This window comes from Phacochoerus africanus, chromosome 1 (genome assembly GCF_016906955.1).
Source record: "Phacochoerus africanus isolate WHEZ1 chromosome 1, ROS_Pafr_v1, whole genome shotgun sequence".
In the NCBI taxonomy this organism is placed as follows: Eukaryota; Metazoa; Chordata; class Mammalia; order Artiodactyla; family Suidae; genus Phacochoerus; species Phacochoerus africanus.
Genome location: NC_062544.1, coordinates 286,139,025 through 286,194,772, shown reverse-complemented (window position 1 = coordinate 286,194,772; position 55,748 = coordinate 286,139,025). Strand labels below are relative to the sequence as shown.

The 55,748-nt window shown below is 58.0% G+C and overlaps 1 protein-coding gene across 4 annotated transcripts; it reads right to left on the bottom strand.

Annotated features, from left to right (window-relative positions):
* Window positions 1-8,104: 8,104 nt before the first annotated feature.
* PKNOX1 (PBX/knotted 1 homeobox 1) lies at window positions 8,105-53,360 on the bottom strand. Of its 4 annotated transcripts, none has more exons than XM_047797389.1 (12): window positions 50,007-52,583; window positions 36,452-36,589; window positions 34,990-35,097; window positions 32,719-32,846; window positions 30,247-30,418; window positions 28,695-28,865; window positions 25,042-25,141; window positions 23,910-24,007; window positions 19,626-19,754; window positions 15,515-15,591; window positions 13,443-13,615; window positions 8,105-11,177 (listed from the first exon to the last, which is right to left on the bottom strand). In XM_047797389.1, the coding sequence occupies exons 3-12, from the start codon at window positions 35,038-35,040 to the stop codon at window positions 10,966-10,968; spliced, it is 1,311 nt and encodes a 436-aa protein (XP_047653345.1). In that variant the 5' UTR covers window positions 35,041-35,097; window positions 36,452-36,589; window positions 50,007-52,583; the 3' UTR covers window positions 8,105-10,965. The 4 variants fall into 4 exon arrangements, with proteins under 4 accessions (XP_047653345.1, XP_047653335.1, XP_047653355.1 ...); XM_047797379.1 differs by lacking the exon at window positions 50,007-52,583 and adding an exon at window positions 35,971-36,038 and having other exon boundaries at window positions 36,452-37,836; XM_047797399.1 differs by lacking the exons at window positions 36,452-36,589; window positions 50,007-52,583 and adding an exon at window positions 53,209-53,360.
* Window positions 53,361-55,748: the final 2,388 nt, after the last annotated feature.

Here is a 55,748-nt window from a genome sequence, read left to right as displayed (position 1 = left end):
CACCTCTGGGGGTGAGCCCGCGACTGTTCCCTTGTTTGGAAGCGTCTTTGCAGGTGTGCCGAGGTCAAGGCCCTCCCGTAGGTAGCACAAGGCGTCCGTCCAGGAGCGCCGCACAGCCAGAGCAGGAGGGTGTGGCCGTGGCCGCGGACCCTGGAGGGGGGCGGCCCCGGCCCAGGACGCCCGGAGCCCCGGCAGCTGGAGCAGGTATCTGGGAGCAAATCAGACTAGACCGGGGCCCGCCCGTGGTGAGCCCCGGTCACAGCGACACTGCCATCCCTCTCCTGGCCCCTCCTCGGCGCACAGCTCGGGGACACGCCCCGTGCTCACGTGCACTCGCTGCCCTGCACCTGCAGCCCAAGACGTACACCAACCCGCCTCTAAGCAGCGGGGCCAAGTCGGCCTCTGCAGGGAGCTCTTCCCGAAGGTAGTTGGGTGGGAACGGGTTTTTAAAACACTGTTGAGAGCCTGACCCCTCACCGTGTCCTCTCCTGCAACAGTGGACCCCTCCCTCTCCCACTCATTATGGAGAAATGGGATCCCGGGAACCCAGGTTCCCAACCCAGTCCCCATGGAGGAGCTTCTCCAGGAAGTGCTCTTTGACACACGGTGATGACTAAGAGTGATAACTTCCATTTGTGTGGAGCTGTCACCCCCAAACGCAGTTCCTCTGAACAAAGGGACTCCCGAGAGGTGAAAAGCTGGGTGGTTCAGGAGTTCACTGGCTGACAGTTTGGCCAGCACTGGGTGAAACCGTTACGTTTCTTTTTGCAGGACCTCTCGGAGCCTTCAGTGTCCCGTTGGGCATCAGGGCTCTCTGTGTCAGTCATGGTTCAGTTCCGCAAGCAATGGAGGACCCCGGATGACCACAGCTCCATTCAGGTTGAGGAGTTTATTTCTCTCTCACTGAATCACGGGCAGAGGCCAGCAGTTCCATCAGCAGCAGCCCTTTCTATCCTGTTGCTTCTCCATCATTAACACACAGCTTCTACCTCATGATCCCAGGGGGCTGCTGGAGCACCAGCCATTGTGTGTGCATTCCAGCGAGCAGGGAGGAGGAGGGATAATGAAGAGTGCCCTCCTCCCTTTGTTGCTCCTCCTGAAGTCATGCACCACACTTGCCCTTGGGTCTCCTCAGCTGATCCGGCTGCCAGCACACAGCGAACCCTTGGGTGAATTTGAAAACGGCAGTCCCTCTGCTAGATGCAGCCCAAGGACACCGAGCTTGGCAAGGCCACCGAGCTTGGCAAGGCCACAGTGCCTTTGTGCAAACGGGAAAAGTGCTGGATTGGTTCATGGCTGCCCTTCCTCCAGGTGGACCCGGGAGGCAGCCCCGTGCTGGGAGCCCCCCCCTGGGTGAGGCTCACCCTCTCCGCTCTGCACTCTCGCTCTGGGCGCAGCTGGCGTCAGGCGGCATCAGGAGGCTGCCCTGCCCGCTGGCCCTGAAAGCCTCCCACAAGGAGGTGGGCAGTGGGAGCTTTATTCAGTGGCCACAGGCTCAGCTTACAATGGGAGAAGCTGCTGAGGAAGAGGAGAAACCGCTGCTGCGGGCTTTAATCTCTGCCACACCCTCGCCCTCCCCAAGGTGCCCTTTCAACTGGAAGCCCCGAGGACAGATGGCTCAGGACCCTGGTGTCCCCGAGGGCAATCTGGTCGAGCCCCTTGGCTCCAAACCATGACCATGGTTTGCTGCTGGACCCGCCCTCCCCCAAGCTGGGGCGCGGACGTGGGCACCCTGGGGCCCCCCTGCACTGTGGACGCCTCACCCCAAGACTCCCATCCAGGTGGGAAGAAAAGCCCACCTCCCAACCTCTGGACCCCAAAGCGCCATCACTCCCCCATCACCCCCCGCGGGGAGGGTGCAGGCCCCCAGTGTGTTCGGAGGACTCGTCCCTGACCGTCTGGGGGGCCTGGGCCCAGGAAGGAGGAGGACATGGAGCCTCTCCACAGGGTCCAGCCGGCATGCAGCGGGCGACAGTGCCACATCTGGGGGCAGCAGCGTGGCGCCCCCCTTCCCTGCGCCCGGCTGTGGGCGGGTGGCCAGCCTGAGCCTGGCCCTCTGGCTTTGTGGCCATCAGTCGGGCTGAACGAGCCCTGAGCGGGGACAGGGCCCCTGCACCACCGCCAGCATTCTCCGTCACAGCTCAGCAGCAGTGGGGGGTCCAGAACTCACTCTTCCCAGAGCCAAGCCAGCTGGAGTGCCCAGCTGTCCCCCTGTGGTGTGAGCCCGGGACCGGCTGAGAAGGCTCCTGCCCGGAGAGCTCATCCCGATTCTGTCTTCTTGGCTTCAAACACCGCCAGCAGCTTCGTTCCTTCGGAGCGTCGGCCACGAGCCTCCACACGTCCGCAGACATCCAGGCTCTAAGAGCGAGAGCTTCCTCACGGACCAAACCGCCGGTACCAGGAGAGGAAGCGGCAGGGGGCCTCCCAGCTCCTGACCAGGGGGAGCTGCCTCTGGGCCGGGGGCTCGACGGCGGGAGCCTGAAAGGGCTCATTGGTCCACTCACTCAACAGCTGCTCGCCAAGGTCCCGCCACCACCAGGCAGCAGGCCAGCCCTGGAGTGACGAAGGCCACAGCACAGGAGCACCCCTGCTAGTGGGAGGAGCCAGAGAGGAGATACACCAGGGGCAAAGGGAATCAGGGCCCCCAGGAAAAAGCTAGAGACCAACAGACGATGGATAAAAAGTGGGGTTTTTTTGGGGGGGGTTGTTTTCGTTTTTGTCTTTTTGCCTTTTTCTAGGGCTGCTCCTGTGGCATATGGGGGTTCCCAGGCTAGAGGTTGAATCGGAGCTGCAGCCGCCGGCCTACACCACAGCCACAGCCACGCCAGATCCTAGCCGTGTCTGCGACCTACACCGCAGCTCATGGCAACACCGGATCCTTTACCCACTGAGCAAGGCCAGGGATAGAACCCGCAACCTCATGGCTCCTAGTCAGATTCGTTAACCCCTGAGCCACAACAGGAACTCCTAAAGCGGGGTCTATACACGTGCTAGAATAGGACTCAGCCCTGAAAAGGGACGTTCTGACACAGGCTGCAGGCAGGTGAACCTGGAGGAACTGTGCCGAGTGAATAAGCTGGTCCCAGAAGGACAAAGACTGTGTGGCCCACTCCCAGAGCTCCCCAGAGGAGTCGGACCCATGGAAACAGAGTGAGAACGTGGTGCCAGGCAGGGCCCAGTGGGGTGACGGGACCGAGTTTCCGTTTGGGAAGAGGAAATGAACCATGTGCTTAAAATTAGTGAAGACGGTACATTTTATCATTTGTGTATCTCACCGCAAGTTTTAAGAAAAGGCACGGAAAGAACTGGTGCTCGGGGAGCCAGAACAGCCGCATTTTGCAACAGACCTAGCGGGGCTGCCCAGGAGACAGCAGAAGCTCTCGAGTCAGGTGACAGGCCGAGGGCCCAGGCTGAGGAGGGCGCGACCCGAGCTGAGTCAGAGGGCGGCCGGGGGCTGGCCCCTGGGGAACACGGCTGCCCGGCTTTGAGCAGCGCACCCGCCGGGGGCCGGCTTTGCTGGAGTCCTCGTGGGCTCTCTGGTTTGGTGAGTGGAAGCCCATGTGGCACGTGTATGCCAGTCCTCCAGACAGGGCAAGGCCATGAACACGAGAACAGAGGGGGCTGGTGTCCGGCGTCAGAGCAGCACTGCCAGATCCTCAGTCCTTTGCCAGCAGGACCGGGAGGACAGCAGGGAGCAGGGAGGAGGCTGGCTGTCGGAAAGGCCAGGCTGGGAGCGACGGGCCACCCAGCGTCCAGGCGCCAGGAGCGCTGGTGATGGGTCGGTGCTGCAGGAAGGCTGGCGCTGCTGCGTGGACTGGTCCCCCGGGCTCCCTGGATCCGGCCCTGAAACCGGAGCCTTGCTCTGACAGCTCCGTGTCCCCCCAGGCAGGCTGCTTTGTGGGCTCTGCCAGTGGACACGCTGCCCCGGCATCAGAACCCTGCCCTGACTTAGAATGACCAGCCCCACGGGAGGGGTGTTTGTTGAGCTGATCTCCTCAGAATTTCAGTTTTGTTTTTTTAATTTTAAAGTCAAGTTAGGATTGCTGTACTGTATAATAACAACAAATACATGCCAGCCATTTTTTACTTAGTTTGGTGGGTGAAATTAAAGATCGCAAGTTTTCAGAACACACATTTACCTGATTAAAGGTTTATAACTTTAAAGAGAGAGGTGGGATGGCTGCGTGTGACACTGAAACGCTATCAAAGGCACGTTGTCACGGAGCCCTGGAGGGGAGCAGCCGATGGAAGGGCAGCCCCAGAGGGAAGCGGAGGGGCTGGGAGCGAGCAGGTCCACCTGCACCGGGCACCCCGTGTCCTGGCCAGCAGCTGGCGGAAGCTCCAAAGCAGGACACGATGCTGCTCGTTACAAATGGACAGGACTCACAGCAGGCCCCCGACAACTTCCTCTTAGGGACACTGGTTTTGCCACCAACTCGTTTCTTCAGCATGCTTTTTTCCTCTTTTAGGGCCGCACCAGCAGCATATGGAGGTTCCCAGGCTAGGGGACGAATCAGAGCTGTAGCCGCCGGCGTACGCCACAGCCACAGCCACATTCAATCCGAGCTGCGTCTTCAGCCTACACCACAGCTCACGGCAACGCCGGATCCATAACCCACTGAACGAGGCCAGGGATCGAACCTGGATCATCATGGATACTAATCAGATTCATTCCCCCTGAGCAGGATAGGATGGGAACTCCTCTTAAGCATTTTAAGAACGGCACTAGGCTGCTTCTGTAGTTCACGGCTCAGTCTTCTCATTAACTCCGTCTGGCTCCTGTGACTTCGTCCACACTCAGCCCTTCCCGGGGGCTCTGGACCGACGAGCGTCTCTGTGCAGGTCCTCGGGGGACCAGCAGACAAGCCTCCCCAGGCAGAGCGTCCTGGCCCCGGGGACCACCAGGACCCACCTCCCTGTGGCAGCGATGCCCCAGGAGCAGGTGCCCAGCCCACCTTCTAACTTCGGCCGGACGGCACTCGGGCTCAGCGGGGCCCGGGTGTGGGAGGCCCGACTCCTGCCGTGCCTGCGGGCCGGGAGGGTCTCCTTTCAGTCAGTGATCATGACCCTGGGGTCACCGCCCCTGGATTTCCACGAATCCTCCCTTGACTCGAGACGTGAACGCGTCAGCTTTAGACGTTAAAACGACTTCCCCAGACTGTCGCTGCTCCGAGTCCAGGCCGTCCTCCCCCTTGATTTGGCCAAAGCCACCCTCCAGCACTCTGTCCCGTGATGACGGACGAGGCGACGACGAGCCCCTGCTGGCTTCGGGCTGCCTGGCTCGGCCCTGGCCCGCTCCGCCGCCGCCGCTCTGGTCGAGGCCCCAGGGCTCTGGGCTGCGCCTCCTCTGGGCTCCTGGACGTGCTCCTTCCTCGGCTTCTGCGGCTTGATTAGCCGGAGGGCCTCTTCCAGCTCCACGCTGTGCTCCGACCGACTCCTCTGGAAAACGCGCGGCCACGCTCAGCGAAAGCTACTAAGGGCTTCCCTTCACTCTGACACAGACCAACTGCGGGGTGAAGACGCGGTTGGGGAAAATGCGTTAACATCAAGCAAGGTATTTTAAAATACACCTGATTCTTTCTTTCTCCCTTCCTTCCTTCCTTCCTTTCTGTCCACTGCACCCTCAGCATATGGAGGGTCCAGGCTGGGGGATAAACCAGAGCTGCGGCCGCCGGCCTGCACCACAGCCACAGCAACACGGAATCCAAGCCGCACCTGCGACCTGCACCACAGCCCACGGCAACGCCAGATCCTTCGCCCACTGAGCGAGGTCAGGGATCGAACCCACATCCTCATGGATCCTAGTCAGTTTCGTTCCTGCTGAGCCACGACGGCAACTCCTCTACCAACCATTTTCTGAAAATACGTGAGCAACTAAAGCCATCAACATCGTTGAAATGTTCCTTTCCAAATACACTGGGACAAAAGAATCCCCGACTCAGACCCTTTATCTTAAAGCCAGTATTGGCTCGTACAAGCTGCAGTCTTGGGTTCATTTAAATAGTGATATAGGGAGTTCCCGTCGTGGCGCAGTGGTTAACGAATCCGACTAGGAACCATGAGGTTGCGGGTTCGATCCCTGGCCTCGCTCAGTGGGTTAACGATCCGGCGTTGCCGTGAGCTGTGGTGTAGGTTGCAGACGCGGCTCGGATCCCGCGTTGCTGTGGCTCTGGCATGGGCTGGTGGCTACAGCTCCGATTAGACCCCTAGCCTGGGAACCTCCATATGCCGCGGGAGCGGCCCAAAGAAATAGCAAAAAGACAAAAAAAAATAATAATAATGAACAAATAGTGATATAGGCGTTCCCGTCGTGGCTCAACAGTAACGAACTGACTAGTACCCATGAGGATGAGGATCCAATCCCTGGCCTCGCTCGGGGGTTAAGGATCCGGTGTTGCCACGCGCTATGGTGTAGGTCGCAGATGTGGCTCGAATCCTGCGTTGCCGGGGCTGTGGTGTAGACCAGCAGCTACTGGTCTCCTAGCCTGGGACCCTCCATATGCCGTGGGTGTGGCCTGCAAAAGACAAACAAACAAACAGTGATATAAAAAAAGGAAGTGTTCCCACTGTGGCTCTGCAGATAAAGAAACCGACACAGTGTCTGTGAGGATGTGGGTTCGATCCCTGCCCCGCTCCGTGGTTGGAGGATCCGGCACTGCCGTCAGCTGTGGTGTAGGTTGCTGACCGTGCATTGCCGTGGTTGAGGTGTAGGCCAGCAGCTCTAATTCCATCCCTGGCCCGGACACGGGTGCAGACGTGATTAAAAAAAAAAAAAGGAAACGCCTGTGCAAGATAAGGCTTCTGAACACTAGTTGTATGTGAAGTACTCAGCAGGTTATTTCATCAGGCAGCACTGACTAGCCCCTGACAGCCTCACAGGGCCGGAAGGCAGCCCGCGAGGCTGTCCCGGGCCGGGTTCCGCCTGGCGGGAGAGCAGGTGCACTGAGAGCTGTCCGCCCCCAGGCCAGCACTCGCCCACTACGTGCCCTGGCTGAGATGCCAGCTCTACGGTTTTGCAAACTTGAGCTGAAAAATGGCACGGAGATCCCGGGTCTTAGTAACGATAAGAGGACCTAACTGCAAAAGGGCAAAACGACCCACGCTGAGAACTTCTTCTCAGAGCGTGTGTGGCACAGCACGTGGGCCACACCTCATCCACGTGAGTCAGGACGTCGGCGTGAGGCGACAAAATGCACGACTCTGTTTTCAGGATCTGCTCCATCACTGCTTGTGTGTTCATCTCGCTCCAGACAGAACTGCGCCAGGCAGAGGCTGCCTCGAGCTAGACGCGACCTGATAAACCAGTACCTTCCTTGCAGAAACCAACTTCTTCCCGTTTACAGACCCGAAGCCTGTAAGAAGAGCCAAGGGCTGGGCCAAGGCCTCCCCTGGCTCCCTCTCACCTGGCTCACTGCACGCCCGCCCTCCCGCCTCCGACCCGCAGGAGCTGCAGAGAGAAAGGGTGACTCTGCTTCTCGGCAAAGCGATCAGAACAGCGTCTTAAGACAACACACGTCAGAGCGGTCACGCCGCATCTCCAGCCAAGGCCACAACTTTAGACGCACTTTAAAAAAAAAAACCCAACGTCTGGAGCTCCTTGATGGCCTAGCGGGTAAAGGACTCGGTGGTGTCATTGCCGTGGGCGGGTTCCAGCCGTGGCCTGGGCAGTTCAGCGTGTTGTGGGGGAAAAAACCAAAAAACTAGGGTTTGCTGACGTTCGTCTCTCGGCATCAGCAGCTGAGGAGTTAACGCCGACGGCGCCTCTTCGAGACGCCAGGGCACCGCCCGGCGCGGCACAGAGCGAGCTCCCGAGGGCGCCCGGGACGATCGTGGACGAGGCGCCTTCTGCTCACTACTGTCAGAATCACCGGAGTGTCACCAACGACCACGAAACCCCAAGACGTCGCGTTTTCCTCCTGCAAAGCCAGAGACTAACCGGAGCGGCCCGCCGCGGTCCGGGGCGGCGCAGCCCGGATTCTCAGAGTGGGCAGAGGCCACGGGGACCCTCGGGGTCACCAGCACCCTCGTCAACACCTGATCGTCGTTTGTGACACAGGAAAGCAGCGGTGGTGACGCAAGCTTCGGAAAAGAAAACATCCATGAGGCCGGTTTCTGCTTTTAATTTTTTGCTTTGATAAATCAGTTGCTTCACAAAAATCCCTTCCAAAGACAGCAATCCAAGAACACATGGTTACAGGATTCACATTTAAAGACTGTCAGTTCAGAGACCGGACAGAGCTAACGGGACGGAGGACTGCGGAGGATCCGTCACTGGCCCCCGGGGCGGCCTCCCACGGCGTCCGGGGTCTGAGGAGGACGCGCCCGGCTCTCTCGCCGGGCCACGCAGAGGTGCCGGCGGGGCCCTCCGCGCAGGGTGCGGGCACGGGGCCCCGGGCTCTGCCCACTCCAAGCTGTGGCCGAGCCCCTCGGCTCGGAAACGGGGCCGAGTGAGGCTGCCCGGCTCGGCCCCGCTGCTCACTGCCCCTCCGCGGCGGAGCCGGTGACATGAGCACCTGGGGCCCGAGACACATTCAAAAGCATCCTTCGTGGGGAAAGGGCTTCGCCAGAGCCAAGTCGAGATGGAGCCTGATCACTCAAACGCAAGCCCGGCGGGCTCGCCCTCTCGCGGGGCTCTCGGGAGTCGAGGGCTGGGAACAGTGCTTATCAGGCGCCCAGGGACGCTGGTGCCCTGGGCAGCAGTTCAGGAGCCCAAACCGTCTGCGGTCGGGCTGTTGAAAGTGCCCGCAGTTCCTCACGGGAAGAGGTTACGGGAACCCCAGGCCGCGTCCCGGGCCCCTGTCTCTGAGGACCCTTCTCCTGTCCCTCCACCGTGTAAGAACTCAGGGCTTACGAGAGCCGATCTCAGCTGGAGGGGCACGGGCCGCACCACCGCCTTGACAGTCCACCCCCGACGGCCCCGGGGTCCACACCCCGCCGGGGAGACACCACCCCCGGGGAGTCCTGGTGCTGGGAGGATCCCCACTAACCTATAGCCGGGCAGAGGGGCCGAGGGAGGGAGGAGCTGGCCGGCCAGCTTCCTGGGTCCTGGCCTTCAGTTCTAACTTTGTTGGACTTGAGTGATCTTTTAAACTTCTGTAGATTTGACTCAAAGTATTAAAATTAATATTGTTTAATATCTTAAACAGTATTAAAGTTGTTCAGAAATAAGGACACAGCAGCTGCTTAAGAGTGTTACTTTCCTCCCCAAGGAATCAACAGTCAAGTTTTTCCTTTAAATTTCCTGAAAGATTTTAAAAGGAGTTCCCAAGTCCTTCCTTCTTCCTTCTAAGGTATCTGGGAAGTATCCTCCTATGACTAACTTCAGGTATTAATAATTTGGGGGGGACTCAGTTCTAGAAAAACATCTGCTCTAGCTCCAAACATGCCCCAGGCAGCCCTGGCCACACCAGTCCCCGTGGCTCCATCTCGGGACCCGGCAGCCTTCCCGACGGCGCGGCTGTCCTCGGAGCCCCGCGGGGCCGGGCGTCCCCTTCATGCCTGGACAGAGCTCTCCTCTGGGAAGCTAGGTGTGCCGTGTCCTCGCTGAGAAAAAGCTCAGCTTGGAAGTCAACCAAGGGGCCACACCAAGCCCAGGAACCACACCCGGCTGCTCTCGGGGTGTCTGGTCCCCAGGAAGTCCTGAAACGCTCCCAGGTCGGACGTGATCGGGTCAGAGGGCAGGCTCTGGAAATCCCACAGAGCAGCGACAGGGGCAAACCCCGCCACCAGGACCAGCGGCCGGCCCGAGCCCCAGCGGGAGGCCGCCCGGGCCCCGCTCCTTGCGTCCCTCCGTGGCACGTGATGACGTAGCAGGCCGAGGGTCTGCCGCGGGCCCTGGCTCTGAGCCAAGGCACAGGGGATGCCTTAGATTAGTTTATCATCAACACTTTATGCATAACATACGGCTAACTAAGAATTCTAAAACAGGATCCAGCTGACATGGTATACTAACCATTTCACTGTAGTCAAGTTTAAATTAGACTCAAAGACGCTGGTAGGAGCTTTTAACTGGTGACTGGCTACCATTTCACTTAGCTTACCTAAGTCCTATTTAGTCGGTTTCTTTAGATGTGTGTTTCGATCAAGTGTAAAATGCAATCTGAGCATTTACGTATAAACTACAATTTGAAGACAGCAAACGTTCATTAAATAGCTGTGTCTCATCTACCATAGTAAGAGAACACCACCACCCTGGGAAAGCAGAGGGCTACGGAATCCTGGCTAACTTTGGGCAGCTTCGTTAAATTTGGCCCGTTCAGAACATCCAAATCGAGACGGTAGGCGTGTGCTGTGTCTTCTCTAGACATTTCATCCTCGAGAGAGTCATAGTCAATTCATAATGAATTTATAAAAATAGCTTTTTATCCAATAATTCCAGCAAGTTAAAAATAGGAGTTTCTTTTCATATATAGCAAATGACACAGGCTCAGGGGCCATCAGGGACGGTAACCACGTCTAGTCACCTACATTCGCCACCGGGTCCCACTCGGGTTATTGGTGTGTGTGCTGTTGCCCACGTCACACTGGCAGTTCTAAGGTGCAGAAGCTTCTTTCAGAGCCATGGGCTACACAAATCAATCAGCCCCCGGAGGCCTGCTGTAACCACAAAGCTAAATTACAACTGCATAATTCTCGGAAAATGGCAGCACTAGTCCTTAATCTAATCGGGGGTTTGTGGGCTGGGGGGGGGGGTGTTTGTCATTCATCACATTTTTAGCGTTAAACCTTTAAAGAATTTCCTTAAAAATGCACACACGCGCGCGCGCACACACACACACACACACACACACACACACACACACACCCTGGAAGAAGTCGCTGCACCAGCAAAGACGCTCTTGAAGCTGACTGGGAAATACAAAAGTGCACTCTTCTAAACCTACATATAAAACATACGGGAGTAAAACTGTGTAAAATGTTTGCTGTGCAAACTGTAAAAAGTCAGGCCAGTCCGCGGGCGCGGCCCTACTGCAGGGAGTCGCTGTTCTCCAGGACCAGCCCGCCCAGGTGGCCGGGGGCCAGCGCCGCCCCGCCGTCCCCCGTGCTGTCCACCGACTCGTCCTCGCTCTGCTCCGCCATCATCACCTGCTGCACCGCCAGCGTGGCCCCGTCCGACGACAGGGACTGCAGGCTGTCCACGTTCATGGTCACGGGGGCGGTGATCGTCACGACAGCTCCTGCGGCACAGGCACTCGTCACCCCGCCGGCAGCGCTTGGGCCAGAACGTGTCCCCGCTCACCCACCAATCCCCTGCCGTGAGTTTCTGGGGCAGCCCTGGGGTTTGAGAAACTGTCCAGAATCAGCCCCAGACCCTGTGCGGCGAAGCTCTCAGGCTGCAGAGGGTCCAGGAAGGTCAGGGTGGAAAGCCAGGGCCACTCAGAGGACACGCGACCCGAGGACACAGGAGAGGCCGCAAGACGAGCGGATGGGAGACAGGGCGGGGGTGAGGTCAGGGGAAGGAGGCCCGTCGGGGAGAAGAGAAAGCCCGGGACACACCACGCCCAGCAGCTGAGGAGGGGAAACCACCAGCCATCAGCCCCGGCACTGCGCCAGGAAATGCCCCATGGTGCCCGCACAGGCTCGTCCGCACAGACCCACCACACTGACAAGGGGTGCGGTGTGTGCGGGGCGCACGGCCTCGGTGTCACGAGCTCAGGACGATCTTCAAGGAGAGGCACCTGTCGGCGCCCAGCCGGCGCGTCTGCCCGCGGGGAGCGGGGCACGCATGGAGGGGGAGCAGCACTGTCTCGAGGCGCCGGGAGGCCGGGGTGAGGAAAGGGGCACCGCTCGCTGGACGCCCTGGTACCAACTTCCTTCCCGACAGACGACATGTCGCCTTTTCCAAGAGCAGGAACAGAAAGAGAGACACGCCTTTCTAACGAATCCTCCCCCAACCCCGACCCCTGCGGGACACGGACATTCCCATGCCAGGGATTGAATCCAGGCTGCGGTTGTGACCTGCGCCCCAGCTGTGGGGGCCCCGGATCCTTAACTCACTGCGCCGGGCCAGGGATCAAACCGAGGCCTCCTCAGCGACCTACGCTGCTGTGGGTGGACTCTGAACCCACCGCGCCACAGCAGGAACTCCCCTAATCCTTTAATTCTTGAATTAAAAGAGCAAATGAAAACTGAAGATGCAAATTAAACATGAATGGGAGACGCCTGCCTAACAAAACCCAGATGATGAAGCCAAAGCGTGAAGCGCCCAGCTCAAGACCCCAGGTGGAAAACAGGGCCACTGGGGGCCGCCGAGAGGTCCCGGCCCAGGCCCCGCGCAGCCCAGGAACACCGCGAGCCTGCGGGAAACCACCCCACGCGGCAGTCTCAGTGTCCGGGGCTGACAGAGCCGGGCCGGAACCTCCCTAAGGCACAGACCGGGGCAGGGCCCTGCTCCCCAGGCGCCCCTCTGCCGTGGCGCAAGCGGGCCGGACCGTTCGCCAGACAAGCACTGCGGCGGCAGAGCACAAGGCGATCAGACGGGGCCAGCCACCTGCCAGAGCGGTGCCCAGGGCGACTCAGAGCCACGTAGGGACACCCAGCCCCAAGAAGGCGTGCTGCCCCATGCGGGGCAGCCAGTCAGAGAGGCCGGCAGGCCCACGGGCAGGCGAACCCCACGATGAGAATTCCGTCACCAGGAAGCAGCCCAGGGCTGAGAGCCGCTAGAAGCGGCCGAGCAGGGCAGCAGGGCGGGTCCTGCCCTGTCTGCCCTCTGCTCAGACTCAGGGACACCCAGAGAGACATCGACTCCGGGGATCTCTGGACAGTGTCCCACACGAACAGCACAGGGATGGGACGAGCGGGGCGTCACCGTCGCAGAGGAAGAGCCCGGCAAGCGGATGGACAAAGAGAAACTGTCCGGGACGAGGCAGAGGAAAGGCTCCAAGCCCGGAGCAGCCCCGGCAGCTGTGCACATTCAAGCGCCACCGGAGCCCAGACGGTCCATCTGGAGAAGTACCAGCCCCAAACTCTCCTGGCGAACACGGTGCCCCAGCAGAGAAAGAGGCTATTGGGCCGGTCGGGGCGCACTTGTAAGGGCACGTGTCTCCCGCACAGCCACCAGAGTGCAGCCAACGAACACCCAAGGACGGGGCCTGGGACAAGGGGACGGGCTCAAAGGGAAGAAGCCAAAGCGGGACGAGGGCCGCAGGGACAAGATGGGCGCGTGGCAGCCCCCCTCCCCCACTGAGGAGGGAGAGAAATGGACAGGAGGGACCTCGCTTGGGGACTGGCCGTGAGCCCGTGTGGGAGGCAGGCCACATCTCCCGCACGCGTGGGCTGTGTGTCCCCCTCCCAGGCCCACTCCCGCACCCCTAACAAGCTTCCAGAGCCAGCGTCTGGGGCCAGTGTCCCCACATTCAGATGTGGAAAGACGCCTGCCCGCCCGCCCACCCGGGGCCCAGAGCATCACCCACGCCCGCAGGCCCGCCCGGCTGCGACCCTACCTTCTGACATGGTCAGCTCACTGGCGGCTGGCTGGGCGGCCCCCGAGGCGATGGAGTCGGGCCAGAACCTCTGGACAGGCCTGTTCTGAGCAGTTTTTTTCTTTGTTTTTGGAGTCTCTGAACAACTAGAATCCAACATCGGTTGCAAGATTCGTCTTCTGGCGTTGATGAACCTGAGCAGAGGAAACCTCGGGGTCACCACGGCCTGGGCAGAACCCGCAGTGGCCCTCCCGACAGGCCAGGTGCCCCCTACACCCCAAAACATCAGCCGGCGTCCCCTGCTACGAGAGGCACTCACAAGGGTCGGCGTGTGTATTATCTACGTGTCCAGAGAGACAGGCTGCTTCTCGTGTAACCATGTGAACAAAGGCTCCTCCTCACTTTGACTGAGTCCATGTCTGTGAATCTGACATTCACGGCGACACGGATGACACTGCCAGAGCTGTGGACGGGGCTGACCCTCCCTCCTGAGGAAGCAAAGGCACATACCCCGCAGTCTTGCGGGGAGCGAGGCCTCGCGGGGGTGTGTCCCTATCTGGGCCCCAAGTGCGGACAGATGTCCAGCTCTGAGGCTGCTTAACTTGAAAATCCCGAGATTCGAGCACATCTGTGCTCGCCCTTGGCCGTGGTCTAACAGGACAAACGAAGAGGCTGGCTTCCTGCAGACTTGGCCTTCGGCCCCCGCAGCGCAGGGTGAGGACGGCGTGGGGACGTCAGGACAGCCCAGCTCACTGCCCGCCCCAGGCGGCGCTGCTTCCCTCCGCTGTCTCTCAACCTTCTCTGTCCGAGCCACCACGAGCCAGAGGCGTATGCTGGCGATGGGTGTGCCCATGCTCCCTCCCAGATGTCATTTTTGTAAATATAAAAGGAAAGAAAGTCACAAAAGGTAAAAATAGCTACAAATATTAACTCTAAGACTTTGGAAACTTTAGAATTTACAAAAGACATGTATTGACCTGTTACTAATTTTACAATTAAAAGTTGAAGTCTGGGAGTTCCCGTCGTGGCGCAGTGGTTAACGAATCCGACGAGGAACCATGAGGTTGCGGGTTCGATCCCTGGTCTCGCTCAGGGGTTAAGGATCCGGCGTTGCCATGAGCTGTGGTGTAGGTGGCAAACGTGGCTCAGATCCCAAGTTGCTGTGGCTGTGGTGTATGTAGGCTGGTAGCTGCAGCTCCCATTCGTCCCCTAGCCCGGGAGCCTCCAAGTGCCGCGGGTGAGGCCCCAAAAAGACAAAAAGACAAAAAAAAAAGTTGAAGTCAACCCTTCTAGATACAACAATTCCCAACCTTGACGCCGTTCGGCGATGTGACTGCCTCCTCCACGGTCAGGGTCCAAGTGTCCACAGCGACACGGGCCCCGGCACCAGAACAGAGCGTTTCGTTCGCAAAGCAAGCGCCGCCCTGGGCCTGTCCCTCTCAGGTCCCCACGTCCTGCGGGTGGCAGGACCGCCACGGGCCAGCCGGCCGAGGCACTGCCCCCCGAGCCCTGCTGAACTGGTGATGCGGGATTCAAAGCTCGGGGGGCGGCGGGGGGGCGGCGGTCAGGAGCGCTCACCTCCACGCCCGCCGCCCCGGGAAGCATCCGGGTTTGGAGTGGGGCTGGGGTGGGGGTGGCAAGGCCTGGAGAAACACGTTTCTGTTTTTCTTTTTATGGCTGCACCTGTGGCAAATGCAAGTTCCCAGGCCTGGGGCCGAATCAAAGCTGCAGCTGCCGGCCTACAGCCCAGCCACAGCCCCGCGGGACCCTTAACCCCCGAGCGAGGCCAGGGTTCACACCTGTGTCCTCGAGGCCACTGTGTTGGGCTCTTAACCCTCTGAGCCACATCAGGGACTCTGAGAAACACATTTCTGCCCAAGCGAACGGGATGGAGGCCCGATTCCCCGTGGGGCACTGACCAATGAAACCCCAAGGGGAAGGCGCGTGCGGACTGAAGCCTGAGTGTCCTGCCCCCAAGTCCGGCTCTGATGACCGAGGAAGGCTAGTTAAAGAGCTCCTGTGCTGTCAAACGTCCCCGCTTGTCGGCGCCAGTCATGCTGACCGACAGCCGCGGGGCAGCGGGCGCGGCTCACCAGTTGTTAACTTGGAGCAGCGTCAGATTCGTCTGAGCCGCGATCTGTTTCTTCTCGTCTTCTGTCGGGTAGGGATGCTGAAAACAAAGAGAGTCGCCGTGAGCTTCGGTTGTGCAAAGGGGCTCGAGAGCACACACGCAGGCAACCCAGAAGCACACGACTCAATGACCGCAGTAAGACGGGCGGCGGCGGTGCTGTTCGCTAAAACCTGACTTCAGTCTCGTAACTTGATCCAGAAACGCCTCAAACAGAACGGAGCTGTTCTGCCGGCTGCCCCGGAAAGCCCGCTGCGGTGGCCGCTGGCGAGCCGGCGTCTGCGGGCGCCGGGGGGCCCCGCGGCTCCGCCGGGTGGGGGCTAAATGAGCCCACGACGCGGCCTGGCTTCTGCAGCGCCTCCCACGTGTGAGCTGAGGCCGTAACCCGCCCCCACGCAGAGCAGACACACGCGAGTTCCCACCCTCCGTGAGAAGCACTCGCGGCCCGTGTGCCCGCCGGGGCCGTGCTGATTCTTACGGTCACGGGAGCTCAGTGCCACCACGAGGAAGGCGCGCAGGGGCTGGTAACTCATGAGGGGAGGGGAACAGGCCGGCAGGCCGCTCCATGCCTGGCACACGCGGGGGATGTGTTTCCCGCACGGGACCTGCGAGTAGAAGTTGACCCTGGCACGCCCGGATGTCATCGATGGGGTCTCAGGGACAAATCTCTGCTCCATGAACAGGTCTGTTGCAAAGAACTGAACTGAGGGCAGGTGTGTGTGTGTGTGGGGGGGGGTGCTATTTACTCTTTTTTTTTTTGTCTTTTTGACCTTTCTAGGGCTGCACTTGTGGCATATGGAGGTTCCCAGGCTAGGGGTCAAATCAGAGCTGTAGCCACCGGCCTCCACCAGAGCCACAGCAACAAGGGATGCAAGCTGCATCTGCGACCTACACCACAGCTCACGGCAACACTGGGTCCTTAAGCCACTGAGCAAGGCCAGGGATCGAACCTGCAACCTCATGATTCTTAGTCAGATTCGTTACCGACTGAGCCATGACAGGAACTCCTGAAAGAAGTATTTCATACCTAACATACTCCACCTGAACAGAATTAAAGCGGAAGTGCATACGGACACACCTGGGAAACCCTGTGGGCGGGGTTCAGGCCGTCTGATGACGCGGATACTGCCACAGCCAGTCACGAATGCACTGGCTTCCAAAAAAAGTTACGTAGAAGCCATGTTTACACCATGCTGTGATCCACTGCAGCACCGCAGCTGGAAGAGCAGCGTACGCACCTTAACTACAAAATACTTACTGGCTAAAAACACTACCTCCTGCAGCTTCAGCAAGTCTTTTTGCAATAGTCCCATCAAAGATGACTGATCCCAGATCATAACAAACAGCAACGACAAAGTTTTAAATATTGTGAGAATTCTCAAAAAGCGCCAGAGACACGATGTGAACAGATGCTGCTGGAAACAACGCGCTGGCAGGCCTGCTAAACGCACGCGCGGCTGCCCCACACCTTGAACTTGTAAAACACGGGCATCCGAGGAGCATCTGAGAAGCACGCTAAAGCGAGGTCTGCCTGGATCAAAAGGCTTTTTTTTTTTTTTTTTTTTTTTCTCTTTTCGCCTGCACACAGGTCATGTGGAAGTTCCTGGGCCAGGAATTAAATCTGAACCACAGCAGTGACAACGCCTGATCCTTACCCCTGAGCCACAAGGGAACTCCTCAAAACTCTCCAAAGTACCAAAAAGGAAAGTACTTTCTATCTACAGTAATAAACTGTAGATTGAGTAGCATCTCTATGGAGCAACGGGTAAGCCGTTTACTCTAAAACCTACATGCACCAAAGGCCCTTGTTTTGCACCGACCAGGACCCCAGAGCATGAACAGTACCACTCAAGGGAGAGGGTGGGAGCTCATTTGGATTTTCAGCGAACTCAGTGTGTTGGGAAAGTCATGGTACACACACCGTGGTGATGATGGAACAGCTCAGATTTATCTCAGCGGCGGTCTGACTCCTGTAACCAACCAACAGGAATTCACTTTGAGTCTCCAGATGAGCACGGGGCCCCAAGTGAGAGCTCACAGAAATGAAAATACTGTGCTTGTCCTTTAAAACCTCATAAAATGAAAAGGGGGCAGGAAACAAACCGGTAAACCCGAAAGCAAACACCGAAGCAGCAGGGACTGCTGCTACGAACATCAGGGAAACTACAAGAAGAGGATTTCCAAGAAACGAGGCAGGAAGAATAGAAAATGCTTCACAGAGAAAAAACGCGGCATTTTAGCTGACCCTGTGGGCGAGGTCTATCTTAGGAATTACGAAAACATTAAGGAAACGTAAGAGGAAACGCCGCCTGCCGCCGCCCACCGTGCCCCGGCCGAATCTCTGCCTTGCAGCCACCTGCATGGGTCCCAATCAGCACAATACGCTCAGAAACCCGCACTTCTGCTTTGCCACTCGCCACCGCTCCTCGAGCTCTCCGCCCCCGTGGGTCGTGCGGACTGGCCCTGCGACCCGCCACCACGTCGCTGCGCCTTCCTCCGCGCCCCAGCCACGCCCCCGTCACGGCGACCGTCGTCACTGTACCCCTCACCCGCGAAATGCAGGTCCTCGTGACTCTTTCCAGGACAGCGTTCTAGACGAGGTCACACAGCCCGAGTTGGCGGTGTTCCTCCTCCAGCACGGGGGCCGCTCACCTCCGGGGCAGAGCCGGCAGCCCGCCGCTCCCGGACGTCCCCTCAGCCGGGGAGCCTGGCTCCAGGCAGAGCAAGGGAGCTCAGCAGTGACCAGCGCTGAGCCCCAGGGGACCTAAGACGACAGCCAGGTGCTGGCCTCAGGGCTCCCCATCAGCGGGAGGATGGAGGCAGGTGCCAAGGAGTAAATGCCAGCCTCCGCCTGGGGTGGGCGCCTGGGGTGGGGGTGTGAAGGCCTAAGGGGGTGGGGAGAGCACAGCGCAAGGAGGAGACCGCAGGAGGCCGAGGCCACAGTGCGTGATGATGGCAGTGACCACAAGGGGCAGGTCCCGGCCAACTGGCTCCGCTCCCGGGAGCAGCCCAGGGCCGGGGCTCTGGAAGGAAAGCCACTCGATGGACCTTCCTGCTGGCCCCCCGCCCGCCTGTCCCCCCAGACCCAGGGCCAGCCTCCACCTCCCCCCAGACGGTCCACCCTGGCTCCCTGAGGGCCAGGCCCGGCAGCTAGAAGCCCGTCACTCCTGAGAGCCACTTGGGGTCACAGCCTCTGCTGAGGTCAGGGGCATGGAGAGTGGGGCTCAGGCGGGTAAGGAGCGAGCCTCCTGGTGACATCAGTAGGCCGGCATGTGCGTCCTGAGACAGGACAGCATCCTGGAGACAAAGCGGGCACACAGACAAGGAGGAGAGCCGGGGCTGCCCGCTGCGCCAAACTCTACTTCAAGTTCAACAGCCACCTGCTGACCCCTCTGCGGACAAGCTCACCCCCACCTCGCCTTTCCAATCCAATATACACACAGCGCTATTTCCCAAGGTTTTGCCCCAAGACACCTCTTCTCTGCCCACTTCTCTCCTTTCATCAGCACTGCCCCTTGTTTTTTTCAGTTTCTTTCTTTCGTCTTTTGTCTTTTTAGGGCCACACCCGAGGCATATGGAGGTTCCCAGGCTAGGGGTCCACTTGCAGCTACAGCCGCTGGCCTACACCACAGCCACAGCAATGCCAGATCCGAGCCGCGTCTGTGACCTTCACCACAGCTCATGGCAATGCCAGATCCTTAACCCACTGAGCAAGGCCAGGGATCGAACCTGCATCCTCATGGTTCCTGGTCGGATTCATTTTCGCTGTGCCAAGACGGGACCTCCTGATTTCAGTTTCTTGAAGCACTGCCCATTTTGTGGTGACCCTCCCATGCTCAGCCAATGTGGACAGTCGGATTCTTCAACCAGGCCCCTACCAGCCCACTCAAGTTGATTTTTTTCTGGACAATAAGCCAGGAAGAAAGCATCTCAGGAGTTCCCCGGTGGCCTTGTGGCTAAGGGTCTGGCGTTGCCACTGCTATGGCACAGGTTCGATCCCAGGTCGGGGAACCTCTGCGCGCTGTCGGCACAGTATCTCTGAGGGTCTGGCCACCCGGGACGGCCTCTGCTCTTACCCCGATGTGCTGGAAGAGCCAGGACCTCATGACGTTGGTGGCGTGCTTGGGCAGAACCCCCCTCTTGTTTTTGGAGGAGCCGTCGTCTTGATGCAAGATGCTCAGGTCTTGGTTTAACTGTAACTGAAGCTTTTAAACAAATGAAAAACTCGGTTAGAAAGCGTACAGACGGAGGCTACGTCCTCGCAGCTTATGACCACAGGTGGCCGGACAACCAAGGCCCCTGTGGGTGAGTGACTCATTTATGCGCAGACATGCTGGAACCCTGCGGCTCAGATACGCTCATTCTTCGAGGAGCGGGTCCCCCACTGTAACTACCTAATGTTTACTTGTTAAAGGACTGAATGGTATTAAGTACTACCTGCATACTCACGTTTGTGTGCACAGGAAAAAGAGCTTTTAAAACTAGTTCCAAAAGCACCGAGAGGGAAACAAAGCCTGTCGCCGGTGTCTGCCCTCATCTGACACGTGATCTTCTTCATGAAACGTGACATGGGTTTGGTTCCAGTGCTGCTTTTCTGAGCAGGAGTAAAGCCAACATGGGCTCGCCAACAGGGAGAGTGACAGCGGCCGCAAGGCTCCACTTCCCAGATGCCACCAAGAAGCCCAGGGCCTGAGAGGGGACCCGCCCACGCCGCCGCTGCACTGCTGCACAGCCCGGGCCTGCGCACGGCAGCAGGATGCCGGGGCCTAGGAAACTGGGTGCAAATCCACTTAGGAAGCAGTGGGACCCCCGCCCCGCCCCCACCAGCTTCTGTGGATGAACCGTCCGCCCCCCACCCTGCAGAGACCGGGGGTCTCTTTCCCAAAGAAACAGAGCAGAGGCAGCAGACGAAGCCCTGCGGGAGGGTGGGAGGAGGACGAGGAAATCTGCACACAAACCGGGAGACGCCCGCCCCAGCCAAGAAGGCAGAGTCCTCCCCGGGGAAAGTGCAGGAAGGAGAGACGGCCGGCCAGCCGGCCACAGACCCGGGAGGTTGGCCCGGGAAGGGCTGCCTGTTACAGCCCAGCATGCGACAGGCCATTGTCCCTGACACCGGAGAGCCTCCGCCACAGAGGGCCAACGGCAAAGCCAGTGAACGGTGCCATCAGAGGAGACAGCGCCCAGAAAGCACAGGCAGCGGTGCCCATCCCAGAGCCCCGAACAGGGTGCTGCTTCCAGAGGGAGCACGGAAGGCAGAGAAGAGCCTCAGAAATGAGAACCCCGCTGAAAACCTAACAGGCGGGGGCAGGGGGGGGGGGAGCCTCTCGCAAGGAGACCCAAGCGGGCAGTGGGAGCACGAATCCAAACACACCAAACTCAAGGGACTCTGTTCAGAGGTCTGGTGGCCAACAGTCAGGGCTCCGGAACGAGCCTGGGCATTGGGGGGGGGCGCTGTGGCAGCGAGTTCAGGAAACGGTCCGGGCCCCAGGACACCAGGGCTCCGCGGTGCCCAGTACGGCCAGCGAACCGGACCCGCACAGCTGGAGCAAAGGGAAGCGTCTTGTGAACGGGGGTCCGGGCCCTGCCGTCCACCGCCACGTGGACTGAAGCCCGAGCCCCGACAGCCGCCGGCCTGCAGCAGCCCCTGGACGGAGCTTGGGCTGAAAACCGGGAGCGAGGCCCTCTGTGCTCCGGAAAACTGGAAAAACAGGCCTCAGACAGTCAGACGAACGAGGAGAAGACAGGACTGGAAACCACAGCTCACGCTCGACGGCAAAGCGCCTACATGTCCAGGATGAGAGCAAAATCCGTCCCTCTGAGGCGGCTGAGTCCCAGCACAGCCCCTTCCCACCCGCAGTCTCGCCAGGCAAGAAAGGGGAAGACATGGGAGCTGGGGGAGAAGGGCCCTCGGGGCGGCATGGACGGAAGGTTCAGGAACCCGTCGGACGCCTGGGACGACCAGGAGGCGGCCCTGACCGGCCGAGCCACTTGGCAGGCACCATGGAGCAGGGGTTGGGGAATCCGCGAGGGTTCAGCCACGGAGGCCGTGGAAACTTCTCGGAGGGAAACGTCAAAACAGCCGCTTACTCGGGCAGAAACAGACTCTGGACCAGAAAGAGCACTGTGACGACGGCGCTCAGCGGAAACCAGCAGTTCTTTCTTTTTGTCTTTTTAGGGCCACACCCGAGGCATATAGAGGTTTCCAGGCCAGGGGGTGAACTGGAGCCGCGTCTGCGCCCTACACCACGGCCACAGCAACGCGGGATCCTTAACCCACTGAGCAAGGCCAGGGATCGACCCCGCATCCTCCTGGACACCAGTCAGGGTGGTCATCGCGGAGCCCTGACGAGAACTCCAGAAACCACCGCGTCGCGAAGATGCTCCCAAAGAAAACGGGTCAGCAGGCTGCGTCTGAACAAACAGGTGCCGGCCTGGGAGCGAGCAGGGTCCCCGGCACAACAGAGCCAGGCCCCAGTAAGTCGAGAGAGGGGGTGCCCCTCAGAAACCAGGAGAAGGGGCAGAAGAGGAGGCGAAATGGCCTGACGTGGTTCAGCCCGGGCGGCGCGGAGGGGGCGGCAGAGGAGGGGCCGGACGGCTGGACACCGTGGTCTCAGACTCAGAGCAACTCGATAGGGAGAACTCGGCGTGACTGTGAGCTGCAAAAAGTCAATCAAGAGCCCAGACCTCAAATACCCAAATACCAGTTCTATGAATGACTAGACTCCCCTGGGATGGGTTGCTGCTGTGGCTCGGGTTCGATCCCTGGCCCTGGCACCTCCATGTGCCGAGCAGCCAAAAAAAGACTACCTGGGGGCAAAGGGAGGGGTGGAGGGAGAGAAAAATCAGTGATCTCACTCCCGGCCACGTCTTATTTTCTCGGGAGAAACGTTTGTAAGCGAGCACGTACCAGGAGCCCAGCGAAGGACTCTTCGGGAGCGCCCAGCCCACGCCTGCCAGCACTAGGGCAGAAGGGGCCCCCGCGGCCGGGGCCAGGCTGAAGCCCCGTCCATGTGCGTGTGCCCCACACCCCAGCCGGGCACTGGGAGGCACCCGCCTGCTGCCCCACCACCGCGACTGGCCGTGAGCACGCCGGCCACCGCCTCGTGCCGTCAGGCCCAGCCACGCGCTTCCGGGGCAAACGCAACTCTGTTGCTTTCTAACACGAGAACCATCACCAGCGTCTCACCCTGAGCGTCCGAAGCACAGCAAGAACCAGGCTCGGGCCAAGTGCGAAGGCAAAAGCCCAGAGCGGCCCGAACAGCTGCGACAGGGCCGTACGGAAAAGTGCCAACACCCGCCTGGGCCCCAGCAAACGCTTACTCTCCCTGAGACACCCTGACGGCCTGTTTCTCTGGAGCCCCGCCTCTGCGGCCCTGGCAGCACAGACGGGGGGGCTGCGACAGGGAAGGGACACTGCAGGGCTGCCAGGGCCACCGAGGGCCAGAGCAGAGGGGCTCGGGATGGCAGGCGGGGGCTAGAAGGGCCCTGAGAACAGTGTGCCTGACCCGAGCCCACTTTACGCTCACAGCCTCTGTCGACAGAAAACATCGGGGAGCAGGGTGCTCGGGGGATGGAGGCCAGCACTGGGGGGCCCAGGCGCCCCCACCCCAGGGCTGGGCCTGGGAAGCCACCTCTGTCCCAGGCCCGTGTGTGCCCGGGGGGCCTCTGCCTGCGCCGCCCTAGGCCTCTCACACCTGCTCCTGACTTAGGTCTGGTGGGGCCGGACCGCACCTGCGCAGGCCAACGACAAGGCACTGACGCCGCGAATCGACGGCCCAAATGAGAACTGACAACAGAAACCTGCTTCAGACTTAAGCCTCGCTCTGTTGGGGGGGGTCCTCGGGGGGGGGGGCTGGTATCGTTTTACCACAAAGGCACAGAGAGGGTAGGGCGGCCCTAAGGTCCCAGCACATCCAGGCGTCCCCAGCGCTGTCGCTTCTCAGCACCCCCTCCCCCTTCTCAGCTGGAGGCCTGGGCGGGCGGTTCTGCTGTGAAGCTCCAGGGGCCTGGGAGGGGGGGGCATCTATGCCGCCTCCAATCAATCTCCTGAAGCCGAGACGACCACACAGCCCCACGTTAGACTGGACAAGAAGGGCTGCTTGTGGGGAGGGACGGGGTGACGGTTTTCCTCCTTCCTTGGGCGTCTCTGCACTTTGCCACTTGGCAATAACGAGGGAGTCAGAGAGGGAAAGAGAAACACCACCCGACACCGAGACTAAGGGGGGACTGTCGCACGGAGGGAGCCCGAGACGAAGCTTCGTGCAGAGGGAGCGGCTGGAGCCCAGCTCTACCCGAGACCCCGCGCCTGGGCCACAGGCACCCTCCCGGCCCGCCCCTCTCCACGGGGCCCGCCCACGCACCTGGGAGTTCTGGATCCGGATCGTGCCAGGCGACAATGCCTGTGTCACCACTTGGCCTTGGGGAGTGACGACTGTGACAGGCTGATAGACTGTGCCCCCTCAAAAGAACCGGAAAAAGCCAATCACCCTGAGTCATCCATGTCCATGAGGGAAGAATAAACTACGGCTTATGGGCTTTGAAAATCACTTCCAATGGTCACCACCCTGCTGGCTGACGGGCCGCTTCCGGCGGCTGGGCGGGCAGGGCGGCTGGCGGGCAGTGACCCTCCGTCCCTCGCCTCGACCTCCTACTTGCCCACCAACTGGCACAAATTAAAGGCCAAGAGTGTTAGGCAACAAATATCTTCATTCTAGTTTCTTTCTTTTCGGCTGCACCCGAGGCACGGAAGTTCCCAGGCTGGGACAGAATCCAAGCTGCAGCTGCGATCTACACCACAGCTGCAGGGACCCCAGACCCTTCAACACACCGCGCGAGGCTGGGGGTTGAACCTGTACCCTGCAGTGACTCGAGCCGCTGCAGAGACAAAGCCACTGGATCCTTAACCTGCCCCGCCACAGCAGGAACTCCCCCGTTATGTTTTGATTCCGTGTGTTTTGCCTCCCTAGAGAGCTTTCCCTTTGCGCAATTAGTTACGTGGGGGTTTCAGGGTAAATTCCCCCCCTGTGCCCCTTCCATTTTCACAACGGGTCTGTGTGTGCAACGTATAAGAAAAGCCCATGCGGGAAGGGGACTGAGGCTGGAGTTCCCTGGTGCATCTGGAACAAACACCCTAAGGCTGCGTTTTCATTTCCTCGTCATCAATTCAGGACACAACTTAAGATTTTCCAGGTGTTGCTAAGAGCACAATTAAAAACCATGTTATCTGAAAATTTCCGTTGGTTTTTGCTATATGTTTTCAACTCCTAGATAGAACTTTTCTTCCCGGTGTTTTTCGATAGGGAAACCCAATTTGCATAGAACATTTGTTCCTGAGAATTAACAAGAATAGGGGGTTCGAAGGGCTCTAGATGGGGGCGCTCCTGTGTTGGAAACGGGCACTCACAAAAAACGGTCTTTGCGCCTTCCTCATCCAAACATAGAGGACGTTTTTCTGCAAAAGCTCAAGGAAAGTGTCCTTTTCTGTCCCCATACCTGCCACTGTTGCCATGGTGACGTTCCCCTGCTGCAGCGCGGATGCCGGCACCACGATTCCCTGGGGGCTGAGCGTGCCCGTGATGGCACTCTGGATCTGCTGCGAGGCGGAAGCACAGTGAGGGTCAGCAGAGGCCGGAGAACCCGCGTTTAAGACTTCAACACTCGTGGCAGAAAGGCATCGCGCGTAAAAGAAGATGCTTGAGGCAAAGCATCGTCAGGTGACCCGCTTCCAACACCCGCGCCACATGCCCGTCGGGAACCAAGAGATACGACCGTCAGTACTGAGATGTGAGCTCCAAAGAGCAGTTTCGGTTTAGCTTCCAGAAGATTACCTTTCATCTCATCAGTGTACTAAACACACCCCACAGCCCCGGAGGCGACTCTAGGGAGACGGAAATGAGCCTTTTCCAATCAGTTTGGCGCAGACTCTTGAGTTCCAGGAACGGTTTGAGTTCCAGGACAGGACGAGCGACTCAAAAGTCATGCCACAGCCCGGGGAGTCACCCCTGGTGCCCACCCCTCCCACAGCAAGCACAGAGCACATCGGAGCCCCCGGTGTTCATGTGCGGGGGGCAGGGGTTGGGTCCCGTCTGGCCCCCTGCAAACTCCACACAAAGGTCTGTATACGTCTCACAGGAGAGGCTACTCCCCTGAGGTCAGAGGGGTTTTCTGCGGCGCTGAGTTGGGAGGTGGCAGGGAAGGAATCTCTGCACCGGGCACGGGGCACAGGGTCCGGCACGCGGCAGGCACCTGGATATTTAGGCCGGTAAGGCGCCTAGGCCCATGTCCTCCAAAGGCAATTACCCTGCGGGCCAGGCCATTGATTGGAAGGCGTGAGCTCTGGTAGAGCATAAGGTGTGCCGATAAAAATGAAGCCATTCAACGCAGTAACCTAAGCTCCCACCTCGAGAACCTGGAAAGGGAAGCACACAATGAAGCCAAAGGAAGCAGAAGCAGGAACACAACCAAGATTCAAGCAGAAATCAGTGAAACTGAAGCTAGAAGAACCAATGAGATAAGAGGTGACTCTGTGTAAAGATCATGACATTTGGCAAACCTCTAGGAAGGCTGAGAGAGAAAAGGAACTTTGCCAAAGCAGGACCAAAACAGGGGGACCACGACAGGCCCTGCAGACATCAAAGATGAGGGGTGTGCCCGCGCAAATGACAAACTCGACACACAGACGCCACGCAGACGCCTGACGTCTTAGACTCCAACGGGAACGGGACACTCTGAATAGTCCTGCATGTTAAGGAGACGGGAGTGGCAACTCTAAAACTCCCACAAAAGACATCTCCAGGTATGGGAGTGTCACTGAAGACTCTGCTTCTAAGCAGTCAGAGAAGAATTAACACAGGTTCCACATAGCGCTTCCAGAAAATAAGAGGAGGGAACACTCCCCGGTTCATGTTATGAAGCCTGTATTATCCTGACACCAAGCCTGGCCCAGCCTGTACCAAAAAAGACAACTACAGAGGAACATCCCTCAAAATAGACACAAAAACGCTTAGTGAAATATTACTGAACGGAATTCAGGAAACTATGTAAATAAAAAGAATTATGTGCCATGACCAAGGGAAGTTTATTTCAGGAATGCAACGCTTGCTCAATGTTCAAAAAAATCAAGCAAAGGGAGTTGTCACCACAACAGTTCAGGCCACTGCTGTGGCGTGGATTCGATCCCTGGCCAGGGAGCTTCCACATGCCCAGACGCAGCCAAAAGACAGGTATTGTAATGTTCCACAATAATAGATGAGGGAAAGAAACTCACAGAGCTCCCTACGTGGTTAGGACCTGGCGCTCTCACTGCTGCGGCCTGGGTTCCATCCCTGGTCTGGGAACTGAGATCCCACAGCAAGCCGCTGCCCGCCAGGGCCAAAACAGACAGGCGAGTCACACGATCATTTCAATCCGCGTGGGACTAGCTGAAGTAATTTTGAAAAAGAATATACAGTAGGAGGAATCCGTCTACCCAATTCTGGGACCTAACAATAGAGCCCCAGCCGTCAAGACAACACGGCCGAGACACACAGACGAATGCAGTGGAGCAGAGAACACAACGCAGGCCCCACAAATGCCCCCAGCTGGTTTCTGCCAACAGTGCAAAGGCCATTCCAGGGACGAAGGACAGTCGGCTTGGCACGCGGCGCTGGGGCAAATGGACAACCACAGGCAAAAACCATCCGAGATGGGGCATGGGTTTAAACGTGAAATACGCAACTTTTAGGAAACACAGATATGAGAAATCTTTGGGATCTAAAGCTAGGCAGAGTTCTTACACCTGACACTGAAGTATGACTCATAAAAGGAAATTCGATACATGGGGTTTTGTCAAAATTAAAAAGGCTCGGCGTTCTGGCTGTGGCATAACAAGATCAGCAGAGACTCTGGAGCCGTGGGACACAGGTTCAATCCCTGGCCCCACACAGGGGGTTAAGGATCCAGCCGCAGCTGCGGCAACTGCAGCCTGGATCTGACCCCTGGCCTGGGAACTCCACGTGCCACGGGGCGGCCAAACATGGGGAAAGCAATGTACAAAGTTTGCTCTACAGAAGACCCTGTTAAGAGGATGCAAAGATAAACTACAGACTTGGAAAAAATAGTTGCAAATCATATATCCAATAAAGGACTACCTTCTGGAATACTCTCAAAGGTCAACAATTAAAAAAAAAAAAAAAAAAAACCCAATTAGAAAACGGGCCAAAGACAGGGGCCGCCAATCCGCCAGAGGGCACACGGATGGAAAGGCAGCCGAGGAGACGGTCGGCAGCGTCGCCACAGGAGAAATGCGCGTTACAGCCACCGTGAGGTGACACGACACACCTGCAGAGGCGCTGAACACAGCGGGGCTTCAGCACCGAGGAACCTGAGCCGTCGCGCTGAGGAAGACCCGCGGATGCGGAAGAGCAAACACGGGATGACGGCCCTGAGCCGAGGTGCCTACATCGGCCAGCTCCACAGCGACAGCAGGCAGCAGCTGGGGACGGGGATGGGGAGTGAGTGTCCAGTGGGCGCAGTGGCGACTGTGGTGACGGCTGCACAGCCGTGTGAAGGCGCTTGGCGCCCTGAGCTGAGGCCGGCCACTCGATGTCACGTGCATTTTACCACAACTGACAAAATACATTTAGGGAGTTCCCGTCGTGGCGCAGTGGTTAACGAATCCGACTAGGAACCGTGAGGTTGCAGGTTCCATCCCTGGCCTCGCTCAGTGGGTTAAGAATCCGGCGTTGCCGTGAGCTGTGGTATAGGTCGCGGCTTGGATCCTGCATGGCTCTGGCTGTGGTGTAGGCCAGTCGCTACAGCTCGGCTTCAACCCTTAGCCTGGGAACCTCCATATGCCTCGGGTGCAGCCCTGAAAAGCAAAAAGAAAAGAAAAAAAAAAAAACACTTAAAAAAGAAAGAAAGACCAAATGGTACTCCAGCCTCAGACACCCAGGCTCCTGGGTCCAGGACGCAGACGAGGCCTCGCTTCCTTCGCTGCATGAGGCCCAGGCGGACTCTCGGCCGAAGGCCAGGGTCAGAGACTCGGGGGCCTGGAGCCGGACAGCCTAGGACAGCCCCCAGCTCTGAAAGGGCCGGTGGTCTCGACAGCAGCACGTTTTCCCTGCAGATGCCACGGGGACCAAGCAGGGGCCCGGGCCCCAACGTACCTGGGCCTGGACGGGGGAGTAGGGGCTGCCAGGCTCCCCGCTCAGGAGGGTCTCACTGTTCATCTTCGTCTTCAGACAGGCGATGTAGCGACTGCAGAAGTCTTTGCAGAGCTCGTTCACCTTCTCCAGCTCGAGAAGGTGAATACGCAAAACCTGGATGGCTTTCACCATCTAGAGGCAGAGAAAGTGCAGCCTTCAGACGGGGCCAAGGGAGCGCGGGGCAAGGCGCCCTCATCGGCACACGACGGCTCCCGGCACGAGCACGACCCTGACGGGCTGCAGCCACAGGCACTGCCTGGAGCAGGAGGAGAACGGGCGCTCGACACGGTGGCCAAGCCGTCCAGCCCACAGGCCCTGGCCTGGTGTTTCGGCTCCATCTGGGGCGCAGGGCAGAGACCCGGTCCAGAGCCGGCCTCGGGAGCCAGTGCCGGCCTGGGTGACGCCGGCTGCCTCCCTCCTCGCCGACGGCTGCGTAACGGAGACTCGGAGGCAGAGAGAACATCTGGTCCTCACCCCCAAAAGGCAGGCACTATGGGTCCCATTTCAAAGATGGGGAGACAGACGCAGAGTCAGACAACTCACCTGTAAAACCCACTATGCAGCTGGAGCAGCTAATGAGAAATTAGCGCCCCGAGACCAGCGCAATTAGCTGAGGAAAAAGTTTTCCAGGGCCCTCCTGCTGTTAAGGGCCCCAGGGTTTTGGTCTGAGGGTCCAGCGGAGGTGCACCCGCCCCCCTCCCCGGGCGCAGCGGCAACGGCAGCTCCAAGGAATTCGCCGCGGCCCTCGGAGCCAGCCCAGGGCCCGGGAGGAGGGCGCCCACGAGGCAGGCAGAAAGAGCAAGGGGAGCCTCTGCTAAGCCTGTCCCTGCTTCGGGCTCACGCCCGCACCCCCCGATCTCACAGCTTGTCACCCCAAGTGCCAGCCTCCAGACAGCCGTCATGGAGAGCAAAGCTGGGGGCCACGATCGGGGGCCAAGAGCTGAAGTCAGGCTCAAGCACACACCGACCCCAGAGGGCCTTCCTGAGCATCCAGGGGGTGCTCGGCCCGCAGCCCAGTCGGGACGTGGGCCCAAACTGTCCTGCGTGATCATGACAAGGGGTCATCAGAGAAGGCTGGGGACCAGGGACATTCAAGTCACGCTCGGGACGTCACCTCATTAAGTTGGACAACTCTCCCCTTTCGCAGAACCAGAAACCATCTAAAGTTCTAATCAGAAATCTAAGTTACCGAACAGATTACATTTACAAGAAATAAAAATATCCGGGAGTTCCCGTCATGGCTCAGTGGTTAACAAACCCAACTAGGATCCATGAGGACGCGGGTTCGATTCCTGGCCTCGCCCAGTGGGTTCAGGATCCGGCGCTGCCATGAGCTGTGGTGTAGGTTGCAGACATGGCTCGGATCTGGTGTGGCTATGGCTGTGGTGTAGACCAGCAGCTGTAGCTACGACTGGACCCCTGGCCTGGGAACCTCCGTATGCTATGGTACGACCCCAGAAAGACCCCCCCCCCAAAAAAAAGGGAAAGAAAGAAAAACATTGATTTTACTTACTAAATTGTCAGTTTCCGGATCTTCACAAAAGAAGGGTTTTCCCTCCTTCTCTTGCTTCCTTACAAAATTCTCAATGTCCACATCGAAACTGGCAGAAGTCGTGCCTTCCGAGCCCTGTGTAGATTGTTCACATTTTTCAAATAACAAAGCTAACAATGGAAAGAGCGGATGCCTGGAGGGAGAAATTTTACAATATATTTTCTGCGTTTTGGAGAAAGCGTTTTAGTGTGCACACACGCACTGCCTGATCCGACGGCTCTGTGGCGACAGGACCTCAGGCCACACAGCACGCCCATGCACGCGCTCTCCCTCCCCGGACCGCAGGGCACCCGGAGGGCTGCAGCCCCCGCCCCGTCACAGGCCCAGAGTGCTGTCACCCCCCAGCGATCCCAAAGCTACGAGCAGTCCCTCTCCATTTCCCACCAAACCCCAGCCCTGGGCGCCGCTGGACAGCTCTACCTCCTGCCTCTCCAGCTTCGCCGTTGGGACAGTTCTTATAAACGGGGCCAGGCGTGTCGTGGCCTTTCGTGTTGGCTTCCCGCACGCGGCCCGGCGTCCAGGCTCACACATGCCGTGACACGATGGCCGCAGATGATGCCATTGCGTGGCTGACACCAGTTGTACGGGTCAGAGTTCATGTGCACATCCCCGTGCTGGTTGGGCTGGAATTTTGCATGGGATGTGCGATCGGGTCAAGGGTCTCTTATTCTGCACAAGGAGGCCCAGTGGTTGGGGTGTCCACCCGAAATCAGGTAGACCGATTCTTCCAACTCCACGCTTCTTTCTCAAGGTTTTGCTTTCGTTGGTCTGGTTCTCTCGGCTCCCGCAGGAAGCTCGGGACGAGCTCATCTACAGCTGTCAGAACACCTCCTCGCCTTCCACCGCCCCCACGGTGGGACAGAGACCAGCGTCGGGAGAGGGACCCCCTTACCGGGCTGTCTTCCGAGCCACGGACACGGCACACCCCTGGGTGAGGTTTTCCTTGATTTCTTGCATCAGCTTTTGATAATTTGTAGCATAAAGGTTCTGTATGTGGTGTCTTAGATCTACACCTAAATTTCACTTTTGGAGCCCTTGTAAATAGTATTGTCCTTTTTTTTCTTTTTGGCTGCACCCGCGGCATACGGAAGTTTTGGGCGAGGGATCAAACCTGTGCCACCACAGAGACGATGCTGGCTCCCTAACCCACTGCGCTGCAGCAGCAACTCCGATGACGTTACCCTTTTAATTTCAATCTCCAGCTGTCCATTACTGGTATAGAAACAGGATTGGTTTCAGTGTGTTGCCCTTGCAACCCATGACCTTGTTAAACTCATTTATTTTGGGAGTTCCCATCACGGCACAGCAGAAACGATTCCAATTAGGAACCATGGGGTTGCGGGTTCGATCCCTGGCCCCGCTCAGTGGGTTAAGGATCCAGTGTTGCCATGAGCTGTGGTGTAGGTCGCAGACTCGGCTCGGATCTGGCATTGCTGTGGCCGTGGTGCAGGCCGGCAGCTACAGCTCCGATTTAACCCCCAGCCTGGGAACCTCCATATGCTGCGAGTGTGGCCCTAAAAAGCAAAATAAATGAATAAATAACCAAACCCAGTCACTTATTTCATTCCGGACGTTCTTCCGGTGTGGTCTGCACATAGACGACCATGTCATTTGCGCCTGAAGCCTGTTTTACCTCCTCCTGTCTAGCTGGACGTGCCTCTTCTCTCTGCGCCTCGCCTGGGCCGCCCAACAGCCCAAACGGCCACCACAGGCTGAGCCGGAGTCGGCGGGGACGCCTCTGCCGTCCCGAGTCCCAAGCTCAGGGAAAGCTTCAGGCTTCCGCCACTTCGGATGATGTGAGCTACAGGCGTGAGGCAGCTGCCCGCTACCAGGTTAGGAAAGCGCCCTCCGGGGCCACTTGGCGGACAGGCGCTGCCCGTAACTGGCTGTTGGCTCCCGTGCCGCGCGCTCCTGCGCCCCCGGTGCGATCGCGCCGCAGGTGGCTCGCTGCCTGGTCTCCGAACGGCGACGCCGTCCTGCGCTCCGGAGAGAAACTCCATCTGGCCACTTCGTGGTCTCCTTACGTGTTGCCGGATTTGTTAGTATTTTGCTGGTGACGTTCAGGGCTCACTTCACGGCTTGGTGCCGTCTGCCCCCGGCTTTCACGTCCGAAGGATGCTCGCTTCGTAAACAGAGTCAGAGGTGTCCCCTCTTCGTCCCTGGACGAGACTGGGCGCACTTCTGTTCTCCCTTCTTTATATCTTTGGTGGAATTCTCTTGCACAACCATCCGGGCATGAGGAGTCCGGCTTGCAAGGCTGACTACAATGTAGATTTATATTCCAAAACCTTTTTAGAGGCATTAGGAGCAGCGGCGTAATGAGAGCCTTTCACCCCAGCAGCCGTCGCCTGGCGCCTCACGGCGCTGCCTCGCCGAGCGCCCGGTTCCGTATAAGGAGGTTTTCTACACCCGCAGGCTCCACGCCCGCCCTACCTGTAAATGGCCTGCTTGTCTGCATCCATCGGTGTCTGGGACCCCACAGGGGGGGGGCTCACGCCCTCCACATCGGGTTCGGAGCAGTGGGGGTCTTGCTCAGTTTTTAGCTCGGTTACCACGTGCATCTGCGAAAGGTGGAGAATCTGTCACTGACGCAAAAGAAACTGCTGCCCAGGGAGCCTCGACTCTCAGAGGGGCCCAGCGGGAGAGCGAGGAAGAGCACACCGCCAGACCGCGGGCCCTGTGCCCGCGGAGGACCCAGGGACGCGACGCGTGCGGCCGACAAAGCTGCCTGGAATCGGAGATGCTCTCAGGCCGCTAAAACCCAGGCCAGATCTCCAAGCCATTGAAAAGCCGAGCGGGCCACTATCCGTGAAATGCTTAGATTTTCAAAACCACAACAACCCCACACCTGTGAGGGCGCTGGCGGGTTCACAGTGTCACCTGCCTGTCTCTGCTCACTCCTCTGTCCGCAAGAGGATAAACAGGCCAGGCGCTTCCCATCCGGTCACAAAACAGCCGGAACCACTGTGGCCTGTATTTGCGACAGGGCTGAAACTCTCCCTCTCCTCTCCTCCCTTTTTTTCTTTCTTCCATTTTTGGCCACCCTGTGGCTTACGGAAATCCCCAGGCCAGGAATCAGATCTGAGCCACAGCTGCAACCTATGCTGCAGCTGTGGCAATGCCTGATCCTTTAACCCACTGTGCCGGGCTGGGGATTGAACCTGTGTCCCAGCGCCGCAGAGACGCCGCTAGTCCCATGGTTCCACAGCAGGAACTCCATCCCTTACCTGCCTTTAAACCTCAGGAATCCACATGCTGTGCAAAAAAAAATTTTGGCTGCGCCTGCAGCATGTGTGACTTTCCTGGACCAGGGCTTGAAACAGCCACAGCCATGACAATGCCGAGTTCTTAACTGCTACATGACCCAGGAGCTCACAAACTGCAAACATTGCAAGAAATACTTAAAATTTTTAAAAGTTTAAGAAAATTTTCACTGCATCCAGAAAGCAAAGACCAGCTGTGTTTAAATAGTATTACACATAAGAGGAAGCCTTAGAAATATTATCATTGAAATTGCTTTCAACTAAGTGGTGTTGCTTGTAATTAGGGGAAGAGTGTTTAAATCCTTACACATAAAGAACTCAGTTTATTTACAAATGAAACAAAATTGCTGCAGTGAACCTCTCATTATCTCTGAGCTGATGGCCGCCCCCTTGGCTTCTTCACAGCTGGGGTGTCTGGGGTCTGCCTGCCCCGCCCCCAACTGCTAGCCTCTGTCCTCAAGTGGCTTGGTTTTTGGGGGGGTGGGGGATGGTCACGGCCAAGGATAGGAGAGCCCATGTCCCTGCCAGGAACCCAGACGGATGCTGGGTTAGGGTTAGTGTTAGGGGTAGGGGTAGGGAATAATTCTTCAAGAGTCAACTAGAGAGACAGACGTCTATGCAACAGGAAACATGCCCGGAATGGTGCCAAACTGTCCACCCAGGAGAGTCCTGAGTTGGGAAGAGAGGGCGCAGCCTCTGGTCCTACACACCGCCTGGAACCCATCACACGGGAAGTACGTGGGGGGGGGCACCCCAGGCTAGATGGCTCCCCAAAGCCCAGAGCAGGGAGCTGGCCCAGGGCTGCAGACCAGGAGGGAGCATGAAGTGAGCCCCGTTCTGCACTGAGCAAGAGCCTTCCGGAGAATTCAGGGTCCCAAGAGAGGCTGCACGTGCCCCCAACGCCCCCAGTCCCCAGTTCCGGGCTTTCACTGTAGCTTTAAGGAAAACAGGTCTCAGGGACAGTGGCAGAGTGGTCAAGAAGCCACGTGTGTTATCAGAGAGAGTGTGTAGACACAGCCACCGAGTAGGAGCAGGAGACAGACAGCACTGGGGACACACGACCTGACACTGGGCAGGCCCCCTGCCGCCCGCGCCAGGGACGACCCTGCCGGTCAGCACCCAGGCAGAGTCTGTGATCATCAACCACCAGCGCGTCCTTAAAGCAGCAACCCTGACTCACTCTGACGTTGAAAAGGTAAATTCCCAAAAACTAGGATTTAGAGGGGTCAAAATTCCAAGAGCGATCTTGGTATCGCCCGGCAAGAACCTGACCAAGTCCATGGCTCAGCTGCCTGAGCGCCAGCAGGTCACGACCGCATCAAACGCGGAAGGCCCACCCTGCGCCTCCCGGAGCCTGCCCCCCCCAGCACACACGGTGCTCTCCGCGCTCGCCGCCAGGCCGGCGGCTGATCCTCGTGCAGAATAAAGCGCGAGCTGTCACCTGCTGCCCATCTTGATAGCCGTCTATGCTCAAGGCCTGTGTAGCCATCATGGTCGGTGGGCTTTATCACAAAACATCAAATCATCTTGAGTCAAACGCACACGGTGTCTGCGAAAACAAAAGCAGAGACACGTCGGTTAATCGGGGCAGAGCACTGCCTGCCCCTCGTTCCGCAGCACCACGGACCTTTTTTTTTTTTGGCTGCACCCACGGCCTGCAGAAGTTTCAGGGCCGGGAATCAAATCTGTGCTACAGCAGCAACCACGCCGGACACTTAACCCGCTGAGCCACCGGGGAGCTCGCCGTATACACGTCTTCCCAGGAGAAGGAGGACCATTCTCCACACTTCGTCAGAGGCCGGATCCGCCCAGCATCGCAGCGCCTGCCTGGCCACCCCACGTCTGTCCTCGCACGTGCTACCGCCTCTGCAGGCATTGAGATTTACCCCTGCACTCACCCAGCAAACACCCAGTAACGTCTACATGTGCAGGACACTGTCCTAGGTCCTGGGGCCATAAACAGGGGGCCACCAGGCAGCACCCAGGGAGCCAGGGGGCTCTGGCAGGGTGACACGACAGAAGGTGAGTGTGCGGCTCGTGGCATGCGGCTGAGCCCCGCAAGGCCGAGGCAGCCACTGGGCTAACCTCTGGTGCGACGCAGGGACAGGAAGGCCAGGTGCACCTGTCGGCCGCACAGGTGAATGAAGAGGGAAACGGGGGCTGCCTGGGCCCCGCAGGGGGGAGGGGCCCGCAGGGGCCCAGGAGCAGGTCACATGCGCTCACAGGCCAGGTGAGGACTGTGAGTCTTCCTGAGGGCCAGGGAGCCTGGGAAGGGCTGAGCACGGAGGCTGCCGGCTCCGAAGGGCCCCTCTGGCCGTGGCGGGAGCAGGCTGCATGACTGGGGGCCAGGAAGGCGGCCAGGAGCACAGGCTGTGCGGGCGGCCGGGGAGCAGGGCGGGTCGGGGAGGGTCCACGGTCCCACCTGAGGCACTGGCAGAGCTGAGCCACGTGTCCCGAAGTGCAAACACCGCGAGGAGCAGGTTCTGCGGCCTGGGGCAGAGAGGAAGAGGGGGACCTGCCAGGTTTGAGACACTCCTCGACCCCCACGAGCAAGTTCCGAACAAGGGCGTCTGGGCCACAAACCCGGCGACCACCAGGGTGCGGTGAGGAGGCGCAGAGGCCCGGCGGGGTCCTCCAGGCCGCCCAGGTTCCAGCACAGCCCCGCAAGCAGGGCCAGACTAGAAATGGGGTCTTTCTGGATGCCACATGCTAAGGGTCTCGAGCTGGGAGAGATGCTCTGAGAGGCTGGGGGAAGGGCTGTGAGCCCCCGGGATCGAGGCAGAGGCTGGGATGGGGGTACCAGCCCAGGACACCTGGAGTCCCCAGTCCTGACCTGCTCACTGACCCTGGTCCAACGGACAGGGCGGCCGCAGAACCCGCATAAGGGCAACAGCTCAACTAACCCAAGGCACCGCGGAGGCCCTGCAGCTCTAGACGAGGCCCGGTCAGTCGGGGCGAGGAGCACGTCCCCAGGCCGGCTGTCCCAGCGGTGGAGGTCACTGCTCTGCTCTTCCACCTCTGGGGTTTCATCATAACACACGCTGGGGACAAGACAAAACTTTATTTAAGAACATACAGCTCCGCGGCCCTCCTCTACTCCAACTGCTTAAAACTGCAGTATCAGCATCACCCGGTGCCAAGGTTCTAAAGGGAATTTTGACATTTGTGGCCTCTCTACAGGGAGCACCGCGCCAGGAGGTGGCAGAAGGGGAACAGCGCCACAGTGACTCATGTCTGCTGGGTGAAAGTGTGGGGACAGAGAAGCAGGGGGGCGGACATCCCCGCAGGACGGCCAAGGAGCCAGCAGGACGCTGCCGGCAGGTGGCGATGCCGCCCGATCCGGCTCCGGAGGAGGAGCCCCGGGTGGGGGCAGGGGGCAGCCTCCGGGGCTCAGTCTGGGGCGCTCCCTCCAACTCCAGCCGAAGCCGCGGGTATGACACTGCGGCACCTGCTCCCAGCAGAGCTCGCCGGGCTGCCGAGGAAGCCGCCTGCTCTGCTCGAGGCCTCAGTCGGCCCGCTGGGCTACACGGCCTCCGGGTCAGCCGCCACGCGACTAAGTGAAAAGCGGTGGTTCCCTGGGAGATAAAAAAAGCATCCAACCCAAGATAAATCACCGGCAGGCTCATCTTGGGAAAAACCTGTTGTATTAGGCATTACATGAGAACCAAGGCTCCCTGAGATTTAGAAACAGGCAGCGAACCCCTGCTTCCCTCCCGTTACACAGAAAACTAAGTTTCCACGATGTTCAAACTCAACAGTGTCCCCCACTCTTTCTTTAAAAAGATCACACTCCACTTACAGGAACCGCATGTTAGCCACATTCCTTGTGCTACACAGCACACACTCTCATATCTTACCTGGTACCTAGTGGTTTGTCCCTCGCAATGCCCTCCCCCCCCCACTGGTAAGGACTGGTTTGTTCTGGTACCTGTGAGTCTGTTTCACTTTTACTGTATATTCACTAGTGATTGTTTTTATTCTGCACGTAAGGAACATACAATGCTGCTCTTTCTGACTGGTTTCACTTAGCACAATGCCCACCAAGTACACCCACGTCGGTGCAAATGGCAAGTTTCCATCCTTTTTTAGGGTCGAGTAATACTCCACTGTGCGAATGCGCCCCGTTGTCCTCATCTGTTTGCTTGTCGATGGGCACCCAGGTTGCTTGCATGCCGTGGCTATTGTAACTAATACTGCTATGAACCCTGGGGTGTGTGTTATCTTTTCAAATCAGTGGGTTTGTTTTCTCCAGATATATGCCCAAGAGTGGAATTGCTGGGTCATATGGTAACTCTATTTTTAGTTTTCTGAGGCCCCTCCATACTGTTCTCTGTAGTGGCTGCACCAGTTTACACTCCTGCCAACAGTGTAGGCGGTTCCTTTTCTCCAACTGTCTCAACCTCTTCTTCTTCTTTTTTTTTTTTTTTTTTTTTTTGCTTTTTAGGGCCACACCTGCAGCATGTGGAAGTTCCCAGGCTAGGGGTCGAATCAGAGCTGCAGCTGCCAGCCTCCACCACAGCCACAGCCATGCCGGATCCTTAACCCACTGAGCGAGGCCGAGGAGCGAACCAGTATCCCTGCGGATCCTCTTCGGGTTCATTCCCGCTGCGCCACAGCGGGAACTCCACGTCTTCACTTAACGTCATGTGGGGCTAAAATCAGGGTGGAAGAACTGCCAACCCAGTGTACTCAGGATACCACGGTTTTGGTCCATTTTATGTGTACAGGTGTAATCCAGGTACAGGTGTAATCCAGGTAAAAGGACTCATCCATGGAAACTGTCTCTTTGCGCCCTTTCAGGAATTCCAGCCAGATGAATACAAACGGCCAAAACGCAACCTTCCAATCTTCGTGTACAGAAACCATAAAACTCAAAAGTAACTGGAGAAACACAAAACTTAAAACAATCCATCCCTTGTCAGCCGCAAGTATTAAACTTGAAACAACAGCAGGGCGCTCTGCTAGCAGACGTGACGAGAAGCCTGGTGCCCCCGAGGGGTCCTGGGATCGCAAACCATGTAACCAGTTTGAAAGCAACTGGAGCACACGAATGGTTAACCATAAAACAGTTATGCTCTTCTCAGAGTTCCTGCTGTGGCTCAGCTGGTTAAGAAGCCAACTAGTATCTGTGAGGATGTGGGTTCGATCCCTGTCCTCGCTCAGTAGGTTAAGGATCCGGCATTGCCACGAGCTGTGGTGTTGGTCCCAGACGTGGCTCGGATTCTGTGTTGCCGTGGCTCTGGTGTAGGCCGGCAGCTACAGCTCCAATTTGACCCCCAGCCTGGGAACCTCCATATGCTACAGGTGCAGCTCTAAAAAAAAAGTTTTACTCTTCTCAAAATCAACTAAGACTATAGCTTTGGTACTAAGACCTCAAGGGCAGATAAAATACGAAATGTTAGCCAAGTCGAAGAGGCGAGCGCTTTGCTATGTTTAAGCTTTCCAGCCCAGGCCGGCTGACAAGCCGGGAAGCTGTGCAGGAGCCAGACAGGCGAATCCCAGCAGCGGGGAAGCCCTGGGGGGGTGGGGGGGTGAGATGGACGCGGCGGGAAAGGTCAGAGCAGGCTCCTTCTGCGGATCAGAGGCTGGAGAGGCCCCAGGTGGCCGCTGCTCGGCTTCCCCCCCCCCCCCCCCCCCGCCGAACCCTGATGTGTCCAAGGTGCCGTCACTGCTGCCTTATCAGGGCAGAGTCTCCGGGCCCTCCGGGAGATGTCGGTTTTAATGTTTTTGTGTTTGGCTTTAGAATATTTGTTTGCAGGAGTTCCCGTCGTGGCGCAGTGGTTAACAAATCCGACTAGGAACCATGAGGTTGTGGGTTCGGTCCCTGCCCTTGCTCAGTGGGTTAACGATCTGGCGTTGCCGTGAGCTGTGGTGTAGGTTGCAGACGCGGCTCGGATCCAGCGTTGCTGTGGCTCTGGCATAGGCCGGTGGCTACAGCTCCGATTCAACCCCTAGCCTGGGAACCTCCATATGCCGCGGGAGCAGCCCAAGAAATAGCAAAAAAAAAAAAAAAAAAAAAAAAAAAGACTTCAAGTGATATCTTCCCGTGCTCAAGAGCCTTATTTCAAAGGGCATTAAAAGCGAACAACATGGGAGCTCCCCTTGCGGCGCATCGGAAATGAACCTGACCAGTATCCACGAGGATGCGAGTTCGACGCTTGGCCTCGCTCAGTGGGTTGGGGATCTGACGTTGCCATGAGCTCTGGTGCAGGTGGCTAATTCAGCTCAGATCCCACCTTACAGGGCTGTGGTGCAGGCCAGCAATTCAACCCCTAGCCTGGGAACTTCCACATGCTGTGGGTTCGGCCCTAAAAAGCAAAACTAAAACAAAAACTCATGGCAAGAAAGCTGGATATGTGGAAACAGAGCCTACATGTCACCCCAGGGGCGGAGGAATCCATCGCAGTTCCTCCCCCCCGCCCCCCCCCCATCCGTGAACACGATGGTCACGTCCAAGAGAAAAGGCGCCACGGGCCTGGCAAGTGGAAAGGCAGGCACGCGACCTGCTGGGAGCACGACGGTGCCTTTTATTCAGCCTGCAACGGCATCTTGAAAGCCTTGTCTGTGCCCAGCTCTGTTCTAAATCCTGGGGACGCGGCAAGAAACCAAACAAGGTGCCTGCGTCAAGAGACAGTTTCCTAACAACATTGGAAAGTATCTGGATTATCGGGGAGGGACAGTGCCCCAGGACCAAGAGCGTGGGGTCCTCTCTGGCGCCCTTTATGAAGTCTGAGGGTCTTTTCAGTCCTGATTAAACACTGGAGGAGTTTTCCTGCTCCTGGCAAAAGTACGTCCTTGTCGCTCTACTTCCTGGTGGACGGGCGGGTGGGAAGTGACCCGAGTCTGTGCAGACCCCCCTGGCACCCGCTCTAACTGTGCTGAGCCCACTCGCGGTTTGAGCTGTTTGTGGAGTGTCTGCAGGTTCTCCTTAGCGCGTGTCGTCACCTAAAGATCACGCGGAGACAGAGCCGCAGTCAAGATTCCTGCTGGTTCTGAGAAACTCCCAAAACTGAGGCACGGGGCTCCCGGTGACCTGGCTGGCAAAGCAGAGGCTCCCACAAGATCAGACCTGGAGGCAGCCACCCCGGAGCCACTCGGTGTGGGTCCTGCTCAGGTAGCCCGTGCCAATGCCCAGGCCAACACGCAGGCGCCGGGAGCACGGGCTCCGAGGGGCCACCAGTGTCCCAGAGGGGCTGCGCGAGGGCAGGGAGGAGGACAGGGGAAGGGCTCTCCCCAGCGCCACCGGAGGCCCTGCTCAGACATGCTCCGCACACCCCGCCACGGGGCCCTCGCCCCCTCTCCAGTCCGACCTGACCTCTCTGACTCCCTCGGAACCAGGAGACACCCAAAGTGATGCAGGGCGCCCCCACGGCTGGGTGAAGCAGGTGACGTGCTCCTGCCTCGAGGCCCCTCACTTCTGCAGCCCTGAGGCCCCCCCCCCCCGCCCCCAGTAACAAGTCTGGCTAACCAGACCCCCCACCCCCAGAGGCGAGGAAGCCTAGGCCACAGGGAGGGTCTGTCCAAGGGGCTCTGGGCCACAGCCCGGCTCCCGTCCCAGCCGACAGCCAGCATCAATTTCCGAGTCGGAGCACATCTCCCCCCAGACTCCGGAGCCCTCGGCCACCAGGCAACCCCCAGCCCCCACGCCCCCCTAGCTGAGGACCCGACCTTGAGGAGCAGAGACGGGCCGTTTCCACCGCGCTCTTTCCGAACTGTTGGCCCGCAGACCCACGAGCAGGACGAAAGGGCCAGGCTGTGCCCAGCCTGGCCGAGCGGGGACGCGGTGCCATTGCTCTGCCACAGTGAGGCGACAGGGACACGGCTAGACACCTCCCGAGGCCAACCTGGCCGTGCCGTGTCCTCTGCCTGGTATTTCAGAGAACGCAACAGAACTGTGTTTTGTAAAAATTAACAAACAGAAACCTCGATTCGACAGAGTCGGGAGCCAGCAGGGGGCGCGCACAGGCCCCGACGGTGGGGACGCGTGGGAAGCAGGAGCTCAGCGAAGAGAGGCCACCAGCGAACCCTCACTTCCTGCAGGGACTCTGCTGACTGCAGCCCCCCAACTTCTCCTCCCCCTTTTCAATCGGCTCTCCCTCCCTCGCGGCAGCGCAGCCTCGCCAGGGTCGCAATTCTTCGTAGATCCCGAATAGCTTCGATTCTGCTAGAGAAGTAACCAGCAGTCTGTTTCAGGTCAACCGTTTCTAGATTAACCTCAGAACTCACAAGGAAGTCACAACAGCGCGGGCAGTCTGACAACCGTGATGCCTGAGAATGGTAACTGTATCAACGCAACCTACGAATTAGGGAATTACGTCATTCGAAGTGGGAACGGATGGGAGTTCCCACTGCGGTGCACTGGGGTAAGGACCCAGTGTGGCTGCAGCTCCAGCCCGGATGTGTTCCCTGGCTCGGGAACTTCCGTGTGCCACGAGGATGGGCAAATGAGGGGAAAGGGGGCAGGTCGGATGAAGGTGATCCACTGGGTACACACCGCGAACGACCTTCAACCACGTACCTATGTGTTCGAGGACACATAGGTGTCGGCCTGCTCTGCAGACCTTCGTGCGTCTAAAGAAAACGACGGCCTGGTGCTCGACGCCTGGTACCAGTGGCCTATCTCCAAAAGATCCGAACACTTTCAGGCACTAAAGGGGAAAGGACGCCTCCTTCCTGCCTGATCCTGGCACGTAAGAAGCCTGTAACGGAGTCCACGTACGCTGACAGCCCACGGACAACCCCACACCACCCGCGAGCACATGAGCACTGGGCAACCGCGAGGTTTACGCCCTGGAATTTCACTCTGGAGAACGGGCATCTAGCTTTGACTCAACAGCTAAGTTACAGAAACAGTCGCCACCCATCCCATCATTTCCTGGACTCCTAGTAATGCCTCCAGACCCTCCTCCCGCCCCACCCCGCCACCCTCTGCCCTGCAGCCCCAGGGATGGCATCACGAAGGCTTGCTGTTCCCTCTGGGTAACCACTCTTCAGAGTCACTTGCCAGTTTCCTGGCCTTCTCTAGTGACCGGCGAGGTGGTTTCAGGACACTAGGATCTCCTGGGTTTGAACATTTACAAACTGAGGGCAGTTTTTAAAATATGTATACATGTTTTGACATTCCAATTACCTCATCTTTTTCCAATGCAAGCCCCTGCTGTTACCTCCTATAGCCTTTTATCCGATCCTGGTAATTCTTTTTGTTTTCTTGGTTTTTGTTTTGTTTTGTTTGCCTTTTTTAGGGCTGCACCCATGGCATATAGACAGTCCCAGGCTAAGGGTGAATCGGAGCTACAGCTGCTGGTCTATACCACAGCTCACGGCAAGGCTAGGGATCGAACCCGCATCTTCAGGGATCCCAGTCGGACGGGGTTCTGCAGCGCCATGGCGGGACCTGCACGCCCTGGTGATTCGAGACAGCTTTCTGCTTTTAGGCGAAACGGGGCTCCAGGCTCAGCTCGCCTACTTGCTGTGCCAAGCCCAGACTCTCCCAGGCCACGCGAGCCTGGAGCCGACTTCTCGCAGGGGGCAGGTGTGTGGGGACCACGGTCGGTGCCGGGGGGGCTCGCTGTCCTGGCTGCTCACGGGTCCCAGGACGATTCCACGGACAGGGAGGAAATCTTTTCTCACAAATTTTTTTTTAAAACAAGTTAACACTGATGCCTCCAATTCAAATCTGAGATTACAGGGTATTTACATAACTACTTTGAATTACAACTTGTATGTCTTTCTTTCTTACCCTGAAAACCTTGTTTCCTGATGACAGCGACATAACGACTCATGTCTATGTGTGTATATAGTATCAAGATAACATGAATATCATACTAACAACTGGAGTATTCAGAACTGTTTTAAGATTTCTTCAAAGCTCAAGATTTATCCCACTAAGATAGATGTATAATCCAATTTGTTTTGTTTTGTATTTTGTCTTTTTAGGGCTACACCCCCAGCACATGGAGGTTCCCAGGCTAGGGGTCGAATCGGAGCTACAGCTGCCGGTCCACACCACAGCCACAGCCCCACCGGATCCGAGCCGCGTCTGCAATCTACACCACAGCTCACGGCAATGCCAGATCTTTAACCCACTGAGCAAGGCCGGGGATCAAACCCACATTCTCATGGATCCTAGTTGGATTCATTTCCGCTGCACCATGACAGGGGTGCCAAGCTTTCTGGATCATGAGCAAACACTTAACGGCCTCTCCGAGATGAAATGCACGCTCCCCTCACACCCCGCGCATCCCAGCACGAGGTGAGACGGCTCAGGGGCAGCAGGCTGGCTGCCCCTTCGCGCCCACTTACAGCTGCAGACGGAGCGCCTTGGGGTGTGGACGCTGCACGGCTGACTCAAGCGCCGCTCTGGGGGCCTGGGCCTGCTTCCGGGCCGTTAAAGGGATCTTCTGGAGCCCTAGATCCGACGAGGACACACCACTTACACCCTGCAGGGGACTCCCGCTGCCTGCAAGACAGAGACCCTAAGTCTCCCCAGGCGGGACTGCAGCGTGGCTGCTCCTTGCTGCCCCCCGCCCACTGCACTCAGAGGCCCATGTCCCCCCACACACACCCCTCTGGACACACAGCCCCCCGACACACTGCAGTCAGAGGCCCATGTCCCCCCCACACACACCCCTCTGGACACACAGCCCCCCACCTGGAAGGACCTCCCACTCTGCATCCCCTTCTCCACTCCCATTCCCCTGGCGCTTCACATGGGTCAGCCCGACTTAGAACTGTCCTGACCTCTGACCTGCGTCTCAGAGCAAAAGCTGCTGCAGGTGGCATCTTCCGTCTACTTGAATGGGCTTCTCGTTAACTTATGCCATCACTACTTCCTGGCAGGAAGGAGCCGCATCTGCATTTGGTCACCACGATATCCGTTGCCACTATCACAAGGTTTGGTACACAGCAGGTGCACAATAATGCTGTTTAGTGAACGGAAGCTCCAGTTTATACAACACGGATTATGTGTCCCCCGAAAGTCTGACCTAACCCAGCCGGTGCCTTTTTAAAAGATCCATCTTGACCATCTCCGCCGCGGCTGCCCTGGCCAAGGTCTCCTCCTCCAAGGTCAGCTCTGGTCACTTACGTCGTCTTCCTAAACCACACACAGCGCGAGTTCCCCGGGGGTCTGGTGGTTAGGCTTCGGCCCTTTCACTGCTGTGGCCCAGGGTCCCAGCCCTGCTCTGGGCACCGAGATCCCGCCTGGAGCCGCTGCACGCTGCGGGGACTGCCATGGAACCAAACATGGTATGTCCTTATATGTGCAGTTCCCATCATCTGGGGTCACACACCTCTTAAAATACTGCTCTCATTTCTTCTTAGTGCAATCCGCAAAAAGCAAAAACACATGTGCCTTAATTTTATTTTCCTGGTTCCTTGGGCTGAAGCTGAATTCGTTCGTTTTTCTGGTTCTCTACTAAGTGCACTTCTCCCAAGAGCCGTTCCTGCCTCACCCCAGGGCTGCGGTGGGCAGCCCTGTCCTTCGCTGAGCGTCCTCTTCAGCCCAAGAGCGAGAAGGAAGGGGCTGGGCCCTTCGGCGAAGATGTTCTCAGCTACCCTCTGACTCTCAGGTTAACTGGGTTGCACTGTGGTCGGAGGATCTGCTATCTATAGGTTTTACTTTTTGAAATCGGGATTTTTCTTTGGGGCCTAACATGTGGCAGTTTTTGTTCGATGTTCCATGCACTTGAAGAGAATCTATACTTTATGTCCTGTTACTTAAATCCCCTCTATCAACACCTCTCAAGTAGGGATGGTCTGGCCCCCAAGGGGCACCAGGCAAGGCCCACACACTTCCAGTTACCACGCGCAGGAGGGAGGGTGCTGGCCTCGAGGGAGCGGGGGCCAGGGACGCTGCTGGGCAGCTTACCCGGCACAGGACAGCGCCCCAATGCCCACAGGGCCAGGCTGAGAACCCCCCACTCCCCCCTTTCTCTTTCTGGCCCACCTGACATGCAGCTTGTGAAGAGTCCTCCTCTGTGTACAAGCGTCAGCTTCCATTTTGACCCATCGCCGTATTTTTCTACATTTTATTAACACGTTATACTTGTGACTAGAAGGGACTCCTCCAATGCTTTTCACCTTGAGTCTAGGTGTTTGAGACTGATCTTGCTAAACCTTTGTTTTTCTTTTGGCCATACCCACAGGATGTAAAAGTTCCGGGGGGGCAGGGATCAAACCCGGGCCATGGCAATGACAACACTGCGTCCCTAACCCACGGAGCCACCAGGGAGCTCCCCTGCTTTCTTTTCACGCGCTGGATCTAGTTCTCTCCCTCCTGCCGCCGCCTTCTTGTGTTAGTTACAGGTGAATCACTTACAGACTGCACTCAACTCCATTTCGTGTTTCTGCTAAGCCTGGGGTCTTGTCAGCTGGGAGACTTAACCCTTTTACGCGACTCATGGCTACCGCTGTCTCTGGGCCGATCGCATGCCTTGCTTTGGAACACACCCAGCAAGCCCCTCCGCCTTCTCTTCACTGCCTTTGGCGGGAAATGACGCTGTTCTTTGCTCCGCGTTCCCGCCGAGCACGTGGGAGCCACGCGGCCCCTCTCCCGTCTTCTGCCGGCTGCCCACACCACCGGCATCGGCGACTCCCACAGCCCACGTCTGCACGGCAAGCCTCGGTGCAGGGCTGTGCCCCGCGCTCATCGCCGTCCCACCCGAGGCTGTTCTTCAGCACGGGCGCTGCAGGCCCGGGGCTGGTCTGAGTGCGTGCCAAATGCCAACGCGGGAAGGCAAACACATCGGGGACCATCCAGGACCTTTTTTCAAAGCTTTAAAATGAATTCGGGGCGTTTAAAGGTTAAACTTACGACCCTGGGGTACACCTGGCTGTGACGCGTTGTTCCCAGCGAACGCCGTGTGACCTGATACCCACATATGCCCACACGCACAGGCAGTGTTTGCTCCTCTGCAAGTTCACGGACACAGCACCGCAGGGTGCCTCCTAATGGGGAGGGGGACCTACCGAACTTAGCGAAGCGCCTCACAGTAACTGCTTCTGAATATCTGATTATGCCGACTAGACAAGAATTCCGATTATTTTAATGACACTCTTAAGAATACAGCTAAAAAGAGAAAATGCACGTTCTGTTGGCACTATAATTGTCACTTTCAATATTATTTGTTACATGAGAAAATTACATTAGAAGAGCATTCCTGGAGTTCCTGTCATGGCTCAACAGTTAACGAACCCAACGAGTATCCATGAGGATGCAGGTTCTATTCCTGGCCTCACTCAGTGGGTTAAGGATCCAGCGTTGCTGTGAGCTGTGGTGTAGGCCAGCAGCTATAGCTCCGATTCGACCCGTAGCCTGGGAACTTCCATATGCCACAGGTGCAGCACTAAAAAAAAATAAAAGGAAAAAGAAAAAAAAAGAAAAGCATTCTTTTACACCTTGAAGGCAGAAATACTGGGGATATTCCATAATACGTATTCCACTCCATGCGAATTCAGTAGCTGTATTTTTCTCTGGGAACATATAATTTATACAGAATATACACACACACACACACACGCATACATACATACATACATATATATACATATATTTCTTTTTAGGGTCAAATCAGAGCTACAGCTGCCAGCCTACACCACAACCACAGTAATGCCCGATCCGAGCCGCATCTGCGACCTACACCACAGCTCACGGCAACGCTGGATCCTTAACCCACTGAGCAAGGCCAGGGATCAAACAAACCCACATCCTCATGGACACAAGTCAGGTTCATATCCCGCTGAGCCACAACAGGAACTTCCAGAATATTTTTTTTTTCTTCTTTTTTTTGCAATTTCTTGGGCCGCTCTAGTGGCATATGGAGGTTCCCAGGCTAGGGGTCAAATCGGAGCTGTAGCCACCGGCCTACACCAGAGCCACAGCAACGCGGGATGCAAGCCGCATCTGCAACCTACACCACAGCTCACGGCAACGCCGGATCCTTAACCCACTGAGCAAGGCCAGGGATCGAACCCGCAACCTCACGGTTCCTAGTCGGATTCGTTAACCACTGAGCCACGACGGGAACTCCCAGAATAATTTTTTTTTAACAGTAAAAATAGCACACATAAAGGTGGAAAGATTTTTAAAATTTGAAATAGTTACAGTTTTTGGTCTTAGGATATACTGGACTGACATGAAGCTTGAACCTGAGAAATAACTATTTAAATAAACAACAGGCAAAGTACAACCTCAGGCAAGTTAACTAAACATCACCTTCTCAAGTCAAAGGGTCCCCAGGAAAGCAAGTCTCAGAGAAGTGCCCCAAAGGAGCCGAGGAGCACGCCTTCTCCTGTCTTAATTCCCTTTACTGAGAATCACCGAAAGCAACGCCAAGACCCGGGCTGGGGAAATTCCGGAAAGAAAAAAAGAGCCCTGAAGAGCCAAAGATCAGTGAGCAGCCAGGTCCCCAGCCCACCCCAGGGAGCTCCTGAGCCCTCCTTGCTGCCCGCTGGCATCCGGGGTCTGAGGACAGGCGCTCTGGGCAAGGAGGGGGCACCCACGAGAAAGAAGCCAACCCCGTGCGCGGACTCGGTCCGGAGAGCAGGGACCCTGGGCACGCGGCGCCAGAGCGGAGAACGCGGGGCTCGTTCCACGCCAAGTCCTTCCTCCGCGACCCTCGTCACCGCCTGGAGCTCTTTACCCGAGGCCCTCGTTTTGCACGACCCCACACACGGGTCCTCGCACGTTAGGAGCTCAGGGAGGAAAACCTATGTCTCCCCTCTTCCTGTTCCTCTGCCCCGGGTCATGCCTCGGCTCCATCCGGACCCAGGCCCGCTCTGGTTCGGCGCAGAACCGAGCGGGGCCAGCACGTCCCCCGCACGGGGCCAGCCAGCGAGTGTCCGGGGCTCTGCGGGCCTCACGCCGTCTCTATTCCGGCTTCGCTCTCCTCCCAAACGTCCCCTGACGGCTCTAGGGCGGGACGGGAACAGGCCCGTGGGACGCGGCCCACGGGCCTGCTCTCTGCCAACCCCAGGCCTCCAGTCCAGCTGACCCTGACCCCACCCAAAATGTGCTTCTAAGGCCGTCCTGGTGACTCGAGTCTTTTGCAGGTTCCCCTTAATCCACAGGCGGGCTTCCCCCCCCCCCCCCCACCGCCGCCCGCCTCGGCTCCCGTCCCCAGGGGGCGTCACCCCAGCTGCTCTGAGAGCGGCTGCAGCTGGCGAGCATGACCAGGCCCGCTCCCGGGGACACGCAGGAAAGCCGAGGGCACCTGCAGCTTCGGCGGCTCTAAGAGGGCCGGTCACGAGGCCAGAAAAGGACAGGGAACAGTGGCGACCAGGCAGGAGGCAGGACCCGGCGAGCTCTCGCTCCCGATTCTGGAGGGCGTCACTCATCTCGGGCAGGACCCTTGCTAGACTAAAGCTGTGTATGCATAGAGCTGAGAAAGCTGTCAAGGAATCCCAGGAAACTGTCGAAATAATACAGTCCAACAAAAGGGCTCTTTTCCAAGACACCCTGCAGGCTGCTGGGCGGCGTGGCTGCAGTTCACTGAACTCCCCCTCGGGAGAGCCGGCTGCCCCAGGGTCCCAGGGCGAGGCTGTCAAGACCTCACTCTGCGAAAGCATCCGTCGGAAGATCACTTTCGTTTTCAAACAAGGTTTGGGGAGGCACCACCTGAACTTTAATATTCAAATAAAACCACAGATGTGGAGCTCCCGTCGCGGCTCAGCAGGAACGAACCTGACTAGCATCCATGAAGATGTGGGTTCAATCCCTGGCCTCGCTCAGTGGGCTGAGGATCCTGCGTGGCTGTGCCTGTGGTGGAGGCTGGCAGCTGCAGCTCCAATTCGACCCCCAGCCTGGGAACCTCCATATACCGTGGGTGCAACCCTAAAAGACAAACAAACAAACAAAAACATAGACATTAAATCCTGTCAAAACAAAATCCATCCCCAAAGTATTTCGAAGCTAAAGGGCCACATATGCCTACTAGAGACAAAGCAAAACTCTAACAATAAAGGCGTTTAGTGGTTTCGGAATCCACTGTAGTAAATTCTGAGTTGAACGGCCTGTCCCATCAAACTTGGGTTCCACATAACGCTTTCTGGGAAACGCTGTTCTAGGTCAGTACTTCTCAACTTGGGGGGGGGGTTATCCCCCCGGAAACATTTAGCAAAACGTGCAAAGACATTTTTGGTTGTCACACCTGCGGGTGGGCTCCCAGTGGGTGGGGACCAGGAATGCTGCTGAAGTCTTCCCATGCACAGGGCAGCCTCCCTAACATGGACAACTAGCCCTAAGTGACAACAGTGCCACTGCTTCCAACCCCTGCCTGAGTGGACCATAGAGGCTTTTGCTTGGGCTGCAATAAATTCTGCTGCAATAATTAAAAAAAAAAAAAAAGTGACAAAATTTAAAATAATGCAAAGTTAAATTCCTGGTTTTTTAATACAACCGCCACCCCCCCAAACCTTGATAAAATGTCTCAGACAACAGGTAACAAATACTGAGCTCACCAAACTCTCATGAAGGCGTGACTTCTTCAAGTCTGATCAGAGCTCAGGACGCTGCAATCGCAGCTCTTCCACCCACCTCAGACCCTGCTGCAAGGGGGCGCTGTGCAGTTGGCAAGAGTCTACCCTCCCTGGGAGAGCTGGAGACCAGGAGGCCCTGGCACACAGGTGGGCACCAGCAGAGCTGGCCGGCGGCAAGCAGGCCAGCCCTGACATGCTCTGTGGGGTGTCCGCCGGGACAGTGGAAGCGGGGAGGCAGGGGAGCTGGGAGGAGCGGCCCTGCAAGCAGACGCAGGCGGAAGCAGCAGGCCAGCAGGAGCAACAGGACTCAACAGGGAAGGTCAAGGCCTGAGTGGGCAGTGCCACCCGCCCCAAGGCCAAGCACACGTGGTCCCTGGATCCCGGATCCCTTTTTTCCTTATTTCCCGTGTGACCCTAAACCCGTGGCCTGCTCCCTGCCATCCTGGGGCCTGACTCCAACAGCCAGGCATCCATCAGTCACAGATGCAGACAGCGTGCCCGCAGCCTCAGCCCCACAGGCTCCACTAGGCAAGAGGCTGAGGCCAATGACACACCCCCTGTGGGTGGCAGGACCGGCCTCAACAGAAGTGACCTCTGGGACAGCCGCCCAGCCCTTGCACGTGTACACTAACAGGTCCCAAACTGACACTCTCCTGCTGTGTCTCCACCGTCCACGTGTTCCTGAGCAGCTTGTACAAGACTCATCACAACAGCGCCGTCAGACAGGAGCCCGAGTGGCCCAGCCGCCCGGACAGCAGACTTGCTAAGCTCGGGGCTCTTATCTGCCCCGTCTGATTTCCTTGTCATCTTTGCGTCAGCACAGTCAGCTGAGTCAGGAGAACGCGGCACAGACACATTCCTGCGAGGGGATGGGCGGAGAGGAAGCGGATTTCTGGGCGAGTGCAGAGGTTCTTTCCTGGGTGGTCTCGGAGGACCCGAGGGGGTGGGGGCGGAATCACTCCTTCACTTGCACTACCGCCTGCCTGCAACTTAGCCCTCACTCAGTGAGGAAGGTGGACGTGAACTCCCGGAGTTGTAATGGTACCTGTGACTTCTCTACAACAGAAACCAGGTATTTTTACCAAGCATTGGTGTTGCTGTAGAAATCTCAGGTTGTCAGTTATACTCATCAGTACGCAAAAAGAAATTACTAGAGTGTTGTAACCTGCTACCAAGTGAGCTAATAAAGAGCGTGAAGGAAATCTGCCCAGTCTGGCTCAGCAGTTTCACAACTGTATTTGAGGGTAACAGCTTCTCTTCTAGATCCTACTTTCTCCTTCCTAAACTGTCAGAGGAGGAGTCTGAGCCAGCACAGAAAAAGGCCCCTGGGGCGGGCTTTGCATCTCTCTAGAAGTTTCAAGGTTATTTCTACAACAGTGTGAATTAGTTTGCAAAAAAGTGAAAGTTACAACTAGAATGTTACTATTCAAGCTGTACCTTTCACTGGTCCCAAGTAGTACCTTTCTAAAGTTACAGTAGGCTGATATAAAGACTGTAAATGTGTGCACACAAAGGGACAAGAATCCAACAAAATGTCTTTACACCCAGAATCATTAACTATGCAGCGCTGACACGTAAACCACCAGCATAGAATGTTAATCCCTCAAGTCATAGTTCACCTACTCTATTTCCTAGTTCTAACTCCCACTTCTTAATCTCTCAGGCAGGAAGCTTCCTTGCACAGCTGCCTCAGAAAACACCGTGGCAGTCATTATCACACCACGGGGCATCCTGGATTCAACCAAATACTGTCATTAAAAGATCCACACATCACTCTCCATGCTCGGTTAATTAAGAAAGTGATGAAAGGCAGATTCGAGCCCGTCTGCCATCTTCCAAATCCATGTACAACTACATGTGACAGCATCCCCAATACCTGCACTGGCAACACTTCACCAAACAATTCTTCCGTATATTACAGAAAATATTATGTACCATGTACATCCTTTTTCAATATGTCAGGAAAAATCACATACTTATACCCAACCAAGCTGAGAGTGCCCCATCTACCTTAAAGTGGAAAGTACTCACTTCCTTCGGAAAAGCCAGTAGCTTACACTGAAAGCTAAATCTTAGAATCTCTAGGAATAATTATAACCCCCTTACATAGGGCAAACTTATTCTGGATGGCTGCAAGTCCCCGATCAAGTCTACCCATTGCTCATCTGCGTGGGGAGGGCTCCTTCCCTTCCACCCCACAAGTACCGACTTCTGCCCTCACCCCCGCTGGACCCCCAGCCCAGGAGCACGTGCTAAGACGCATTTTCGAGTCAAACATCACAAAGGAGAGCCTAACTGGCTGAAGCTCAGAACCACTAAGAAAACAGGGCGTTTCAACAGCCACTACGATGAAATAAAGCAGACTCAACTTTTCCTGATTTTTCTGAAGTGACTCACGATCTCTTTCTAAAGGAATGTGAAATTCCAGCCAGCGGCCAGACCATGCCCCACACGTCCAGGCACCTATTTCAAATTAGCCCTTTATTATTCGCCATGCATTTGTAACTCATTCCAGAAACCGGGCGCCCAGGCCCTGGAGCAGGAAGGCAAGCCCACCCGGCTCCCTGCCGGCGCCGCCTGCACAAGGCCCAACCCTCCGACCCCGCCGCCCCGGGAGCCCCGCAGCCAGAGGGCGCGGCGCCCCCGCCCCGAGCGGCCCCGCCGTCCACCGCCCGAACCCCGTGCCCGCGCGCCCCGCCGGCCCCGCCCCCGCGCTCCGGACGCCGGTCCCGCCCCCGCGCGCGCCCGCCCCGCCCCGCCCCCACCGCGCGCGCCCGCGCCCCCCGCCCCCGCCCGCGCTGGGGCGCGCGCCGCACTCCGAGAGGGACGGTTAGGAGCGCGCGTCTCGCGGCGGGCCCCGCGCGGCGGCGGCAGCGGCGGCGGCGCCTTCCAGAAATTTCCGCGTCCCAAAGCCCACACCGAAAAGCAAGCGGGGCGCGCGCCCATGCCGGCCCGGCGGACAGCGCCCCTCCCCGCGGCCTCGGCTCCCCTCCCCCACCCGCGCCCCCTCCCCGCCCCCTGCCCCGGGCGGCGGGTCCGGCGCGGCCCTCCCGGGCGGTGGCGGCCCGCGGAGACCCAGGCGGCGGCGGCGGGGCGGCGGCCGCGGCGCCTGCGGGCCGGCGTGATTGATAGGGACGGGGCGGCGGAGCGGCGGCGGCGGCGGAGCGGTTGAGTGACAGCTTACCTGGGTGCCAATCTTCATCACACTGACAAGCGGCTGCAGCAATCGGGACCCGCAGTGCCGCGCCCGCGTCCAACCGTCACGCCGACGCTGGGCCACGCGACACAGCCTCGCTCAATGGGAGGAGGGCGACGCCGACGCGCGCCGCATCAATATTCACACGGGGGGCGGGGCCTTCGGGTCCAGGGCCCCGCCCCGCCCCTGCGCCGCCGCGGCGGGGGGCGTGGCCTGCCCGCCGGGGGCGGAGAGTGGGCCGGGGGCGGGCGATAGCCGGCCCCGCCCCCGCCTCGCGCCCCAGTCAGGCCCCGCCCCACGCCGCTGCGCGGCGGCGTGAGGAACGGCCCGCCCCGCAGGCTGCGATCCCCGCCTCACCGCTGTGCAGCTGGGGGCGTGGCCTGTGCGCCACGCCCCCTTTGTTCGCCCCTCCGCGGCGGATGGAGGAGCGGACTCGGGTGGGCGAAACCATCCGCGGAGGTCGGCGGGGAGGCTAGCGGTACCATACGCGGGAGGCGACGCTGGGCCGCCTCCGCGCATCTCGGTGCTGCAGGGTCCGGCCAGCCCCGGGCTGACCTCGGAGGCCGGGCCACGCGAGCAGCCGGCGTCCAGTCCCCTACTCTGCGCGGAGCCCCCTTTGTGTGCAGGCCCGCAGCAGTCCCCCCCACACCTTCTTCCCGGCAGGCGCGCACGTGCGCCCCAAGCGCGGTGGCGGTGCCTAGCGACCAGCCTGACTCCGGGCGCGCTCGGCCCGGGGCCGGCTCCCCGCGGTGCTGCGAGCATGCCTATGGTCGGGCGCTCTGCTCTCAATATACCTGTCCCCGGTGACCCGGGCAGGCCCCCGTCTTAGGGCGGCCCGGAAAGTGTGGTCTGTATTTCAAGGCGCCCGTGGGTCCCGCCGGTGGCCTTACCCTCCAAGCCGTTAAGGGAAGGGCAACACCTTCCCTAACGCAGAGGCAGAGGGGCTCCTCCTGGGAGGGATCGCCGTAGGGGGACCATACACACCTCACAGAAGGGCTCCGCGCTGCCCGGGGAAGAAGCTGACCCGGGACTCGTGGCTGGAGGCTGCCTGGGGTAGGTTCGGTCGTGAAGAGCCTGGGAGGACCTCCCTCCCAAGTCTTCAGGGCTCCACAAACACCGTGAAGCCCCAGGCCTTCTCTGGCCCTGCGGAACTGCGTTTTCCAGAGAAGCTTGTAGCAGCGCCTGGGCGAGGAGGAGGCACGGATAGTGGAAAGTTGGAGAGGACGCCAAAAACTCAGTGCTGCAGCCCGGCTACATACATATGCAGGGTCCAGTGCAAAATGGAAATGTCGAGTTCCCGTCGTGGCGCAGCGGAAACGAATCCGACTAGGAACCGTGAGGTTGAGGGTTCGATCTCTGGCCTCGCTCAGTGGGTTGAGGATCCGGTGTTGCCGTGAGCTGTGGTGTAGGTCGCAGATGCGGCTGGATCTGGCAGTCGCTCTTAGTACTGCTTTGAATGCTAATTAATTCAAGGTCAAAAATTCAACACAAGAGAGTTCCCTGTTGTGGCTCAGCGGTATCCACGAGGACGCGGGTCCGATCCCTGCCCTCTATCAGTGGGTTAAGGATTGGGCGTTGCTGTGAGCTGTGCTGTAGGTCACAGATGTGGCTTGGACCCTGCATTGCTGTGGCTGTGATGTAGGCCGGCAGCTGTAGCTCTGATTCTACCCCTAGCCTGGGCACCTCCATATGAGGGTGTGGCCCTAAAAAACAAAATAAATCAATAAATAAAAATTTTAAATCGTTACAATTCTCACTTAAAAAAAAAAATGAAAATGCAAGGCCCCTTGTTCCAAAGTTATTAAGATTTTTAAGACAGGGACAGCAGAGCATTAAACCAAGTGAGAGCCCCAACCAACTACACTGCTCACCGGCATCCGGGAGCCGGCCCTGGCCTCACTGGCCTCCCCTAGTCCTGGCTCTGGGCTGAAACTTTCATCTGGTTCCCAGGGAGCAGGTCTAGGACCAGGAGGCCTGGATGTGTGCAGTAGCCCAGTCCACGTCCCGGGCAGGTGAGGCCCAGGCCCAGCACCCCCGGGCTGGTGGCCGCAGTCCACTTTCCTTGTCCTTATTGGGCCGCCTCCAGAAAAGAGAAGGGGCTGGAAGCCCTGTTCGTGGTGACCGCCAGATCTGTGGCCCTGAGGCTCACACATGTGAGAATACTCTTTAGGAAAAATAGTTCAAAATTATGCAGAAACAGGGTCTCCAAGGGCGAAGCTTCCTTTATTTTTATTTCTTTCTTTTTTTTTTTGGTCTTTTTTGCTATTTCTTGGGCTGCTCCCCCGGAGGTTCCCAGGCTAGGGGTCGAATTGGAGCTGTAGCCACCGGCCTACACCAGAGCCACAGCAACGCAGGATCCGAGCCGCGTCTGCAACCTACACCACAGCTCACGGCAACGCCGGATCGTTAACCCACTGAGCAAGGGCGGGGACCGAACCCGCAACCTCATGGTTCCTAGTCGGATTCGTTAACCACTGCGCCACGACGGGAACTCCTATTTTTATTTCTTCAGTGCTTTTTATTTTTTG

What these genes read in the sequence shown, in the direction of transcription:
- PKNOX1 (XM_047797399.1), bottom strand. Translation starts at nt 35,040, where the DNA reads ATGATGGCTACACAGGCCTTGAGCATAGACGGCTATCAAGATGGGCAG. An exon ending in TCCGGATCCAGAACTCCCAG is followed by an intron (nt 19,755 to 23,909) that starts GTGCGTGGGCGG and finishes TTTGTTTAAAAG; the next exon opens with CTTCAGTTACAGTTAAACCA. An exon ending in CTGCTCCAAGTTAACAACTG is followed by an intron (nt 13,616 to 15,514) that starts GTGAGCCGCGCC and finishes TCCTCTGCTCAG; the next exon opens with GTTCATCAACGCCAGAAGAC.